Source organism: Hirundo rustica, chromosome 5 (assembly GCF_015227805.2).
Source record: "Hirundo rustica isolate bHirRus1 chromosome 5, bHirRus1.pri.v3, whole genome shotgun sequence".
Taxonomy (NCBI): Eukaryota; Metazoa; Chordata; class Aves; order Passeriformes; family Hirundinidae; genus Hirundo; species Hirundo rustica.
Genome location: NC_053454.1, coordinates 39,809,453 through 39,877,164, shown reverse-complemented (window position 1 = coordinate 39,877,164; position 67,712 = coordinate 39,809,453). Strand labels below are relative to the sequence as shown.

At 47.6% G+C, this 67,712-nt stretch overlaps 7 protein-coding genes across 14 annotated transcripts in view; 3 read left to right on the top strand and 4 right to left on the bottom strand.

Annotated features, from left to right (window-relative positions):
• SPINK2 (serine peptidase inhibitor Kazal type 2) overlaps positions 1–544 on the top strand; it is a 4,872-nt gene extending 4,328 nt beyond the window's left edge. Inside the window, exon 4 of the mRNA XM_040065355.2 lies at positions 343–544. Within this exon, the coding sequence (XP_039921289.1) occupies positions 343–388 (46 nt within the window). The 3' untranslated portion in view covers positions 389–544. The remainder of the gene's footprint in view (positions 1–342) is intronic.
• Positions 545–11,343: 10,799 nt separating this feature from the next.
• On the top strand, positions 11,344–18,581 carry HOPX (HOP homeobox). 5 transcript variants are annotated; one of them, XM_040065753.2, is made up of 3 exons: positions 11,344–11,541; positions 15,999–16,174; positions 18,320–18,581. In XM_040065753.2, exons 2-3 carry the CDS (start codon positions 16,031–16,033, stop codon positions 18,395–18,397), a joined length of 222 nt encoding a protein of 73 aa, XP_039921687.1. In that variant the 5' UTR covers positions 11,344–11,541; positions 15,999–16,030; the 3' UTR covers positions 18,398–18,581. The 5 variants fall into 5 exon arrangements, with proteins under 5 accessions (XP_039921687.1, XP_039921686.1, XP_039921684.1 ...); XM_040065752.1 differs by lacking the exon at positions 11,344–11,541 and adding an exon at positions 14,455–14,474; XM_040065750.1 differs by lacking the exon at positions 11,344–11,541 and adding an exon at positions 15,721–15,735.
• A 1,011-nt stretch (positions 18,582–19,592) lies between these two features.
• SPMAP2L (sperm microtubule associated protein 2 like) lies at positions 19,593–29,224 on the bottom strand. The gene is made up of 8 exons (XM_040065747.2): positions 29,182–29,224; positions 28,493–28,535; positions 26,373–26,423; positions 25,234–25,356; positions 23,546–23,653; positions 23,128–23,248; positions 21,247–21,422; positions 19,593–20,667 (listed from the first exon to the last, which is right to left on the bottom strand). The coding sequence occupies exons 1-8, from the start codon at positions 29,204–29,206 to the stop codon at positions 20,553–20,555; spliced, it is 762 nt and encodes a 253-aa protein (XP_039921681.1). The 5' UTR covers positions 29,207–29,224; the 3' UTR covers positions 19,593–20,552.
• A 491-nt stretch (positions 29,225–29,715) lies between these two features.
• On the bottom strand, positions 29,716–35,667 carry ARL9 (ADP ribosylation factor like GTPase 9). 3 transcript variants are annotated; one of them, XM_058420625.1, is made up of 4 exons: positions 35,518–35,667; positions 34,911–35,079; positions 31,979–32,154; positions 29,716–30,901 (listed from the first exon to the last, which is right to left on the bottom strand). In XM_058420625.1, the coding sequence occupies exons 1-4, from the start codon at positions 35,665–35,667 to the stop codon at positions 30,722–30,724; spliced, it is 675 nt and encodes a 224-aa protein (XP_058276608.1). In that variant the 3' UTR covers positions 29,716–30,721. The 3 variants fall into 3 exon arrangements, with proteins under 3 accessions (XP_058276608.1, XP_039920096.1, XP_058276609.1); XM_040064162.2 differs by lacking the exon at positions 35,518–35,667 and adding an exon at positions 35,174–35,290; XM_058420626.1 differs by lacking the exons at positions 34,911–35,079; positions 35,518–35,667 and adding an exon at positions 33,716–33,790.
• Positions 35,668–37,764: 2,097 nt separating this feature from the next.
• On the bottom strand, positions 37,765–51,630 carry SRP72 (signal recognition particle 72). Its single transcript, XM_040064161.2, has 19 exons — positions 51,470–51,630; positions 50,319–50,439; positions 48,435–48,558; positions 47,494–47,637; positions 46,604–46,715; positions 45,519–45,550; positions 44,821–44,945; positions 44,672–44,729; positions 44,364–44,495; positions 43,841–43,969; positions 43,283–43,355; positions 42,674–42,738; positions 41,644–41,739; positions 41,079–41,182; positions 40,385–40,462; positions 39,628–39,765; positions 39,310–39,347; positions 38,836–38,995; positions 37,765–38,012 (listed from the first exon to the last, which is right to left on the bottom strand). The coding sequence occupies exons 1-19, from the start codon at positions 51,573–51,575 to the stop codon at positions 37,838–37,840; spliced, it is 2,010 nt and encodes a 669-aa protein (XP_039920095.1). The 5' UTR covers positions 51,576–51,630; the 3' UTR covers positions 37,765–37,837.
• Positions 51,631–53,028: 1,398 nt separating this feature from the next.
• LEPROTL1 (leptin receptor overlapping transcript like 1) lies at positions 53,029–58,305 on the bottom strand. Its single transcript, XM_040065435.1, has 4 exons — positions 58,206–58,305; positions 57,898–57,973; positions 56,489–56,675; positions 53,029–55,487 (listed from the first exon to the last, which is right to left on the bottom strand). The coding sequence occupies exons 1-4, from the start codon at positions 58,219–58,221 to the stop codon at positions 55,371–55,373; spliced, it is 396 nt and encodes a 131-aa protein (XP_039921369.1). The 5' UTR covers positions 58,222–58,305; the 3' UTR covers positions 53,029–55,370.
• A 154-nt stretch (positions 58,306–58,459) lies between these two features.
• Positions 58,460–67,712, top strand: part of SARAF (store-operated calcium entry associated regulatory factor) — a 10,245-nt gene continuing 992 nt past the window's right edge. Inside the window, exons 1-6 of one of the 2 annotated variants that reach the window (XM_040065443.2) lie at positions 58,460–58,577; positions 59,256–59,431; positions 60,672–61,062; positions 64,063–64,171; positions 65,677–65,795; positions 66,307–67,712. The exon at positions 66,307–67,712 is cut by the window's right edge and continues 992 nt beyond it. In XM_040065443.2, coding sequence (XP_039921377.1) covers positions 58,502–58,577; positions 59,256–59,431; positions 60,672–61,062; positions 64,063–64,171; positions 65,677–65,795; positions 66,307–66,332 — 897 coding nt within the window. In that variant the 5' untranslated portion in view covers positions 58,460–58,501 and the 3' untranslated portion in view covers positions 66,333–67,712. Of the gene's footprint in view, positions 58,578–59,255; positions 59,432–60,671; positions 61,063–64,062; positions 64,172–64,252; positions 64,430–65,676; positions 65,796–66,306 lie in introns of those variants that run through there. The other variant, XM_058420792.1, reaches the window with a different exon arrangement.

Here is a 67,712-nt window from a genome sequence, read left to right as displayed (position 1 = left end):
GAGACTGCAAAGTTTAACTTGTATTAGTGCTTTGTAATGGACATGTTAGTCCTCGTGGTGTGATTTGCCATGTGGTTTGAAAGTTCTCAGATTTGCAGATGGTTTTATCAGGTTTTTATAGGTAACAAAGCCTGTGGTAAGTTACTCACTCTGTGTCTGTGATTCATAAATTTTTGCATCATGGTTACTCTGTGGTAATGCTTTCAGTGAGTGATGCAATTCGTGCATCACTGCATTTAACCGAACACATAGAAAGACACGAGAGAGACCACTTTATAAAATGTGTCTGTAAAATTCAAGTAGTAGTGTTCCTCTTATAACATATTTTTCTTCTGTTTGCAGGGAAGATCACACGCATATAGAAATTGTCCGGGAGGGACATTGCTGATATGACAGATGGCCACTTTTCAAGAAAATAAGAGGGTCACAGACAATCCAAGTGGAAACAATGCCTTAAGTGTACTTTCTTTGTAGCCCATCTTAATAAACAGTCTTGCATATTTAAAGTATGTTTGCTGTATTAAAACAGGTGGTTGTAAACATATCCATAGTACAGTTATAAGCTGAACCCTGATTTATTTTCTTACTGAGGATGGATCATTATCAAAGATTGACAGAGAAATGGGAAGGCTGATTCACTGATCAGAATTCATTTTTACTGAGATTTCCAAATGCCTATATACTGCTGTAGGAAGGCTAGTTATTTTTTTACTACAATGATTAGGTTAAACATCACACAGAAAAAACTCATACATTTTGCAACATCTCTTGCTTGCAGAAGTTGATTCAATCTTCTTTTCCTGACACCAGTCTTGTTGTAATCTTCAACGCTCTGTTTTTTCTTGCCAAGGCATCTTGGTTATTAAACTGACTATGCTAATTAAATCCACAGTACCCTCTGTCCCATGTCCACAGACCATAAGAAAGAGATGTCCTGGCTCTATACCAGTAGGTCAGTTGTCCAGAGAAGGGACTGAGTGCACCAAGGAAGGGAGTGTGAGTACCAAGTGCCATTCCCACAGTCCCACCTGGGATCAGGGATCTCTGTCAAAGGCAGTGCTCTTTGGTTCTGGGATATTTTGAGCCCACAGGCGCCAGGAACCCCTGGGGAGCCCCTGGAGGGGTTTCCTGTGGCGGCTACCCAACTGGTGATGGCAACCTGACACGTACCAAGCCTCTGTCCCTGGGTCCCTACCTGCAGGTCCTGCTGGTGGGGGGCAGTGACCTGGGCTCCCTCTGCTCTTGCTGCAAGTAAGGGCTGCTTTGGAATGCTGGAGGCATGGGCAGGGGGCATGCACTGCCCTCCTGCTCCCCATCCCTGTGGGTGCTGCTCCCTGGAGCTGTGCTGTCACCGCCTGTCTGGCACCCCAGAGCCGCTTCCTGTGGCCAGCATCAAAGCAAAATTGAAAAGCTCAAGACTCCTGTGAAGGGGTGCACTCCAGAGTGGCTCTGGTGGGCCTTCCCACAGGGAGGGTGTGCAAGAACTGGGGTTTGGTCCTCTCCTCGTACTTGTCATGGATATGGGCGCATATCTTAGCTTTGTTCCTTTATGTTCCAACTGCACGTTGATTGAAATTAACTGTGTTTGGGTTGTCCTAGTGCTTGGTAATACACAGGTGGTTTCTGCTTTTGATCTCAGCAGCACGTGCTCTCTCCCTGGCCCCAGACAATGGCTTTGTCAGGCTTTGCTGGGCAGCAGCAGCACAGGCAGAGATGTACAGCACGTTTCATGCCTGAGGAACATTCTCAGGTCACTGACTTCAGGTTTGAAAAAAATGTTTTTGCCTTACAGTTCCTTTAAAGGGTCAGAACTATTTTTACCTTCCAGCACATGCCTGCTTTCATTTTCTTTGAGCAAAGACTGATCTCTGATGGACAAATGTCATGTGTGGCACAACTCGAGGGCTGGAAGCCAAAACTCCTTCCAATCCCCCCTCCCAAAAAAACCAACCCAGTATTTATGAAGCTTTATAGCTAAAAAAAAAAAAAGGTGAATTGGTGAATTTCCATATGATGGATTTATTTTTTAGAGTTTAAACTGTATATTACATTTAGGACCATGTTGAGAGCGTTATCCAAACAGTTCTTGAACTCAGTTTTGGTGCTACCTGGGGAGCCTGTTTCAGTGCCCAACAGCCCTCTGTGTGAAGAACCTTTTCCTAACAACCAACCTAAACATCCCTTGACACAGTTCACCACATAACTTATTAACATAAGAATAACAGATTAACAGCATAGTTCATAATACAGTGTCACAGAAGAATGTTACTGTCATCTTTAGACATCAACAGCCTTATGGCAAACATTCCCATTAGCTTATTACACACGTGTGAGGCCAGCAAAGAGTTATGCTAGCTGAATGGCATGGTTGTGAATCAAGAAAGGATCTTTCTTCTGTCTGAGCTCAGGCGGTTGAGCGATATTTTGATTGATTAGGATTTTATGATATTTTCTAGCTTCACAGGATCAGCACAGTCCTGATCTCACTGGGAGGAGAATGTGCAGCCATCCATATAGATCAAAGGAAGGTCAGAAGATGTCTTACTGGCTCTTGCTAATGAAATGTGGAGATGAATGGCTTTTTTTCCCCCTGGTTGTGTTACAAGAAGAGCTTTATTTTAACTGATTAAATTCCTGACTCTCTCTCCTGTGGAATTTTAATTGTTTTTTTTAAATTTTCCAAGGAAATATATTTTTTAAAGTTCCCTGAACTCCACGCACCGTTGCTCAGCAGGCACAGTGCGTGTGATTTCTGGGACAGCTGAGCTCCAACTCCCAGCTTAGCTGTAGGTAGTTCAGAAGTGTCAGCCCCTTGCTCCAGGCACCCTTTGAAGGGTACGCAGGCTTTCTCCACCAGAGGAGTAACTGGTTAGTAACACTGGTATCTAGAAGGGAAAAAAAGTATTTCCTGGGTGACACAGGACCGTGGGCAGGAGCAGAAGGGAAAGCCAAGTCGGAATCCTGTGGGAGACAACCAGTGCGATCGGATTTGTGGATTTCCGACTTACGCTCTAGGCGGCAGCATTTGTTCTCTTTTAAAGCTCATTTTGCGTTCTCAGCAGGAGGTGCAGGAAAGGCTTTTTATTCATCATTATCGTTTCAGTGCATAAACATTCTGTTAGAAGCTGTTTGTTTTCAACTGCATTTTTATCAGTGTCATTGATTCACGGTCAAATCTCATTTACTTGGCAAAGTTAATTTGTTTATTCCTGCTCGTTGAATCCAAGTATGCTTTTTTGGAGGAGACTCCGTGGTACACAATTTGGTAGAAACGTTATTCTTTGGGCAGATGACTCACAGATGAAGCTGCGGCGTTCATGCCATGTGTAGGATTGCACTGGCTTCTTTCTTAGCTTTGTGATTTTCAAGCTGGTCACGTAGCAACAGCTTCATTTTCTAAACTCGAGGCATCTATAGATGGCAGCGTAGGTTTCTGGACAGGGAACTCTTAGCTAGCTAGCATCAGAAAAAAGCTTTTCTCTGTAAAAGTACCTCATCTTTACATTGAGGAAAAATTAACCCTTTTAAGTGCATCTTCAGTCATCTGGTGAGAAATTATGCAAGAATCTGGTAGATGTGTTTAATTTTACCTTTTAAGCAGTTCTGAATATTTCTTCCTGACATTAGGTGCAAAAGTGTTTAGAGTTGACCAAAAGCTGTTCCTACATAAGCCAGTCTGTTCCTGCTCCCCCAGTGAAAAATCCTACTGTGAAGCACTCTAGGGCTGGGAGTGAGGTCTTTAACTTGTCTTAGTTAAAGACAAGTAATATCTGGTGTCACTTTAGATTCTGTGGGATACTGCAGCAAGCCCCAAACTGCTGGAAGGGGCTGGAAGGACCTGGGCTTTCTGGAAGTCCTTTCTTATCTGCCAGTCCCCTTCAAATATTTTGGATATCCAGCAATTTGCAGATGCCTGTAAATGGACACTTGAAGTGAACCCCCTCTCTTCATTTGGAGAGCATCTGTCAAAGAGGAGTGGCTTCTGTAGGAGGCTCTGGGGCTGTTGTACTGTAGCTATCTGCATGCATCTCTTACATCCCAAGCTAAGAAGGTAAGCTTTGGGAAACTCCAAGTAGCTTGCTTCCCTCTGAATTTCTAAAAATCAGCTTTGCATTTCCATAGGTTTTCTTGCCCCACAATGTTTCTGCCTTCCCTATGGTAGGAGACATAAGTACAGCTGGTTGCACAAAGCTGTAGTGAAATGTGAGGTTGTGAATGGAAGGTCACATCAATGATTAAGTTTATCTGCCAAGAATCAAAGAATCATGTAGGTTGGAAAAGACCTATAAGATCACCAAACCTAACACTGCCAAGTCCCACTAAGCTGTGTTACTAAATGTAAATCCTGACAACCAAACAAAATGCAAATCGTGTCCCCGGTGCTTTCACTGACTGTCAACTCGCCCTCTGCCCAGAGAGTGCACTCAACCCCCTTGGCCAGATCATTGATAAAGAGATTAAATAGGGCTGCCCCCAACACTGGGGAACCCCACCAGTGACCATCCACCAGCTGGATGTTATTCCACTCACCAACGCTCTCTGGGTGCTGCCACCCAGACAGCTTTTTACATGGCAAACAGTGCACCCACCCATCCATGACCAGCCAGTTTCTCCAGGAGAATTTAGGGATCTGCAACCGTAACCAAGTTTAAAACTTGACTGTCTATTGAGAGCTAGATAGTATTCATGTCAGGACCAAAGAGGACAAGGCAATAAGCAAGTCATCTCCACGGATCAGCCAAAGTAATGATTTCCCAAACCCTGGGCATAAGGGTCTGTAAACTCCTAGTACCGCCTGTTCCTATGTGACTGAGTCCAAAAAGAGGAAAAACATGCATATTTTGGGGACTTCTTCCACTCTTACACAGAGAAAGAAGAATATCTTTTTCAAAAGTCATCAGAAGAGGAAAAGGAGGTTTTTAACTCTGAAAAGAAAACTGTTTGGGCTCATGAGGAGGGAAATAAACATTTATCGTCCCCTGAGAAACATTGCCTTTGGACTCTGCCATGCACCAGTAAGGCAAAAAACCACATATAAATTATAATGGGCTAGAATAAGGAACTTGTATACCTGCAAAAATTTTGTTAAATACCAGCAAAACTTTATTTCCCATGAGGAATACAAGAACAAGAACATGTAGAGGTTTTAGGAACAACATTCTTCAAGATGTTCACAATTCTGCTGCTCACAACCCTAAGCCACCTGATCTAGAGGGCCCTGCTTGGAGCAGGAGGTTGGACTAGAGATCTGGAGAGGCCATTTCCCCCTCACTTATTCTGCAGTTTGCAATAGCAACAGGCTGGTGCATTTGCAAGCAGCACCTGTGCTGCCCAAAGTCGGGTGTTATCAGAACCACCAGAACCACCCCGACAGGTCTGACTACTTATGAGAAAGCACCTCAGTTATCTGGAGGGCTTTGTGTAGGTGCACACCAGAAAAATGCCTCTGAGCCTTCTGCCTAACTTCCCATCTCTTGCCTTCGGTTTCCTCGGGTGAAAACGTCACGAAATGAGTGTTTAGGGTCAACAATCTGCCATTAGGGAGTGATATAAGAGTACTTGATTCAGAACAGATAAAAACACTTTCAGAGACTCAAGAAAGCCTCCAGGTCTTCAGAAATGACAGGACTGAAGAACACCTGGCAGAGAGAACACCAGCAGGCTGTGAGCAGTTACACACCAGGTGTCTCCTGTGTGTCCCTACTCCCAGGTCACCAACATTTCCAATGCAAACTGCAGGCTGGGCACAGAGAGCAGAGCTGGCCCCTTGTGTATTTTCCCCATGGCTCATATTTGCCATGGTCAGGCACACCAGTCAGCAAACCTATTTCTATGTGCAGGACAGGTGAATGGGCAGCAGAAGTTATAATTGGCGTCTTGCTGAAAGAATATCTGCTAAGTGAAGTGTATTTCAGGGGAAGCAGGCTCTGGAAACCCCAGACAGCCTGTGCCAGCGTTCCCTTGCCATGCAGACAGTGCTGTGCTGGACAGCAGGAGGAGCACAGGGGACACAGCTCTCCAGAGGGCTCCCCGAGCTCAGCCCCACTGTGCCCACCCCAGTGAGCAGCGCTTTCTGCAGCCAGGCCAGAGACCTAAGCAACAGGAGACACGGCCCTACGTAAAGCCTTCCCTGGAGAAGATCTTACTAGCTAGGACTAGGCCTAGGACAAGAAACAGCCTTTGAAGAAGGGAGAAAAAACCCACCCGGAGAAGCCAGACAGACTGGCTGTATGTAGCACCAGCCAAGAGATGGGCACATAGGCACTTGGAGCAACGTGAGGGCAATCCCATGCCAGTGCCAGAAACCTTCCTTCTGCTTTAAACAGCCTGAGATTGGCAGAGACCCTCCAGAACCTGCCCTCACCACTGATGGGAACTGGCCCCTCAGCCTTGGGCGTCCCCCAAACCACCTCTCTCTAGCAAGACAAGGTGCTAAGAGACGTGCTGTGACAAGAGTGTGACTTCCCGAAGCAGTGGTGCAGGTACAGCTTTGTTAGCTCAGGTTTCTTAGGCTGTTTGTGCTTGTTTGAGCCTGCTGGGCTCTCCCATGGGTTGAGCACTCTCCAGCTGCTTGCCTGTGCAGCACTGCACCCCGTTCCCATACTCCTTCCCTGTAAAACACCCCCATCCACCAGCCCAGTCACCATACCCTGAGAGAGGTGGCAAGGGCACCCTCCTCCATCCTGGAGCCTCTCTGCCAGGCACACTAGACACAACCAACCCTCTGACAGTGGAGTGCCTGAGCCCCCAGAGCTGGAGCAGTGGGAAGATCCCAGGAGCAGGGAGTGTCCCACTAAAAGTGACCCACTCCCTGGGGTGATGAACCTGTCAGAGCAGTGAGGAAGGCATCTAGGAGTGCTTCTATTGTGCTCACTCAGCTGATCCCATGGCCAGCTGTGTAGAGAAGACTGTGGGCAGATAGCATCCTTTGTCAATGCCAGCTTCTCAGGAGCCCCCTTTAGCAACCAGGTTGCTAAAGGGAACAAAATTTTTGAAGTTAATTGCTTAGGGCCCTTGAAGCCACTCCCTGACACCCAGCAGGTGGAGCAGAGTCTCCATTACATTCCTTCCTTGTTCACTGTCACTCTGCAAGTCATTCTAGTTGTCTGCCAGTGTCACAGGGCACCACAGGTGCCACAGGGGCTGTGGCGTGTGTCACACAAAGAGGGCCCATCCTGCTCATCACCTGTGGCGATGCCGCAGCAGCTGGTGGCACCAGAGGCACCTCTCCACAGGTGCCTGCCCAAACTGGTCCAACAGATACCACAGGCTGCCGGCTGCATGGCACGCTGCCGTGAGGTGGGCACAAGGCAGCTGTGGGCTCCCTGGCGTGGGACAGCACAGGGGAAAACATGGTCCTTGTCCCTCGTGGTGAAGGCTGAGGAGAGTCATGGCATGGTCAGCACCCGTGCTCACCCTGCTGAGACCCTTGAAGTAGGTCTTCAGGATAGCATTCCTGCTGCAACTGAGAGGGCTGTGCTGGTGTTTGGGCAGAGCTCATCACTGCTCTGGGGAGGGAGGAAATCCCTTAATTGACCTTGAAGTATTTGACTTGAAGTATTTGCTCACTGAAGTATTTGAGTCAGGACCTCCGAAACCAGGCAGCTTCATCCTAGAGATTCACAACAGAACAGATTTCAGCAGACATTTTCCAGCCTCTCATCTCCCTGACTTGCTCCCTAGAAAATGCACAGCCATCCGAGTCTGTGGAAGGGCGCTCGCTCCCCTGCACATACCCCTGGCACCCCCGGGAGCAGATCTGCAGGTCTGCTCTGTCCTGCCTCCCTGCCTCTCACCAGCGCTGGAGCCTGCGTGTTCCTGGGCCGGGCATGGCAGCAGCTCCCACGTGGGATGATGCTCTGCCAGCTGTCTCTGCGTGCTGCAGCACGTTCTGCCTACAAGCTACGGCAGCGCTGCTGAAAATCCTCCCGGCAAGGAACTGCACGTATCAACTCCCGGTTTAGTCACTTCAAAACAATCTGGTTAGCAAGAGAGAGAGTAGGGAGGAAGACCGTACCCCAGGCAGAGATTGCACATGGAAATACCAATGAGATGACACTGTTCTCCGAGAAGTACTGGAACAACGGGAGGAATAATAAAACGCTGCAGTTTCCATCCACACAACTCTATCCCACGGACAAAGTAAAGGCAGAGGTTTTATTGGAAGTCGCATCTGATTAGTATCTGTCTGGCCCGGATCCGTTCTGCTGCTGAGGAGAGACGGGCTGAGCCCTGCCCACTAAAAACAAAGGAAAATGCATGAAGGAGAGAGCAGAAGAGGCAGCTGCTGAGCCCAGGCCAGCAGCCCTGCTCCAGCAGCAAGGAGACACCTGTGCCCACCTCCTCCTCCCCCTGCCCAGGGCATGGTCTGGGTAAGCACTGTGTGCTGCTGGCTCTTGGGGTGCAACCAGTGTTGCTGCTCTCCTAGGGAAAAAAACTGATCAAAAGAACAATGACTCAGTCAAGTTCTCGTGTGTTGGGATGTCCAACAAGGAGTTGCCAGCTGCACCCTTAAGAACAACCAATCTCTTATGCTGTTATGGGGCATTGGAGGTAGAAGTCTCATCTGGTTAGCTGCAAGAGTTGTCTGTTGAGTCAGTACTGGCTAGTTAGAAAATTCTTCTCTAACTGAATGGGAGCCAAAATATTCTGTAAAGTCTTGTTTCCAGCTACATTTTTTGGATTAGCAGCCAGAAAACCCCAGCACATTAGGAAAAAAAACCCCACTGGTAAACAAAACAGAAGATGGCTTTTGAGGTTTTCCTTTGCATTGGGGTGTTCAGAGGGAGAAAGGAACCTTTTGTGCTCTCTCTGATTCTTGGGTTGGTGTGGAGTCTGGAAAGCATGTATTTTTTAATTCACATACTCAGAAAAAGGAAAAAAAAAAAATCTCTGCTTAATCCCCAGAGAAGGGGTGCTGGTGCTAAGCCTCTGTTTCAGGAAAGAAAACATGGCAAAATTCAGGAGACACATGCATGAAAAGGAGGAAATATGAACAAGTCAGAAAAGCTACGTTTTATCCCATTCTATCCTGATGGCTTGACAAGTTGCTTCCCCCCTCCCCTTTCCATGTGTTTTTTTCCATTCTGTCTCCATACAGTGCTAAAGGGACAACAACTGGGCCAGGATGGGCATGAGCTGTGTGTCTAATGCCCACCCCACCTCCTCCCCAAAAGTGACCTCAGCCAATATCTTGCCATGGAGCAACATGGATGATATCCAAGCCTCTGCAAGAGGGGTCCAGAGGAGTGGGGTGCCGAATGCAGGCTGCAGCTGCCAACCCCTCCCTGCAATGCCATGGTATTTGTCAAATGCACACCACAACAGCTGTACTTCTTCTCAACAGGAAAAAAGGCTCTGTGGTGGGCCCAGATGCACCCTCCACTTGTTTCTATTTAATCTAATTCTGCTGACAAAGGACATCCTCTGGGGACAGGATCTCTTCATATCAGGTGAGGCATAAAGTCCAGCAGTACTTCGACCTTCTCCCAGAAGGAGAAATGGGGCCGAAAAGATTTCATAAAAGGTCAGAAAAGCACTAACATGTGCCAGCCAGATGTGAACAGATTTGTGACATGACTTTTACACTGTCACTGCAGGGCTCCCAGCATCTCTGAAACGATTTCAATGCGGTGTCTCAGCCTGAAATACGTCACTGCCAGTGCTCCCAGTGCAAGTCTGGGCTGGGTTCACAGGCTAAAAGGTTTTAGGTTTTTTTCAACATTAAAGGCTTTCTGTACATTGACAGTAATAAACAAGGGAAGAGAGGAGCCTATCCTGTTCCTGCAGGCCAGGTTCCTCACATTTTGCAACGCTTGGGGCACATGCACGGAAGGAAAATAAAGACAGCATACAAACATAGGAAAGTCTTTCTGGAACAGAGCATTTTTCCATCTGTCCTTTCACCAAGGCTGGCCAAGAGCAGATGCCAGAGCAGAGCACAGATGTGGGGGAGATAAGTAGCAATACCCTGGAGAGCTCCCCCAAGGACATGTCAGTATGCAGTTCAGGACCTCTGCCTGGACTTTCCCACACTGGGGTTGAAATCCAAGGCTGAGTCCTGCTGCAGGGGTCTGCTCCAGCCTCCTTGAATGCACCCTGATGCCCCAGACACGGCTGCTGGAGCCATCCCCCCCAGACACTTCGTCCAATCTGCTCATGTGCGCCCATTGCTACCCGTGCTCCCGTTCCTAGCACCAGTGATAAACAGGACATATTCCTTTGGCCAGGTGCCTGCCCAAGGCATGCAGGATCAAGTCTTCCCCCTAAAACTTCTCTGGCAGCCACTGAACAGCACCATTTGGTTTAATCAGGCAGTGAAGCTATCCCCTGATCTTGCTTGATCAATGTCATCCGGCTAGGAAAACTGGCACAGGTCTGCCTGTCCTTTGGCACAGATCTCTTTGCAATCCCCTTGCCTCGGCCCGTGTTTCCCCCAACATTACAAAACCTCTTCAGGACAGTCTTGGCTCACTGCTAAATGAAGGGGAGGTTTCTTGCTTGGGTTTGTCCAGCCACTTCTCCCCAGGGTAGGGGCTCCCTGCCTCTGGCTCCAGCCAGCTCCACAGCTTTTGCATTCTGTTCTGTTTTGCATTCTGCTAGTTTGAGTTTTGCTCTGGCAGATAATCTCAGCCACTGCAAGCCGTAATCAATTTTTCATGAGCTCTTTCTTCAGCCTCTCTGATTTTCCAGCATCCCCTTCCAGCCGTCTTTAAACTGAGAGAAAAATCAGCCCCTCTCCACTGCACTCTACCCCACAAGATCCCTCTTTTTAAGCTGCCGTCTAATGTTTCCAGACCACCCCGCTGGGAACTGCAGGCTCCTGGGCACTTCAATCGCGGAGAGGTCTTTGGCGGAGGAGGACGCCCTGCTCTCCCCGCCATCCCCATCCCCATCCGGGATGTGCCTCTGAGCGCACTTGGGCTGCAGCAGCCGGACAGATCCAGCACCCAGTCCTGCCCTTAACACGCAGCCCGGCGGGATCCCGGGCCCGACTAAAGCGACAGCAGGCTCAGGAACGTTAAACCCGGACGCATCATTTGCAAGACACCGAAGCGAGACGAGAAGCCGGCCGCGCAGGGGCTCCATCAGCGAGGGCGGGAGCGGGCTTCCTCCCAGCGGCGCTGCGGGATGCGGCCCGGCCGGGAGGGACGGGACGGGCGGGCCGGCCCGGGCGGGGGCTCGGCCGTGCGAAGCGCCGTTTCCGCCGCACCCCGCCCGCACCTTTCCTGTAGCCCCGCAGGAAGCAGCCCGGGCCGGGGCCGCGTCCTGGGGCCCCAGCGTGGCGGGGCGCGCCCCGACGGCCGCCGGGCCGCCGAGAGCCCGCGGCGCGCACAACCACGCGCGGAGCGCTGCCAAAGGGAGCGGGAGCCAAACCTGAATTACCAGCCCAGAGAGTGGCTGCGCATCCCGGGAGCTCCTGTGATTTGCGGCAGGTTTTTCAGGTCCCCGCCTGTCAAACACACGCGCAGATATTTAAGCAGTCACCCAAGGACCTGCGGGGTTCTTGTTTTACGCACTTCTGGTCCCTGCCATCTCCAGGTAAGCGCAGGCTTTGAGCTGGGGGCGCTGGGGTGGGTTTGCAGTCGGGCATGGGGGGTGGAGGGAGGAGCTGCTCTGAGTGCTGATGCTGAGGAGGTCGGAGCTGCGCCCAGCTCATGCCCGGGGCAGACAGAAGGGCACACAGGCAGGAGAGACCCCAGGCAGGTGTCACCACGGGGCCCTGCCTTTGCTGCAGCAGCTGCCGTGCTCCTGTTGGCTTTGTTCACGTCCGATACTATCTTCTAAAAGACTGGACGGGTAGTTTACAGGATGCGTGACAGGTGTTTTTTCCTTATTTATGGCAGGGCCCGGTTTATTTTTAAAGCCTCTGTCCCACCTTATCCTGTGCGCCATGCTGGCTGATGTTATCCACAGCCACCCCACAGCAGGAGGCTGAGCAAAGCTCGGGACAGGATGTGGCTCTGCAGCAGAGCAAGGGAGGGCAAGAGGGCTCGTTTGCATTGAGAACTGCTATTTTGATCCCTGCAGCGGCAGAAAATAGCTGTAAGCTAAAACTAGATGCAGATACCTGCAGTCACATCCCAGCCTGCACAGTGGGAGCACTGGGAAAGAGGTCAAGAAGCCCAGCAGAGGCTATGGAGCCCCACCAGCTTGGCAGGAGCTACTGCCCAGAGAGATTTCTAGGGGCTTTGGGGGCAGTAAATCATTAGAAAGCTGCACAGCCAGCTAATGTGACTACTGTTCAAAAAAGCAAAGCTGAGCAAACAGAGATCATGTCTTTTCTGGAAAAGTGGCAGATTTCTGCCAGGATAGTAAACGCTGACTGCACTAGCAGTGCTGGGCAAGCATGCTGGGAGACAGAAAGATGTCCTCTCCCATTTCAGGCCAGAGCTAGGAGTCCTGCTAATAACCCCAGAGTGTTTCTGGGGAGCTGGGTGCAACCACAGGGCATGGGCAGGGTACTATATATTTATAATATGGCTTTCTCTTGCTGCAACTTGTGTCCATCAGCCATTACCTTTTGTCTGCTCATTCCAAAGTGACCCTGGAGGTGCATTTTAATGCCCTATCAGCCACACTAAGAGCACAAGGTGCTGTCATGTACATAGCAATGCTGGCTGGAGCCGCCCATGGCCCAGGCAACCGTTGAACCACTTGCAGGCTTCTGCTCTCACATTGCTCTACCTAAAACCAAGACAGTCAGAGCCAAGTGTGAATTCCCCAGGGGTCTTTAGCTTGACACATAGGACAGAGCAGGTGTGGTGGTTTCCCTGTGACAGTGCATCTGGCATTGTCATTTCTGCCTGGGTGAGTAAACCCCAGCTGAACGACAACTGCAGCCCCACAGCCCTTCTGAATGGCTAACATTCCTTACACTGAAAAAGCATTTTTTTTTTCCCAATGTTTTCAAAAATTTAAGAGGAAAAAAGCCGTGAGAAGTGATGCTTTTCAGCAGCTAAGCCGAACAGCTGTGAGCCTCCGTATTTCTACCAGGCTTAAAGGAATGTAAGTGAGACAATCACCTTGCCTGTACAAGGGAGAGATGATGGACAGCCTGAACGCCAGGCTGCATGCTCCATTTAAGTAATGGGCAGGTGATTAGTGGTCTCACAGGGCGTCAGAGCGTTTAGGGACTCCTGGTGCCCTCAAGTCATGTCATATACCCTCAATTTTTAGCACGCAGGAGGTGCCAAGTGCTAGAGGCCATATACTGCACAGGGGTCACATGGCCCCTGAAAGCCTCTAGGACATAGTGGAGTGATGTGGGCAGACCTGCAAAGCCCTCCTGGAGCCCCAGGGTTTTTGCCTTTTCCTGAAACCCATCTCACAACCTTGAGAGGTAAAAGCTGTTCTCCTTTCAGAGCAGGGGTAGAGGGGACACAAAGAAAAGCCATCAGGCATCACATCCCACATGCTGGGGCACCCTGAGCTGCCAGCAGGTAGAAGATACCGTGTCCTACGGGGAAACGCCTCAGGAACCTGGAGATAATCAGAAGCAGAAATAGCTGTGCAGGTGAAACATGAAGCATGTGTTCCCTATGCAAATCCATGCACACACATCAATGCACATTAATGCGGCAGGCTGCAAGCAGTGATTTATGAACTGCCAAGGCATGTTGCTGCTGGTGGCCTGGGCTAGATGAATTATCAGGAGGTGATGAGGGATCCCTTTGTGGCTGGGCTTTTTATGAGAAGGGCAGGTGGCTCAGTGGTGTGCTGGAGAAAGGAGAGGCAGGACTTGTGGCCTGAGCTTGGCCTCATCTGCATTTTGATCTCATGGAGAGCCTGGCAGCCACAGTGCTGGAGAGCAGCACCTCAAGTCCAGGGGACCTCCTTATACCTCTGCACCTTTTCCAGAGGTCTACAAACATCTAAGTCAGGTGAGCAGCATTCAGCAGACTCCTACAACCTCACATGAACGAGGAACTGAATTATGACTGCCCCTTCCTGGATGAAGGAATTATGACTGCCCCCATATGGATACTTCTGAACTGAGCTGACCCCAAGAAATCGCAGGCAGCTGCAACGCTCCTCAGACAAGGCCAGCCTGTCTTGCAGTACCTGGGGTTAAAGATGGTCTTTCCTCAGTCCATCCAGGGCTGGTGGGTGACACTGGCTACCAGCACTCCATCCACTCAGAGGCGCTTCGGTGTTACGCAACCACTGTGTTACAATCGGTACTTACCAAGGGACTCAAGCAGTGTGGGCTGTTTCACAACCAGCCCTGGTCTATTTATAAGCCCCTACTCAAATGCCAAAGGATTCTTTTATTAGTCAAAGCACTTTCTGCAGAGGAGGCTCAAGGGGATCTTTGCTTTATGAGGTAAAGTTCAAAGAAGAGGATCTCTCCAGCCTCTCACTGCACCTGGCTCTTCACAAGCTGCAAGACAGTTTTGAAGCTGAGCTCCGTCCTAGCGGTTCTGTCAGCAAGTGAAAGCCCTGGGGCATCCAATACCCCAGGGTACCTAAAGGTGAGTTATCAGTCAACCAAGAAAGCAGTCGGGTTTAAACATACTGAGTGGAGTACAGCATGATGGATGTTCCAGGATTATACCCCAGAGCCAAAGGGAAGGAAAAGCTGGACTGCAATGTGGAGGCAGGGCAGGTCTGCAGCAGATGGCCCACAGGAGTCCCAAGAAGGGCCAAGGGCTCCTGGCAGCACTGGAGAGCCAGCAACACCAACCAGCCAACCTGACAGAGACGGGCCAGGCAACTGGGACAGCAGGAGAGCACATCAAGAAAGGCCACATTTTTGCAACCAGCTCCTCCCCTGCCAATACCCCACAGCCTGGTTTCAAAAACACCACAATGATTCAGCATCAAGGGACTTGTGCATGCTGTGTGCGGGCAGTGCCTCGTGTTTTAGCTGACTGAATTAGCAAGCTCAACCCTCTGCCATGTGGAAACAAACCTGGAGCCCAGCAGAAGAGGGGTGTGGGACTCAGCTGAGCACTCGTTTTGCTTGTTCTTTTGGGCCAAATCTTCCAGAGATTATGCAAAACACAAGTGGGACAAATATTACTGTGGGGGAAAACATGGGCTTCTTGGTGCTGCAGTTGCTGGGAGTGCCTAGGACTGACCACAGTCAGAAGCAGCAAGTGCTTGGGCAACAGATATACACTGGGTAGAGTCCTTGAGGATTTGAATACTTATACACCAAAACACAACCAACCAACCAACCAACCAACCAACCAACCAACCAACCAACCAACCAACCAGTTCAGTGATGCTCAGGAACAGCAGGACTAACTGTTTATGCCTAAATGTGATAATATTAAATATTTCTTAAAACAATGCAGCTCACCTTCTCATGGCCGGCATTGTGCGATGTCCGGCCACACTAAGAGAAGGACCAGGACACTGATCCTGAGGAGGGGAAATAGGGTAATTGCTGGGTCGAAGATCATGCTCCCAGATGGTCTTGTATGCTCTGTTTTATCATTCCTTTGCACAAACTCTCCTGATCACTGGGAAGTAGGGGGAAAAAAAGCAACGACCCACTAGGTAAGATGTCAGATATTGTTGCTTCACCCAGAGGATATATAATGTTTTTCAGCTAATATCTTTAAATTAACCCCCTGAACATGCCCATTGCTGTGACATCACTCCTAAGTGACGCCCAGGCCTAAATACGGCCGTAAACAGGAATCGTTCCCATGGGAGCCATGCTGGCTATAAATACAGCACCAGGGGAGCGCTGAGCAGCCTGCAGCTTCCTGCCAGCTGAGCATGGTGAGACGGCTCAGCGCTGGGCACTGCTGGCGTGTGCTCGCTGCAGTGAGGAAACTGAGACAGGTCGCTGGAGGGCTGGTGCTCCCAGCTGAGCTCCCGGGCATGTCTTTGGGAATGGAGTTGAGCCCTGCTGCAGCCAGAGGCCGCAGCCGAGGCCGGAGGGGGGAGGTTGGTGGGGACATGGATGACAAATCTGGGGCTCAGCAAGTCTGGCCCCACTGGCCACTCCCAGCTTGAGCAATGACACCAGCGCCTCTCCGCAGTGCCTGGCCCCATAGCCCTGCCCCAGGAGGAGATGGCCATGGAAAAGCCAGTGATTCCCACCGAGGAACAGCTGGAGATCCTGGAGTACCACTTCTGCAAGGTGAATAAGCATCCTGACCCCACCACGCTGTGCCTCATCGCTGCTGAGACCGGGCTGTCTGAGGAGCAGACTCTGGTGAGTCTATGCCTCTCATTCCGCCCCTGACACCAGCCCCACTCCCCCTGCATTGCCTCTGTGCCCCGCATCTCCTGCCTGTCCTGTCCTGGTCTCTCTATCGTACACCTGCCCCCTTCTGTTCCTTGCCTGGGCTTCCTACAGCAGCCTCTGCCCTTCTCATGCTCCCCCCGCCCCGCCTGCACTCCTCGGTGCCCCATGTGCTCTCTGCTTGTTCTCCCTGCACCACTGTGCGCCCTGCACAATCCTCACTGCACCCACAGAGCTCTAATGCAACACGGCACCTCCCTGTACCCCACATCCTTCCTGCACTCCACGTGTTTCTGCACCTGAATGTGGAACTCGTGCGTGCTGTTCTTCCAAACCATTTCTGATGGTCTTGGGTGCACAAACTACTGCTGGTTTTAAGGTCTGAAGAAACTACTGTCATTTTAAAACAGATAGATGCAATTCCTGCAGGATGTGCTGTGGGACACGCTCAGGCTGTGCACTCTCTGCCTCAGCGTCCCTAAGCCCAGAGGTCAGACAAGTCTGTCAGCCTCTCCAGGAGACACAGAGGCCTCCAAATACCCCTCCACAGGGACATGCTGCCACTGTCTGGGAATTTCACCAAGCCCTGCGCTCCAGCTGGCTACCTGAGGGCTACCATAGCCTTCAGAGGCAAACGGCTTCTTCCCAGTTCCTTCAGGTGGCAGTGCAGCTCATTGTGATGCAGGTGTTTTAGAACCATAGCGGCATTTACAGAAAAGAAATCCAAGCCACTGGAAAGTCAGCAGCAGTTTGCAGAGAGCTGCCAAGCCTGGCTCTCCCTCAGCAAAGCCAAAGGGGCATAAAAGCCGAGCTGGCAATGTCAGCATTTAACCTGTTAGTCCTTAGCTGGAGTGGACTGTGCTTTGGTGACAGGCAGGTATCAATCACTGCTTGTTTGAAGCAGCAAGGAGGCAGTACCCCTAAAACACCTTTTTCTCCACAGAAATGGCACTGGTGTGTGTTTGTTTGTTTGTTTGTTTTTCCTACAACAACTTGTAAACACGGGGCCATATATGCCCAAGGCACCTCAGTGGATGTCTTAAAATATTCCCTGATAGCTATCTTTTCCCACTAATCTAAAGTCCTCCTAGAGATCTGGAGATGAAGGTCATGTTGGGGACAGGATCAAGACTGGGGTGGTGAGCTGCAAAGTGCCTGCATTGCGTAGAACACAGGGAATCATTGCCCCTGACATCTGGAGTGCTTTATCGTCTAGAAATAGCAGCCGTTTTAATAAAAAAATCAGTAACAATAAGATGCAAAGAGGACATGATGGTTTAGGACAGAAAGTGAAATTTTTGAGAGGAGGCTAGGCTGTCAATCATATTTGACTGGATGTCGTAGAAGGCAGGGTGAGTGTGAGAGACACTTGTAGAGAGCACCGTGGTTGTATCAATACGGACCATAATAGCTTCAAAAATAACCATGAACAAATATAGCAACAAAATGAGCTGCAACAAAAGGAATCGCAGGCACATTGCCAAACAAAAGGCTGAGCTGTGCTTCCGGCACATGAGTTATATTTCTTTTCTTCTTAGGTAGTGTAGCTTTTACTAGATACATTTTATCTAATATTTTAAATTGTGGCTGCCTTGAAGAGGCATCAGCAGCTCTTGGAATGGGCTTCCACATGCTAAGTTACTGCTAACATAGATGTGCAAATTGCCTGAACACTAAGACAATTTTTAAACTATTTTTAAAAAAGGTTTGTTCTTAAATTTGTTGAGAGCAGTTTTGGACCTGCAACCGATTGTTTCACTTCTCCAGTCTTTTAAACAGACACCATCCAGCTCCTTAGCCAATCTCTTACTCTGTTTGCAAGGAAAACCTGGACTCACAGCCATTAAAAAAGGACTCATGCATGCTGTCAAGGTCTGAAGTGAGCTGGAGAAATGAGTTTGAAAGAGGTGCACACGTAGGTTACACGTAGGTTCAGTCAGGAGTGACCATCCTGGCTGCCTGTACTGCCTGGGAACAGCACCTTGCCAGAAGGCAGCAGCACCACGGGTCCCCCTCACCTCGTCCCACGTGCTGACACCTGCACCTTTAGCAGAGTTACTCAGAGGCTTCACTCAGCCCAGTGCACTCAGTCTCTGCTTTGTTCTTTCTCTCCAGAAATGGTTCAAGCAGCGCCTGGCGGAGTGGAGGAAGTCTGAAGGGCTGCCCTCGGAAAGCGGGTCTGTCAGGGACTAGAGGATGCTCCTCCAATCCCCTTGCCTCTTATAAAGGATGGTGAAGCTCTTCAGAGTGGGTTTCCTTGGGGTTCTTCTGTTGCAGTAGGTTTTGTGATACTAAGTAATACTCTGCTATTTAACATAAATTTTATTTAACATGTACATAACCAGAAAAAAAAACCCAGTATATATATATATATGTGTATACATGTGTGTGCATACAACTTTTGATGGCTGATAACCTATCTAGTGATTCCAACCCATTAACAGCAGCTGCACAGGAAAAGGCAATTTCATGCCCTTGTCCCAAGCTTGCAGAAAATTTGCCGTGATATATGTTCAAATATAGAAGGAAGAAATAAAGATTCCTTTTCCTTACAATCCCCAGAGGCAAAGTATGTGCGCTAGCTTTAAGGTACAGTTCAGAGGGTAGGGCATCTGGAAAACCAGGAGTGTTGTTCAGGTGGCCTGGTTTGGCTCAACATGCCTGAATCAGCTCTGGATACTGGCAAACCAAGTGCCTACACCATAATCAGACCAAGCCAAGCACCCCTTAAATGCCTTTTTTACCTTTCTGTTAGAGGTCACCAAAGAGAAAGAACAACTGGGTTGTTCTGGTCTTCTTCCCAATGTAATAATAAAAACCCAACATTTTTTGATGAGAGGAGCTGTGTCATGTCCCTGCTTGTGCTCCCTACTCCCATGACAGGAGGCAGACTCCCTCCCCTGGAATGGCAACATTTCTCCCAGGCAGCCTCAGTGGGCACAGGGGGTTTTCCCTTTGCCGCAGGGACAGCCATGGGCAGCCTCATCTCCTAGGGCACCTGTGTGTCCATGCCCAGCAGCCCGAACAGTCCCACATACCTCCTAATCCCCAGGCTGGCAGAAGCTGGTGGTGCTGGGGTTCCCCCAAGCATGGAGGCTACAGGGGGAGACTCCAGTCTCCTCCTGGCCATTCTCAAGCCTGAGGAATGCAGTTGCACTGGGGCTCTTGCACAAAGTCCAAACTCTCATCCATCTTGGCACAGGACAATGCCTGGTCTAAAAATAACAGCACCATTGCCCAATGACCTTACTTTGTTCAAAAGGCTTCTACAGTCCGCTGCTTAGTGGATTACTGAATCAATTAATGGATCCTCTGATAAATCCCCGTCTGGTTTGTGGTCACCTGCATCTACTCCTTTGGAAGGAGAATCAGCTTAACCATGGGGAAGATTAAAATGCATTGGTTCCGAAACTGCCATATGCTTTCATTTGTGGCTTTTGTCCCTTACTGGTGAGCATCTCTCGTCTCAGTATCTCCAGCCTGTCGCCAGTGGTTGGGCAGCCAGTGCAAAACACACTGACCTTGTAGGAAGCAGATAAAAGCTGTCATGCCTTATGTCATGCCCTGCACAGGCTGTGTTGTTCCCCTGCAATCCAACTGCCAAACTGACTCACCCACAGACCCGACTGGAGCTCAGAATTTGCTCTACAGACTCTGGAATCGATACTTGTTTTCTGGTTTCTTTGTAACTTGCCTTCTCTCTTACACTGAGGGGAACTCTGCTTTTTTGAGTTAGGCTCCAAAAATCCCAGTGTGGAATTCTCTTATTTTGCCCAGGATCACACAACGGAGTATCTGAACCACCTATGTAACTGGATCTGCCTGTTCTCCAGGCATTTGAGAAATGGCCCCAAATCCAAGCCAACTCAACAAACATTGTAGCTTTTCGTATCTCTACTTCTGTCATGAGCACAAAACTTTCAAGTGTCAGTAAGAAGATGTTTAAATTTTAGCAAAAAATTTTAAACCATAATTTAGGAGTTGCGTTGCATCCACTTACTGCGTCTTCTTGTGTTTGGTTTGCCACACTTCCCTGCATGAAAGGACAGCTCCTGTGCTGCCTTCCCCCAGAAGCCGTTTCATTATTTCTTAAACTATTATGGCAAAACAATCAAGACAGAAACTCCCAACATAACCCATCCTAGGGAGAGAGTCTTCCCACATTAGGTTGAATTCTGTTAATTTTCCCTGATGCCTATTCTTAAGGAATGATTTTATTTGAAAGTGTTCCTGCTGAGTGCTGCCTCTGCGCTGTGTTCAAGGTGGTTTTCCAGCCACAGCACAGCTCAGAGAGAGTGATGTTCCAAGGGGTGATGTGGGCAGATGGCAGGAACATTTCTGAGGGAGCTTAACGCCGAACTGGTTGAGCTAGTTCTTGGAGCCGCTGAGAACAAACAGCCTTCAAAGCACTCTTCTTCACTCTGAATGCATCTGGGTTGAAGGCAGTCAAGCCCATACGAGCTCTGGAGGAGAGAGGATAGGGATGGTCAATCCTGACTGGAGCAAGGCCAGCTGTCAGCTGCCTGCCAGCTCCCACACCTCCACCTAAGCCTGTCCTTCCCTGTCAAGGGAGGACAAAAGGCATCACACCTCCGCTGCTGTTGTCAGGGCAGGGATATCTCTCACAGCCCCTACAGCCAGGCATTCCCTCACCCTCTGTGAAACATCCTCCCTAGCACTTCCGGCAGACTGGGCTGAGATCAGCTGTAACATGTAACATGGATTACACTCTGCCCTTTGCCAGTTGGTTGCTTTTTATAATTGGAATTAATAAGAAGTCCCAACCAGTAATTCCTGCTGGCATTAGAAAGTTCCTGTTTCTTCTCTTTTGACTCTCCTTCTACCTCAAAAGGGCTTTTTAAACCACAATCCACGTAACATTAACACATCCAGACATAAAAGTCATGCATTTTGTAAGTGGAAGAGCACTGCCTAATCTTGGCCTAATCTCTCTGGCCAAACGCAAATGAACAATGTGCCGCGAGCCACACAAAATGGGCTGGCAGCTGATCATTTCCCCGTGACAGGGAAGCAGTACCCACCTTGAGGCAGGCTGGGCCAGCTCCAGAATCCTTGGTGTAGCCACTGCGCGCTTGGCAGCCTCTGTCACGGGCCACTCAGGATCCCGTGGGAGCTTGAAGTTAGAGTGGACTTGTTTTGGCTTAGCCAGCTCAATGGTCCGAGGGCTTGCAACTACCTTCTGAGATGACCTGGAAACCTGGGGAAGAATGGGAAGGAATACCCTTAGAGGTGTGCCTGGCATTGAAGGGTGCTCAGCCTGCGACCAGCTCAGCGCTACCAGGTTCACAGTCACTGACCACATGCAGATGGGACACAATCCTGTCCTCAGCTGTGTTTGGCACCAGGCAAACTGTGCCTGGCCAGTCCCACAACCTGCCCTCCAGCCTCCTATTACTCACAGCCCTTTGTCCAACCCACCCCCTTGGATGTGCCCAGTGTGTGGAGTGGAGAAGATCCCAGTTAGGCACCTGTCCTCCTTTCCCCATCCCCACAAGTGCAGGCTAGGCACAGCTCTGCCGTTCTCTGGGGCTATGTACCGGGAGTCAGTTCATGCTCTGAATGAAGCACAAGTCCTGTTCTCCAGCTCAGGAAGCAGCTATGCCAGCCTCATGGAAAGCAGCACATCCAGGGTTGCATGAAGAGAGCCACAAGCGACTGAGCACCTGTGCCCTCTCCTCTGCCAAGAGTCCCATCCATGTAGGGTCCTGGGTGATGCTGCCTTACCATGGAGATGACAAAACCAGGTTGGTTGTGCCTAGAGCAGCAGGCCAGCTCCTTGACCAAGGGCTCCGCGAGTTTCTGGACGTGTGCCGATGCATTGGCCGAGGTTGCAAAGCTGGAAACCTGTGTTGGTACCTGCATGGGTCCAGAATGGGGGAGGGATGTGCAGACACAGAGCTTGTACAGCAGCCCAAAGGGACGTGCTCCCTCTCCACAAGGATGAGCATCCCAGCACCCTTCCTCTGCAGATATGGTCACTCTTAACTTTCTGGAATCCATTATTTTTCTTTCACCTGAACTATTAAGTAATTTTGGTGCTACAGGGATTCCCCAGCTCTTGTCCACTCAGAGCCTGGAGGGGAGCTCCTGTAATGAGAGCCTGTGTAGCCAGGTAAAAGTGCAGAGAAATTTCTTCCATGTTTTTCATATTCATCTTCCTGGCCAAATCAAATAACTTCCCTGCTAAGGAGAGACTCAGATTTTGGGGTAAATTTGCTGGTACGGCTAACTGCATTCCTACAGAAAATGTGATTACTTCTCCAGTAGGGAACTTCTTCCAAAATTTTTCACAGGGTTACTCTTGCCCAGTCCTGCTCCAGGCCAGACTCCCATTCTCGAGCCCCAGAGGCTGCATCCAGAAAACCTAGCCTTTGCCATGGAAATGAGTGTAATCTGAGATTGCTCCAAGCCCTTTCACCCCTGCCAAAGCAATGATCCATCTAAAAGGAACAAGCTCAGAAATATAAATTAGGCTTCTGGCAAAATGTAGTTAAAATACACATATATTTGCAATCTCATGCCCCCTGTGTACTCAGATAGGAGCACAGCTGCCCAACTACAAACATGACTACTCCCTAAGAGCTAAATATGCCATTTCCATCAGGTTTCTCCACTCTCCCAGACCGCTTCATCAGAGTATGCAGCCCAGATGCCTCCCTTGGCTCTTCTGCTATACTAGGCTGCTCCAACCTGGCTGGTTTTTGTCTCCCAGCAGGAGATTTGCAAAGACAACATTCTTCTCTGGAAAGGCAGTTTCTCCCAGTGTCATAAACCCCAGTAGAAGCAGACAGCTTCTCTCCTTCACACACCGGGCACATCCAAGGGCAGGATACAGGGTCTAAAATCTCAGGAAGTTTGCTGCATTCCTGTACCCTCCAAATCTCACTCAACCTCCTCCTCACCTCTCTGGGCGGCATGAAGTCTGGGTGCAGCCCCTTTGGCCGGGCAAGCTCCAGTATCCGCTGGGAGGCATTATAGTTCTGTGCAGCCAGGGACACAGGCCACTCAGGGGACTCACGGGCTCTGGAAGCAGAGAGTCATGGCACTGCCAATCACTGATGTTCCCCACTCTGGCTGCACCTGGGATGTCTAAGCCTCACATTTGCTGCAGTAGAAGGCAGCTTTGTCTTGTGGCCATTTCCAGTGCAGAACTCATCCCATGAGAGCATCCAGAAATGCTAATTCCAGCAGAGACTGTGCTCTGCATTTTGCCCTCTGTTTACCCACCCTCTGGTCCTGCATTTATTACTTTGAAGATGCACCAATGCCACAAGGCCCAAGGCTCACCTACAGCACCCTTTAGGCTTTCTAGCCTCTCACCTTTTCTCCAGGAAAGCAGGCAGGTATTTTTTAGGTTCAGCCAACCTCAGCAGCCGTTCAGAAGGGTAGCCAAACTTGGTTAGCAGGGCATGCCCACCGATTACTGCTCTGTATGTGTACAGAAAGGAGGATTTTGAGGAACAGCATGGAAAAGCTAGCAAAAGGCAACTGACAGAAAATATGATCCTGGCAGATGGTAACCTAAGTCTGGTTAAACATGCATGCCTGCTGCATGTACAAAAGCTGGCACTGGTGCACATGGAAAAGCCATGAACAAATAGGCATTTACACCTGAGATTTTCTCACTTTAAATGTTGTTTGTATCCGAAGAGTCCTCTTTTAAGCACCCTCAGTGCATTGCTTTCAAAGTCTAAGCTTTTCCTGGACCATTTAAAGAAGCTGCCTCACAACATCCAGCAGCATTTATGTTAGTCAATTCTGCCAATTTAGAAACCTCTTTGTTACAATGGCCTGATAGCACCTTGTGCCCTTGTAGCTCCTTTCATCTTGGTGTCTCCCCTAGTGCCTTGTTCATCCAGTTTTCAGTCAAGTGTAACTGTTGGAATGTGCCTGTCATCACCAGGGAAGGAGCAAGCAGAAGTAAGGAGAAAGGCAGGAGGGGCTGTCATATGGACACCTTTAGCATGAGGCAGAAGCTCTGAGGAGGATGAGAGCCCATAACTGGTGATAGTGGCAAAGGGGAGAAAACTACAGACATGCATGTCTTGACATCCCTCCAGGTAGAGGAAAGCCAAGACTGCAACACAGTTTCATCTCCATTCTCATTGCTAGGACTTCTAGCAGACTAGCAACCACCATCCTGACTCAAAAAGAGCTTCATCTCCTCCAGCAGACCTACAGATGACTTGCTTCAAGTAATGCAGCACCACTGTCATTTATACTTTTTACACCATCTTTCATTCCAATTCCAAAACATGGTCTAGTTCTCACCATGCAGTGACAGCAGAGATTTAACTCAAGGCAAGGGACCTGGATTCCCTCCAGAAGCGGAACACTGCGAGATTCCTCTGTTCCTAGCCTTATCTTAAAGATTTAGGTCAGACTCCAAGAGGATGCAGGGGACTATTAGCTGTGTCCAGGTGCCTGGCTGGGCTGCATCAGCCCCAGTGGGACAGGGAACACTCTAGAGACAGTTCCTCTCTACCCACAGATGCAACACACACATTCTATCAAGGAATGCATACATGCACATGATGTCTACTTCAAACCAAAGTAGAGCTGTTGTATAGGTATTTTTGTTACAGCAGAGGAACATGCTCCCTTGTGCTTGGACACTGAGATCAAGACAAACTCCTAGGGCAGCTGATGGGAACCCAGAGTTCTAATCAGATCAGCCACTCTGTGTTGCAGAAGTCCTTCTCACAGCTGTGAGGTAGCTATGAAGAAATAAAAGGGCACCAAAATTTAGCACTCCATAGTTCCTCCCCATTTTGGAAGTCAAGTAATCAGGATGACTACGCTCCCATAGCACTTTCTTCCCTGCTTCAGACAGCCTCTGTTCCAAGCACAAAACAGCCTGGTGAGTTCCAGTGCCATGGAGCTACCTGCAGTGCAGCCTTTTCAGGAGAGGAGATGACATCTCCCCTTTCCCTGGTAGCCAGTATGCCCCCCTACAGAACATGCTCTGAGCTGCCTCCTTCCCCAGGAGGTGCTACCATGTCACTGACCTGTGCTGGTACTTGCTAAAATCTTTCTTGGGCTTGGACAGGTACAATACTCTTGCAGATGGTCGAGCTGTCATAGCACCCCCTGAGAGGGTCCATATTGTCTCTTGGTTTCCCCATACAAGCCTAGCAGGAACAGCAAGGTTGTGAAATTTTAGCATGAAATGTGTTTGCTGGGGCTATCCTTCCCTGCCTAGGATGGAACACACACACACACACACACACACACACGCGCGCACACACACACACACATACACATATGCCCTGTGGCTCCCCACACCTGCAAAGTGCCAGAACCACCCCCTGAGCATTCACCTTCTGTGGCATCAAATTTCCCAACACTCTCCTGCTGGTAGTCGTCAACTAAAAAAGAAACGAGTCTTAAAGTGATAGTTCTGGTTTTAGTTACCAGTGGATGTGCAGAAAGGGTCATTTCATTACATCTCTGAAACCCCTGGGGGAGTTTCATCATTGCATTTCTTTTGCCTCACCATTACCACCCAACTGTACCACAGGTATGACAGTAAAAATAGTAATAATGTTACAGTCAGGGTGTGCCATGGAAAGTGGGTGAGGTTTTTCAGCAGGTTAGTGGTTCCTCTCCTGTGCCCAGGGCAAATTTGGTGTTGCTCATCCCTCACTGAGAGGCCATGGTGGGAGAGGGTACCAGGGTAGTTGGGACAGAGAACAGCAGGGCAGTGGGTATGTGGAGCCTTTTTCGAGACCCATACAGATAAGAGGAGATGTTATCAAGAGACTGTTGCCCTGGCTTGTCAAGCTGTAGTTTGATCAGATCACACAGACAGCAACTCTGTTCCTAAAGGGCTGCATCCTCCAGGACAGAGCAGCCTGGCTCCCATGGTCTGGTCACCTTGCACCACATACCATCCTACCGCACAACATCTCAGTTGAGCAACTCAGATCAGATGGGGCAACAAAGACAAGGCTTGGGTCAGGCCCAGGTTATTGATTGAGAATTTTAAAGAGCAAATTGAAGGGAGCCCTTCAAGTATGGAACATCTCAGTCTGCATTTCTAGGGACAGAGGGGAAAGGAGTAGCAAGACAATGGCCAATGGTCTGCTCCACCTGAGCCCCGTCAGTCCCCAGCCCTTGAGCAAGCACTGTTTGAGCACCTACTTACGTGGGACTGCTTTCACAAAGTACTGGCTTGGGTTCTGCAAGTTCATGTATCCTGCCAAAATTGAGAAAAGGACAAACATGCCATTAGCCATACAGTTAAAGCAACGAAGCACAAAGAAGCTACTGCTGTGCTCAAAGCCATATAAACACTCTCAAACCCCTGTGCTTTTGCCTCTATTCCCTTGAGAGAGTGTGTTTAAGGACCTCTCTCTTCAAGTACTTCCCATTCGTTTAATCTGGCAGACTCACCAGCCCATGAATTTTTGTATTTTTTCTTGGACTGCAGAGACACAAATTTACAATTCTGCCTCCACTGATGGCTAGGAGAGGGGGAAGGAACTTTTCTGGTCAATAACATACCACGAAACAGGTACAAGAAGGATGATCTCCCAGCCGATGGGGGCCCAGATGAACAAACACCTGTTAACACCACTGTCGTGGTTGACTACAAGGCACTATGAGGCACCTGTGTTCCCACATGACTTTAGGAGCACATTTTATTTCAGTCCATTTAGCACAGAGGTCCTAAATGCTATAAAGACAGGGGAACATACCTGGTCTCTGCCCTAGGAGCAGCTCTGGAAATGTTTTTACTGAATATACATCAGATCAAAACCTTTCATGAAGATCAGGTATCACTGCTGAGGCCTGAAATCTCAGTGACTTGGAAGTGCCTGAACTTTATGAGCCTTGGCACAGAGAGAAGAACAAGATGATCCAGTGCCACAAGTGTGTTACACAACTCCTTAATGTCACAGACCAAGCCCATACCCACCCACTGGGACTACAGGTGCCTACACACAGCCAGCTGGTGAACAACCACACTGTGCAGGCAGCTGTGGAAATGCCCCACCATGGAAAATGCACAAGAAGTGGAAGCCTGGGGCATTGCTTCCCTGCTCTGTATCACCTGGCAATGCGGCGGCATGGCCCTAGAGAAGAGCTAGGACAGCAGCAGAGAGACACACTTGCCAACAGAAAACAATCTGTGCTTTGGGAACACACCTGTGGTTTCTCTGATGGGGTGAATACTGCTAGTAAGATGCCAAGCCCTCGCAAATGCTTATCAGAGAGCTCAGCACCACAGAGATCCCTGAAATGGCAGGCTGCTGTTACAGCACTGTCAGTGCACGAGATGCCTGTCACGCCTAACTTGGGCCACAGCGCTGCAAACGCGACTCCTGCTGAGATCCCACAGAGGCAAATGCCTGTAGGACTTTGGCCCCCTGCCACCAGTTCAAGACAGGACATGGTCAGGAAGGCAGACGTCTTCAGGAGCCAAAACCCAGTTTAAGTTTTTTATTCCCAAGCGGGTCCCCAGAGGGGTTTTCCTTGCAAAGGTGCAAGGGGGTGAAGGATTAGCAGATAGAGGTCCCCCCAGCCTAGCTGTGTTGCAGAGCTGGCACTATCTCTGCAAGCAGGCTCATTGCTTTTCCTCAGCTGCTGGCACAGACTCAGCACACAGCCACAGCCAAATCTAGCACAATGTACACATGGCCCTAGTGCCCCACACTGCTGTGCAAAGCTTGCATCATGATCCCGCCAAGTAACAAGGCACACATACATTCAGATCAGGAGTCTCAACTCACTCGACAATCATTTTTTTTTTCTTTTCCCAATTACAAAAATAAAGATTACATTTATCATGGTAAAAGCTCTAGACACACAGGTACCCTTGCTCAGGATGTACCTACGGCATCTCTGCAACTTGAAGGGGTTAAACACCTCACTGACAAGACAGCCCTGGTGAAGCCTTTGTTGTTAGGGCCTGCTCACGCTTCCCAGCAAGGAAAATGAGGCCTTGCTTCAGCCAGACACAGAAACACCTCCCCTCCACTGTCTGAGCATTCACAGACTCGTTGCTTAAGGGAGATCAACTCCTTTTGCGATCAATTCCTTGTAAAGCAAAGAGTCACAGCTTCCGTTTTGAAGGGGCAGGATGGTCGGATGTTTTTCACAAGCTGAGGTAAGGACAAAAACGGACATAATTTCCTCTCAAGTGTTTATCACAGTGCCATCCGATATATTGACTCACTGCTCGGTGTAAATCCCCGACTGAGCCCTCGAGAGAGACACGGGCCATTGGCCTGAACACCCAGCCAGGAGGGGGGTGCTTCTTACCTGCTTCGTGGGCATACACATGTGTAAGGTATATAAGATGACACTGCAAAGACAAGAATGGGTGAATTTAAAAGCTTGATAACACCTGGAGCATGGTCTGCCTGCTCTTTAGCATGCAATAATCATACGGCAGATGAACTTTGTGCATCTTCTCAGGGTCGTTGCTCAGCAGATGTTTGTATCGTTTTTCCCTGGTACCTTCCTCTCCAGTGGTTGCTCCTCAGGGGGGGGATGCCGGCAGCCCCCAAGGCTGCGGGATAGAGCACCCCCAGCACCGCATCCTCCTCCCGGCACAAGCACTAGTGGTCACCGGCCTGCGGGCTCCCACCTCACTCAGTGTAGCCCCCCCTTATGACTGCTTTCGGCAGCTTCCAGGGGAGGTTTTCAGAGCCTCGGGAAAACAGCAGCTGTGTTAAACTGGGACTCGCTACCAGTACAAACAACCGGGGGATGGGGGACACGGGACGACAGGAAAACCAGAGACGTGGCGACGCGCGCAGCCGCGTGCCCTGACGGGGGGCAGCGATGGCCGTGAAAGGTGGCCGGCACCCCGCAGTGCCCGCCGCCGTGCCCGGGGCCTGCCGGCGCTAGCCAGCCCACCGTGCCCGGGAGCCCTCCCTGCCCGAGCCCACCGCGGCCGAGGCCGGGCTCGGCCGAGGGCCCCGCCCGCGGGCCCCGGCCCCACGCACCGTACAGGTCCCTGGCCGCCGCCATGGCCCGGCTCGGCCCCGCCCGCCTAACGGCTCCGCCCGGCCGGCTGCGGCCGCCCCGGCCACACAGCCCCGCACGGGCCGGGCACACGGGGTCCGGCACACAGCCCCGCACGGCCCTGGGCACACAGCCGCGGGCACAAAGCCCCGGCCACACAGCCCCGCACGGGCCGGGCACACAGCCCCGGCCACACAGCCCCGCACGGGCCGGGCACACGGGGCCCGGCACACAGCCCCGCACGGCCCTGGGCACACAGCCGCGGGCACACAGCCGCGGGCACACAGCCCCGCACGGGCCGGGCACACAGCCCCGGGCACACAGCCCCGGGCACACGGGGCCCGGCACACAGCCCCGCACGGCCCCGGGCACACAGCCCCGCACGGGCCCGGCCTCTGCCCGCCGAGGACAGGCACCCCTGTCATGCTGGCCGACCCAGAGAGGCCTCAGGAGCCTCCCGCACCCGAGAGTCTTGTTCCCCGAGTGGAAGAGAAGAGAGCAGACCGGACCGGTGGTTAGGGTGGAATTTTCTGCTTTATGCATTCTGTTACAAAGGACAAAACTAGAAAAGCCTTGTACAATAGATGCAGGTACAAAACAGGACTGCTCCTGGGTCATGTCCTTTGAGTATAATTAGGAGGACACTGGGAGAGTGACACTCCTCAGCAGCTTGTCATCTTCCTCACCTTGCTATGCTAACAGAAACCACTGTCAAGAAATAACAGGGTTTTCACAAGTAAGACTGCTTGCTCGAGGACATCTCGGACTAAGCTTAAATAAGCTGCTCAACCTGATGGACAAGTCTTCCACCTTTGGTGCCAATTTAACTTAAAAGCATCCAGTCACTACCTCAAATTACACCATTTTGGGTTTTTGCCTGTAGGCAAAGAAACACTTAATATATTACTGCTTTCATTTTCTTGTTCTTACCCTCTAAAGAAGCAGTAATCAAACCAATTTCCAGAGATTACCCATTTGCCACTCCCATAACAACTGGGTCCAACACAGCAACAAGAATTGTCACTGCCAAAAATACTAGTTTCAGCACTTTAAATTTCTGACATTGTCAAGAAGTGAGGTCTCATTTTTAACAGAACACCACTGTAAAAAGGGTTCTGTGAAGTGAAATCTGTGTGTAAAATCTGTGAAGTAAACAAATTTCACTTCAACCTGAGACATCAAGCCATGTTAAATTCACTGGATGCAACTTTCTTCCACAGAAGTCAATGCTTGATTCGCAGCTGACATGAAGCTATCGTCCCCTAAATCTGCTGTCTGAGAGACAGACTATTTTTCTCCTATAAATGTGCTAAAAATAGACTACTTCTCAAATGTATTTTCACACCACTATAAATTAAGATTTTCTTACCAACTAGATATCACTTTCAGAGGAATTCCACACCCACCAGGAAAGCATATCGGTACATTTCAGCACACATTTTGCTGCCACACAGCAAACTGACCCTATACTAACACCTGCTCTCCCTCAGCTGCAAACACCATGTTGTAAGAAAAGAGCTGTCACTGTGCTTCCAAAACCAGCTGCCCGATCAGCTCCTTGGCATCCTTCATGCTGGAAGAGATCTCAGAGCCATCTTCTGCCACATGGGTACCGATCAAGAACATCTTCCTCTTGTCCCCAATATCAGACAGAGCCAGAGCATCGTGAATATCAGTGATGCAATATGCACCTTCAAGGTCCTGTTACACAAAAATAAAAGAACCTTGTTAGTTGCAAGAGGTGGTGGCACCATTCCTACTTTGAGCCACCGCTTTTGTCCAGGGAGGGAAGGAGTCTCAAAGGCTCTAGGGCACCATTCTTATGTAACTTCTGTGAGGTCACTTCCCATCTCCTAAAATGCCTTGGGGAAAAGAGTTAATCTCTAACCTGATTTCTTCCCGAAGAAATATGAGTACAGCTGTTTCTATTTCTACACTAATTCCACTGTTTCTGATAACTATGTAAGATCACCGGCACAAGGCAGACAAGAGCATTGCTGGCCCAAGACCCCAGGTGCCCAGCAAAGAGTTACAAGAACAGGGCAAATATGCAACAGTCATGTCCTACCTACCTTCTCAGCCACCAATGTTTCTGATGCATTAGCGTCTGATGAAGCCCAAGCCCGCACTTGTGTTCAAGAGTTACATAAATGACTACTAGTAACAGGCCTCAGTTTCTAGAAATTTAGGAGGTAACAATGTGGAGCAAACTGAGCACACAACCTTGATAAAAGAAAATCTGTGATTAAAACCCTTGGGCTCTTCTGTCATCTGATTGTACCAGAGGCCCAATTCTTTTCCAGGTACAGCACCAATCATTGAGACTTTCAAAAACAACTTAGGAGGAAGCACTGCCTTGTGAGAAAAGCTGCTCTTTCTCTTACGTTTCAGAAGCAGCCTTAGGAACAACCAACTAGTCTGAAGGCAAACAGTGCTTCACCTTTTAGCTACTGCTAGGTGAAGTGGTACTTCCAGGCAGATAGTCAGAAGAGAAATCTAACTTCACATCTAACTGTGGTCTCCCTTGAAGCTCCCAAACCTTGCAACTGTACAGCAGTTTCCACCTACAGCTCTGATTGCATCTTCACCAAGTACAGGACCTGCATCTTGCAGATCCAAAACAACCTCAGATTATTTTGTTTTGTGGTCAACAGGTGTGTCAGAAAGACTCCCAGCCGTGTGTCCTGCTTAAAGGCATGAAGCCTCTTTTGAAAGGCTTTGCTGCCGTTTCCAAAGCTGCTGCCAGCTCAAGCTGTGCCAGCAGTAGGGAACTCTTACCTGCTTGTTGGCCAGAACTACCACAGGCAGGGTGGAGTTGTTCTGGATTAGTTGATGAAGCAGCTGTTTTGCCACAGGCAGTCGGGCATGATCAGCCGAGTCCACGACATAGACCAGCAACAGCACTTTGGGCAAGTACATCTTCCAGTATGAACGCAGAGACTCACTGCCCCCGACTGGAAGAGAAGACAGCAGCACAGGATTCACCAAGTAATTCAAGCTGCACTTCTCCCAGAGGTGCAGGCCCTGGGCCAAAAACCCAAGGTATTTGGATTACCAAAACCTCAAAAGTATTTGAGGCACTGCACATGAGACTGAAAACAGCTTTATTTTTCCCAGCCAGGTCCCATGAAGGCATATGTGTATGCTCTGGGGGGAAAAAAAACCCAAAAACCTTTCAATTTTAAGCTCTTGAGAGGATTCTAGGTTCAGTTTCTTTACAGTTGCTTTTGGCCTAGTTGGTTCTTGTTCTCAAGCAAGTAAGGAGAGTAGAAAACAGTACAGTGTCCATTAACACCAAATGTCCCCATATAACCTATCTCCAAATGCCCATCCCATTTTAAGACGAAACAGGTCTACAATTTCCAGAGGAGAAATTCAGCTCTGAGGTGCAGAGGGCTCTCATTGTATTTGTATAACAATTAAAACTAGCTGAAAACTCCCACAGTTTTTTCAATAACAAGAGGTGCTTAAGGAAGAGAAAAATCAAGTCCCAGCAGACTCTTCAGGCAATCCTTTGGAGTAATCTTTGCACAGCATACATTTCTCCTTGAGTTCTCGGCTGGATACAGAGAAAAGCTGTTCCCCTTCAAAACTAAGTCTTAAAATAATTCTCTGGTGAAACTATAGACAGCAAGTTGTTTGAGATTGTTGTTACCATCTGGGGACAAAGAATTCAGTAGTTTGCTGAGTTTAATAGCAGAAGGAATAAGTATCAGTGTTTTAGGTATTTCAGATTTGTTTTCAGGTCTCTAGGTCTTCTCCAAGCACACTGCAGGACCACTCACTCAAAAGAGTACTGAGGTGCTCAAAAGACATGTGCGAATGTCTCAAAAGTAATATGTTTTCAAGGCAATGTATCTGGGATTCCCTGTCACTGTCTCCTGCCTTACACAGGAACGCTTTTCAAAATTGTCTGACTATACAGCCATCTTTTATTGCCCTCTTTGACTGTTCTGTGCCAAAGCAATTTTGCTTTCACTTAAGTCAAAAGCGTTCAGTAATTTCAAGAATACGGACAGGGAGTAACATTTCCCACGAGAGCATGCCTGCCTCTTCAAGTGGCCCAGCGTACCTAGAGGCAGAACTGCAAGTCTGGCACTGTGGAAAGAAGCCAAAGGACTGTGACTGACACATAATGTTTGGGACAGAAGCCTGATTCTGTACTGTGATACTGCAGGAGCTCAGCACTGCTCCCTTTGTTAAGCGTATTCATGCATAGCATAACCCAGGGGTCAGCAACCTCACAGAGAACATTCTTCTCCCCTAAACTTGTAGGAACTCAGCAGAAGCCAAGAGCTCCTACCACCTGCAGAGGACAAGATACCACCCAGTTATCCGTATGCTGATACAAAGAAAAAGAACAGTTTTCCACCTGTCTAAGTCAGCAAAATAAAACTGCTGCTGTTTGCTGATCACCTCATGCCATGCGATCACAGCGTAGGCTGCTAACCCCTGGACTAGGCGATGGTACAGACTGGATAAGTAACCAGATTAGAGAGCCATGCACAGATTTACCTGGCTGAAACTGGCCTGAGACATTGCATTTCCCATGGGTCAGATCGCAGCCATCACATCTCAGTCACTACCAACCTGGACCAGAGAGGGAAGGACGACTCAGAAACAACAAGTTCTGCTGTGGTGTGTGCAGTGCTGGGCCCAGACCATCCCCAGGCAGGAGAAGAGACACGGTGGGTTTCTCTGGGCTTGCACAGGCAAAGCACATCCCAGTAGGAGACACCCTCTTACCTACCAGGCAAGGAGCACAGACTACAAGCATCTCTCTAAAGATGATTTCCCCAATCCACTGCAGAGACTCCTATGGTAGTAAGACTGGGAATGAAGTTCTGTCTAAGCGGCCTCATCCCCACACTGCAAAAACTTACCTGGGAACAGCACAACTCCTTTAGACCTGCTAAAGGTACAGAGGCATCTATGGGCTAGCTGCCAACTGAGCCAGTCGAGCACTGGTACAGCACAGTGCAGAAACAGCAGGAAGCAGTGAGCAGCTCCTGTCCCCACAGAAGGCAGGCATTGATGAGGCTGGGATGTCAGCCCCTCTGTATCGGGAGTGACCTGACCTCAGGGCCTCCACCTTTCCCATCAGCTAGCTGCACCTCAAACAGCTGTGACGCACCAAAGGCATCACAGCAGATGCCCTCTGCAGGCACGGGCAATACCCAAAAATCAGGGCTCAGGACAGAACAGAAATTTTAACAAAATGCTACAGACATTCAAAAGACTGATAAAGACCAGAAAACACCACTTATGAGGCTTTTGAACAGAGAGGGTACAAAGTTTTTCTCTACTCCTCTCTTCTTTCACTTTTTATTTATTCCTCTGTAGGTCTTGTCCTTTGCCAGGCCTGAGCACCAAGGAGAAGTAGTACAACAGCTATGGACCACAACACAGGGGTTATTGGGGAAACCTCTGCTGGTTTCACCCAATCAGGCTTATTACCCATCTCCCTCTGGGAGCAGGATTCCCAGCAGATGTCAGGGCTGAATGAAAACTGATCTCTAACACCATTATGTCTTCTCTTTCAAAGAGGCTGGGTAGGAAGGAAAGCAGAATCCCCAAGGAAAAAATAATCACAGCTTCACATTATCGAAACAGGCACGTGGGGACATTTAGCTTTTAAAATATGTGCCTGATCCCTAGGGCACGAGACAGGAACTTATTTTATGTTCAGTACTAAAACCGGTTCACTCACTCTCCAGAAACTCCATCTGGGACTCTTCGGTGTTGATGCAGATGGCATTGAAGCCCTCGGTGGGAGCCACGCTGCGCTTGACGCGGTTAGTTGCCAGGGTGTAGAGAACGCTACTCTTCCCAGCCCCGTCCAGGCCCAGCACCAGGATCTGCTTAGCGTGTCCTTTACCCTGCAAAGCGAGGGACAGCACACTTAACCCGGGCAGCCGGGGCACGAGCAAAGCTTAGCAGGGCTGGGAGAAAGAAGGAGCCTGAACGAGGGACCTGGAGGGCACAGCAAAAGCCTGGTGAAGGCTTCTTCGCGGTGAAGAAGCTGAGGATGCCCGCGGGGCTCCTGGAGCACAAGCACACGGCCGCAGCGATGGGGGATCCCTGGGACATCAGCCGGCCCCGGGCACCGCGGGGCAGGAAAGCGGGGAGAGCGGCCGCGGCCCGCGCTGGCCACCGCCGCGCCGCGGCCCAGGGCGCCGCCGGGGCTGCCGGGGAGCGCCGGAGCCGAGGTCGCGGTGGGGCCCGCGGCGGGCGGGGCGGCGCTGCCCCGCCGAGAGGCCCCGCGGGCGCTCCCCGACCCCGCGGCCTCGCCCGCCGTCCCGACCCGGCCCCGGTACCTGATCGGCGGCGGCAGCGGCGGCCGCAGAGCCGGCGGGCAGCGCGACGGGGCTCCGCAGGCGGGCCCAGGCCCGGAGCGCCACGACCGTGCCGCCCGCCAGGGCCAGCGCCGCCCCGCAGAGCGCGGCGACCCGCAGGCGGGAGCCCATCGCCGCTCCGGCCGCGGGCACCGCGCACCGCGCACCCGCACCGCGCACGGAGAGCGCCCCCCGCAGCCCCCAGCGCGGCTCCCAGTGCCGGGCTGGGAACACGCGAGCGGCGATGGAACAGAGCGAGCCCTGCCACGGACGGATTCTCGCTGGTACGGGGAGGCCGCGGTTTCCGCACACCTGCTGCTTCTCCTGCTGCTCCCCCCGCCCCCACCGCTCCCCCCACCGGTCCTCCCACCGCGGGATTTGTTCCTAGCTTGTCTGCGCGCCCAGCTCCGGCGCAGCAGTCGGGACGCTGTCCAGGTACCCAGGACAGGGCTACGGCAGTGTCACATTCCATCAGGCCAGAGCTTGTGCTAGGTTTGACCAGAGAAGACGCCTGAAGAACAGAGCTGCGTTCTCCTCCAGCATCTCCCCTCCAAGCACGGGATCGCTGCAGGAGAGTGCTCTCGCTCCTGTAGTCATCAGCTGCTGCCTAAGCGGAGGCACATCGCCCAGGGAAGTAAAACACTTTTTGTTCAGCACTCAGCTGGCAGCAAGTGCCTGCCAGCCATTCATACAGCTGTTTTCTTTCTCTGTGCTCTGGTCCTTTCTCTCTCAGACAATTTTCAGCCCCCTTCTCAGATACTCCCACTGTACAGGTTAAGGGAAGGTTTAAAAAATGAGTTCTGTATAGTAATTTTTACTCCCTGAGACTCAGTTGTTTTTTTCTTAAGCCACAGTAATGTGTCCCTTGGCCTTTTAAGGCCTTTGCTTTAAACTCTTTCAGAGACAGAAGCCTTTGCCTTTTGGGCTGACATCTGACAACCCTCTCCAAGATGCCATTTCTACCCACTGACAGTCTGTGTCTGGAATGATCTTTTGGCTACATTGATCAAACCAGAAGTTTCAAGACATGTTGAGAGATAGTAGGTTAGCATGAGTAAGTTTTCAGCAGAATTAGATACAGTTATATAATTCTGTATGATTTAGTATGCCGTTTGCTCAGCTTTCCTTGCTCAGGATGAGTAGCTGGAGTTGCTGAAGCTTCAAATTGCAGACCATGTACTTACACCTCCATAGCTGAAATGAGTTTTCTTAGTAATTTTCCTAGTAGCTGATTATTGCTGTGTTTTATCTTTAGTACAGGAAGAACACTGATAACACATTGTTGTTTTCATTGTTGATAAATGTGTTTATCCTAACTCTTGGGCTTTTTTAGTTTCTGCCAGCGATCAGGTGCACCAGAAGATAAGGAGACAACAGTCAGCAAAGCTGCAACTTCACAAGAACCATTAACAGCCTTCCTGCACAGACACAGAGAAACACCTCAGTAAGGTGTTCAAGATCCAGACCAAAAATAACCATTGGGCCAAGAGGCATGTGCAAGGTGCATGCAGGGTGGACACTAACAGTCTCAAAGATATAATTTCTTGGGGATTTTTGTTCTGGGTCCCTCTCCAGAGTCACCGAGCTTAAGCTGACCTGCTGCTCTACCACTCTTTATTTTCATAAACCCAGCACCTAAGACTTGTAGAAATGCAGGGTGAAGGCCAAAGGAGGAGCAAGTGCACTTGATACAACCACACACATTCTGCTCACCTTTGTTCTGCCAAGTCATTTAGAATAAGGCAGCTGGCTTGCAGAAAATGGGACACTGAATCTGTTGCCATACGCTTCACCATGCTTTCTCCTAACAGTCTTGCTCTCCCCCTTCAGCTTATCTTTATCCTGTATTATAAAGGCCAGATGTTGTTTTCTAAGATGCTTTGTGTCTTCGCTCTTTGGTGGTCAATGACTGACTGACATAAAAGACGGTGCCTGCATCATGCATAGATAAATCTGCTAAAGGCCTGAACTGGCATATGCAAGAGGAGCATGAAGCTACATTTCAAGGAATTCTTGATTATCCCATATCTCTTAAATGTCTGGCAACACAAAACAGATTTTTTTCTTAGGAGCTATGTTTGACTTTGATGGCAACAACCCAAGTCACAGTGGGGGCAAATGTGAGGAAGGGAACTTGGTGAGCAGACACATCATGGCATCTATACTAGCCCATCTCCCCCCAGACCACTGACAGGCAGGACAGAGATCCAGATGCCAAGAGTCTTTCACCAGCACTTGTTTCCGACCTTTATTCTGCAACCAGCATCAGGTATTGAAGGAGGGAGGTTACACATCTTGCTTTTTACCACCCTCCTTTAGCCCCTTTCTTCTTTTTCTGCTGCTGTTTCTTCTTGGTGGCTGGAGCACCTGCGGGTTTCTGGTGCCTGGGAGGGATGACGTTACTTGTAGCTGATACAGCTGCCCCGCTGCCGGGCCGAGGGGAGGTAGGTGGGCTGCTGGCAGTTCTACTGGCATCCCTGCAGGAAGACAAGAGAAAAAAGTCACTGTGTGGGCTCACAACCACCTGCAAAATGTGGTACAAATGCAGGGAGCTGACAGTGAAAGGCAGCAGCTGCCCCATTAGGTAGCAAGCATTGTTTATGAGAGGGCACTCATGCAAGGAGATCTTAAATAGGCTTCAACATACAGAAGGAGCTGGCAGAGGATGGCAACATGTCTCAAAGGGCAATAATCGCCTTCTAACTGATGTTCACTAGATGGTGTAAGTCCCTGACAATGAAAGAAAGGCTAACTTTTGAACAGACATGTGACAGCTCATGCAACACGCAAGAAGCCTCTCAGGTCCCATTCCTAGGCAGCGCAAACCCAGCATCCTTCCTCTCAGACGCTAGTAAGACACCATCTTGCTATCAGGTTTCTTACACATAATGGTAATTCTTGATTCCAGCTCAAATAGTCAGCATCAGCTTAGAATGAAGTAGTGTTTTCTCAAATCACGGCTAATGGTTCCGCAGCTACCAAAAGGTTTTAAAGCAAATTGCTCAAGAGCAAGCATGCAAAATTCATCTCATTGCCAAAAGAAAAGCGCATGAGACTATGAGAATTTTATTTGCACCTTGGCACCTTCAAGCATGCCTATCCCATCATATTGGTTTTCAGGAACCTATAGGGATCTCCACGGAGAGCAGCTGGTAGTAGGTTCAAGCAGCAAAGTACAGCGTCACTTGTGCTACCCGCAGTCGGTGTGTTGACAGAGCTGCAGCAGAGCAGCACAAACACAGCCCTCCCAGCGGCCCAGGAGTGAACCCCCATATCAATCCTTGCAAAACGGGTACTTACAGTTCAGAGGAGCCAGTTGTGGTTGAACCCTGAGTCCCCTTGCCAACCTGATCCTTCTTCTTGCCCTTCTTCCGTCCACGGTAGTAGGACCGCTCTCGCATCGGAAGCCACCGCTCAGGGTCGGGAGTCACCTTGGGGTCGTAGTTCTTCGGCAGCTTTCCTGCAGAACATCCAGTGCCGGGAAATGAGATTGGGGTCAACACAATAGAGGCATCACCAAGGGACATGCGTGGGATGGCAGTAGCTGGGCAGTGCAAAGAGACCAGCAACTACATCATCCTATCAAGGCGTTGCTCTCATTTCTGAGGAAAAATGCCCCAACCAAACAAGCTATCATGAAGATCCAGGTTCCCAGACACCCAGTCCTAGGAAAGGACTCTATCTCCTAGGGACCTGGAGGCTGGCTATTTGAAGAAAGAATTTGGAGAGCTCTCTGGAGCTGTGCTGTGTCAACAGCTAGGAAATACAACTTACCCTTCTTTTTTTTCTTCTTTTTCTTCACTTCCCCTTGTCTGAAAGGAAAACAAGACACTGTGACATAGCAGAGACAGAGCAGACAAGTCAACTAAAAACTAACTCTGGAAGAAGCTAAACCATTCCCATCTCTCTAAGAACTTGGTCTGCTGCTACATAAAGCCCCTTGCGGTTAAACAACAGGCTCCCTTTCCAACCAGGCTGCCTTCTACAGCACTGACTTCACCACACCAGGTATGGTTCTTGAACCACCCCAAAGAAAGATGTACCAGAGCTATAGCAATAAAATGAAATCAGAAATATAGCAGCCTGCTTTACCCTTGCTCCTTCTGCTGGTTGTCTCCAGTGAGCTTCCCAGCCTTCTTCCGAACATAGGTTGCTCCATGGGAGTTCTCCAGCGCATCAACATCTACTTTCAGTGACATGGTGTCTGAGGAAGGCAAGTGTTTGCTAAGACTGCAAGAGGAGTTCAGGGATGCAAACCAGCGAGTATGAACACCCATGTTCTTCCAGACAGCAAGAGGCAACCTCAGCTTGAATAAATTCTGTCTGTCAGCAATGCAGACACCAGACAGGTCTATGGAGCTATCTCCATCTCTCTCGCTACCTTCTTACACAAGTTGGGATGAGCTGCTTAATCGCCTTCTGCCTCGTTTTTCCCTCTTTAATACAGGACACAGGGAAAAACTTCCTGTGAAAGCGGCTCAGGTGATAAAAGCAGTATGTGAATGAGATTTTGGGTAAGCAAGAGCTTAGCCATATTATATCTGTCCCGCGGTACTACCATGGGTTTAAGATTCTGACAGAATAGATGGAGGTGCTCTTATTTTTGGTTTCACCTAGTCTTATTAATTCTCAAAGAGAAGGAGGCCAAAGATAAATGGGTTCTGAGAAATCACAGTAATGAAGCATATTAGAGACATAATGTAGCTCCAGACAACTTGACCTGGATATGGAGCTGTTCCAGAGAGGTTCCTTGCCTTTCTTCAGGTAAGAGTGGGTCTGAAGTCCCACACAGTGGAAAATCCAAGGAAGCAATACCCAAACACCTCTCCTGCCACCGTTAAAAGGATACACTTTAGCTTTCTCAGGGTCAACCAGGGAATAGGCAGAGATGAGCTGTGCCAGAGTATGCACATCTTTTGGGTTTTGTCTTTGTAGAAGAAAAAAACAAAACAGAAAAGGACCAAGTTACCAGAGTTATTTATCCCAAAGACTGGCAACATCACACAGTGCTTGCTGCTGCAGCAGAGTTGCTATCTGTGGGGAACAGGCATGTTAGTATGTGGACTCCTCCAGAGCATACCATCCACAACATCAGTGGTGTGGGTAAAGGAAGATGCAGACAACTTCATTGTATCATGAAGCAGGCAATAGAAAAGGAAAAACCCAGTTGCAAAGGCAAGTTAACACCCCCCCAATAAAAGATCCCATTAAGTGCACAACAGAAACTAAAACCTAGACATCCATGTTTATGTAGCACTAGAAAAAACTGCATTCCAGTCCCCAAAGCAATGTTCACTGCACACAAGAGTGCAGTGATCATTGCAACTTCTGGGTAAGTCTACCAGCTTTTCAAGTGAATATCAACTACAGATCAAATTAATTATCTCCCCTTCTTCCAAAATACAGCCTTGCATTGAAGCGCCTGTGCAAAAGCAACTGTAAAGGACAGCTAGTCAATCAAGATTTTCAGACACTGCCTGCCACCAGATAGTTTGCAGAGGACTCTGGGTGAAGACTTGCTGCCCAGTAACCACCCAACTCACTTCCAGAGCTCCTCCAAGTCGCTGATTGCTTCCTTCTTCCTGCCATGCTTTAGTTTGAAGTTGGCAGCTTCCCTTATCAGTGACAAATGGACAGGAGACTTTGGCTGAAAGACACAGCAGCCATGATTAGTTCCTTATTATCACAGCATGGAGCACAGCTCTAGCTGGCTTTAATGCCCCTGAGGCTTGTGCCAAGGAGAACTAAGTTAACAGCCTGTCATGCAGAAAGCAGACCATCTTTGCACTCTGGAAAATGAGGCAGAACTGCATGAGACTAGGCAGCTTGCTGCTCCACCATGTTTGTCCATCAGGGAGAAGTCCTGATCGCTACATTTAGGCATCCATTGATGCCACTCTCCTAATCTGATGGGAACTGCTGCTCCCTATTTGTAGCACATCTAAAATAATATATTATTGATAAATGCTCACTAAACAGGAGCTCATGTGTCTCCACACCCCCAATTGGACAACTGCTGGGGCGATGCATCAACAGGAAAAGCTCAATTGGACTAGCTAGAAAATCCAGGACAGATTCCTCCACATCAGCTCCTCTGGTCTGACTTGCCTGGTATTGCTGATACCACTGGATAGCCTGTGTGAAGACTTCAATTGCACTGTCGATATCCTCTTCATGACTGTACATTGTCACCAACGCAGACACCTGCAAACATTCAAGAGCAGTATATAACTGATCTTCATGCAAATTGTCTACAGCCAGAGTCTCAGCAGTTAAATGACGGGATTTCCCAAAGGCAGAGTCAGTGTGAGCTTTCTGCTCTGTCCCTAAAAAACAGCTGTGTTAACAGGCAGGATACTCAGGCCAGATCTTCCTACCCAAGTCACTCCCAAAGGAATATCCCTATCATCTTTTTCCTATGGCACAAGCCTAAGATTGCATTCACAGAAGGAACCTTCCTGTCTTGGCACTTTATTTGCGTATCACAGGACTCAGTTTTCATCCCCCATTCTCTGTCCTAAGAGCTATGAAAAAAGAAATCAGCATTGAAGAGATTATAAGGATCCCATCCATCTGCTGACATCCCAGTCACAAGTAGAGGTGACCCACGGCAAGGAGCTGTTACTGTTAACTTGAAACAGATCCACAACTATCAGCTCCTGTTCAAGATGCTTATGCTGAACATGTGAGCATTTACAAGGCCATCAAGCTTTTCTGAATACGAGGTGGATAAGCACGCAGACCAGGGTGATGCTGCAGGGATGGAACACAGCACTACCCCCCTAAGGCCTGCTGTCCTAAAGCTGCTTCTGAAATGTCCCAACAGTACATACCAGCAACCAGCAGTTGCTCCAGTCACATTATGCAAGTAAATCCAGGCAACATGCAGGGCTGAGAGATAACCAGGGGGTGGGAACATAGGTACACAGCAACCCTCTGACAGGCAGAGTACTTCTGTGGCTATGTTCAGGCTACCTGAAGAGAGTTGTATCACCTTTGTCCAAGGAAGATGGGCTCAGAATCCCTGCAGACACTCAAGTCAAGTGGAAACCATAGAGAAGAGGCAAAAAGGAGCAGGCAGTGCAAAGCTCTCCTACAAGGGCAAAACCTTACACAGTTCAGACAGAGTTTTGCTTACCATACCAGGCTTGTGCTGCAGTTCTTCTATGCTCCTGAGGATCATGCAGGCTTTGGTGACGCTACCTAGAAGAGAGACAAAGAACACACTCTGAATGGCATCACAACACCTGATCCCACCAGTGAACTTCGAACTAAAAGTAAACAATGTGGACCGAACAATTCCCCTTCTCACATCATCTCCCCCATTCTAGGAATCAAGGACAGGCCTCCACACAATGGACCTTTCTGCTCTTGCCACATCCTGCAAGGGCTCAGGAGAAGCTTTGGCTACCAGGGAGCTCTCTTCAGGCTCAAGTCTGTGCTGCCTGACTGCACACAGGAATGGTACCATTATGGAACCTCACACTGCTCCCAAAATTATCCTGCCCCAGAAGAGATTCAGCCCTATTGTTCACAGAGACTGCGGGCATTTCTCCCAGCAATCTGTGGAGCCTGTGTATCCAGACATTAAGCTGTAAGCATTATCCTGCCATAGCTAAATCAGCTGACTGAAAGTACCCCTGTCACAACAGTGACTGCATCGAAGATTGTCCTGAAGTCTGGTTTTCTTATCCCCTGTACTATTATCATGTGCAGACACTTCCCAACAAAGGAGGACACTAGATACCTTGAGCAATTTTTAGCTGGGCCATCGTCAGCTTGATCTCAGCTGCATTGGCAGGGTGCTGGTCTGCAAAGTCCTGAGAGTCAGAAGAAACAACAATTCAACTTGTGTGTGGGCACCGGGCTGCTGCTTTGGTGAATCATCTGTCACGCTCAGTCACAGCAAGCTGGCAAAAGCCAAAGGAAGCTTTCCAGCACAGACAGGCTTCAGCACACAGCAGAGAAGGACCCCAAGTGTGCCCTTTCAGATTTCTGTCCCAGGCCATTCACTCCCACCAAAGAAGGGTGTTGCAAGCTGCTTGTAAGCAGAGCAGCAAAGCCTGCTGCTTACCCTAGAAGCTTCCTAAGCATAAAAATCAGAGGTGTAAGGGAACAATTTCCCTTTAAAAGCAGAATTGTTCAATTGGGTGTGAAGGCTTTCCAGCAGCATTAAACCAAACCAAAACAAGGGGTCAGATGCCCCTGGAAATTTAAACCAAACACAATACTCTAAAGGGAAACAGCACAGGAGAACACAATGCAAGAGTTTCAATGGCACTTGGCCAACTTTCTCTTAAGTTACCTGCAGAAGCCCTACAGCCTTTGCATGCTGCTTCTCACGACACAGCTGGGCTGCCTGGATAAGCACAGGGAGCAGGTGCTCAGGGCTCTGAGACTGCAGGCTTGCTGACAGCTTGCGGCACTGATCCGCCTGGAGGGGAAAGAGAGAACACACTTTTCTCAACCTCTGCGAGCACTTTACACAGGGCTAAGAAACTAGTATCTAGGAAGAGTTAGTAGTGATGACTCCTCTGAAATGAGTACACAGAAACATGAACTCCTCTTAGTGACACTTCAGTTACATCTAAGAACCCCCACATCCCTTCTGTCTTCTAGTTATCTCCACACCATCCTACCTACAGCAATACCCCAGTCACTAAAAAGACAATTATGCTTTTAGGGATGACTTTGTTTTTCTGCTCACTTATGTGCCTAAACTGAATGGTCTCATCTTCTGACATAAAAGAGCTGCATCCCCATTTTTGCCCAGTCCAACTCCTGTGGATTTAATCCACAGCGACTTACTGCAGATCAGTTTCCCCTACCTGGTTAGTGTACATTGCAAGCAAAGCTTTGTTGAATTCAATCGCCTGGAGCTGCTTCTTGGAGAGTTTATGCTCAACACCTTCTGCATTGGTCAGCTTCACCTTTTTCTTTGAATCAAAGACATTTTGGTCCTGGGGAAATTGCACATTGTGAAATTTCACTACATTCCTTGAAGAAGAAAAGGTCCCTGGCTCTGCAATTTAACTAATGTTTAAGAAAACGTCTTTACTGATTATCTCCCTTCTCCCCTCAGAAGCAGAGAAGCAAACTGAGTAACCACAATAAAAGCTGCAAGGTAATTCTATACCTTGTTAATTGTGATGATATTATTTGCAATGACAGCAAGGAGTCCTACATCTGTTGGCCTGCAGATAAGAAAAGCACAAAGCATACTGTTACTGAACAGCAGTCTCTCACAGATGGAAGGCTGAGCATTTGTTGTAAAAAATCTCTTACTTCAACTTGATTATTTGATTGTAGAGCTGTAGAGCATCCTCTGTTCGGCCCTGCAGTTGCATGATATAAGCCATCTGACCATGAATAATAGCCAGCTCAGCCTCAATGTCTTCCTCTGTCACATCCTGAAGGAAAAATCAAAGCAAAAAGTAAAAAGTGCTTTCTCACCTCTCTTTCCCTGGCTTCAGCATTCTGCTGGCAAACGTCTGTGAGCGTTCCTGGGCAGTATTAGCAGCAAAGTACCCCAGTTACCACAGGTGAAGGTTGTAGCCACAGCACAAATAGAAGCATATCTGAGTTAAACTCGGAGAAAAGAAACCTTCACCTACCCCAGTGAGAATCTGAAGATCACCTTAACTTGTACATTCAATCTGCCCCTCTGCAATGATTGGTTACAAATTCCCTGTTTGTCACCACTCACTCAGCATGTTCATCCCCAGCAGGGGTAGGTCACAGGGAAGTTTCAGGCAACCTGTACCCTTCTACCTCCATCAGAACAGGCAACTATGCAAGGAGCAGTGCAGCAAACAGCTTGCAGTGCCAGCTGCCCTCATGCAACAGCCATGATGGCTGTCCCAGCCCCACAAGCTGGTAGCAGCAGAGCAGCCTTGGCTCTCCTCTGGCTCTCTGCACTTGGTGGCGGCACCCTTGCTCCTGCCGCTGCAAAGCAAACACTCTCCAGAACATCAGGAACTTACAGAGTCTTCGGACAGCGACTGGCGGCACAGCTCTACAAGGGAGAACAAATTGAAAAATGCTATTTAGAAGGCTTTAGGGGGAAAAACACAGGCAAGAAGCATAGGGGAACATAGAACTTTTTCATGTATCCCTGAAACTTCTGCAGCACTACATGGGCACAGCAGACTACCGGTCTGATGAGGGATGGGACTAAGGATGAGAGAGCAGACTGCATGATGCAGAAGAACTATCAAAGGCACAGAAGATACTGTCCCTCCCAGAGACTCACTTTCTCTCCTGAGCAAACTTCCTTAGACCTAGGTCCTGATCTTTACCATAGGTATCACTCAGCTGCAACTGCTCACCCATCTTGTGAGTTAAGTGCTGCAAGTTTGTGATATTCAGCTTCCACCACCCTTTATGGGGCAGCAATTCTGTTAGTTTTCAGTACCCATACTAGTTTCTTCTGCACTTTCTCATCCTTCACCAGAACATCACTTGTTTGCTCTCCAAAGGACTACTATCAAAGGACATAGGCTCAAATTGCACATTCTTCATCAAAACTGGGACAGAACTGACCTATTTATCTGCGAGAGCAAATAGATCAGACAGAAACTAGTCCTTCCTAGTTCTCTCCCCAGATTTTTTTTTTAAACACACAAAATCCCCCTTTTACCCCACAGAAAATAAATCCTCTTTGCTAAAAAGCTCATTTACTGGCTTATGCTAATTCATACCATGAAGTATTTTGAACTTTTATAGCATGTTTTTAAATACGTACTCATACTAACAAAATCAGGAGTTAGAATAGATGAGACATCTCATGTTTATGAGATTACACTCACATCTACTTCCTGCTTCAAAAAAATGCACAAAGTTATTGAATACAAATCAGGGGGCTGTAGGAAAGCCAGGAGATGGTACATGCTGCCTGGCTCTGGAAAAGAGTTGCAGAGGAACACTTCTCCAAAAAAACCAGCTTCACAACAAATCCTGCTGCAGTTTTTAATTTTTCAAAACCTTTTTTCCTCTGATTTGTGTCTATAGAGAGCAAATAACTACTTCTACCACACAAAGCTTCCCTCTCACCTCACCAGGCCTTTACCTTCTGCTTTTTGTAGTTTTTTCATTGCTTCATTCAGCTTTCCTTGCCCAATCAATGCACATGCACTGTTATAACACAGCTCGTAGGTAGCTTCTCGAAGGCCTAAATCCTCCTAGCACAAAAACCAAATATAACATTGCATAAATGCCAACTGATCTGTACAGATTTGACAAGCAACAGAGACAAACCATAGTTTTCCTGTACATTCAAACTAATCATTGAAAAACAAATTTAAGAAGCAAATTTAATAGGCCACACACCTGGCAAGTAAGTTGCAACACAAAGGATCTTCCCTCACACTGCGCAAAGTCAGAGGCAACAGACAAGGCAGCAAGGAAACTCCAGCCTGAACCTGGGGTCTACTTAGGCTGGTGCAAGAGGGCAAGTAAGAATTGCTGCTCTAGAGGATTAGAAAGAAGATGCACAGCACTGAAGAGAAAGCTGAGCATGCTGTGCACACCTTCAAGGACAAGGATTTCTAAAGAAATGTAAACATTACAATCTGCACTGTTCATTAACAAAAATATTCCCAAGCATGGCTGGGGGATCAGGGCAACTACCTTTAACCCTGGGCAAGAGGGTAATGAGAGAGAAAAGTGCTAGCCACCAGAGGTGTTCTGCTAATGCAGGTTCAGAAAGATCTACTTCTTGCTCTGCTGTGACTTGTAACAGTACAAGCTCTCTAGAGATCAAAGTTGAAGTAGAATTCATGAACAGTACCATTTATTCCTCCATATAGGGAAAACCACTGTGATCTTCAACACACTCAGAAATCTTTACAAGACGGGAACACATTTCTGTCCTGTTCAGTACCTACAATTCCAATACAATTTGTATCCTTTATTCCTTGGCTCTCACTCTTACACCCATAGACACACATACTCACTTACTGGCACCACCTTCTCCCACGTGCTTTGTGCTGCCACAACAGCAGAGAGGTTGGTTTTTCTCTCCTCCTCATACTCGTCCTGGGAGTTGCGGATGAGATCTCTGTACACAGCCAGACAATCATCATAACGCTCCAGTCTGTACAACTGAGAGAGATAAGGAATTAGCCCTCAGAACAGTATTCTTCTGTGCAGGTAACTACAGCCTCCTTCCTCCCTCCCCATGGACTGGGAGCAGCAGAGCATTGTGTGTTTTAAGCTGAACATTACTAACATTTGCATCTACCTTTAAGGGCAAACTCTATAGACTACACTTGCAAGGACTCAAGCAATGACACCAGATACCTGCACAAAAATGACACAGCTCTTACTCCTAAAACAGCTTCTTTAAAAGCAGCAGTTTACTCAGTTTTGTCCTCAAACAGCCTTCTTCCAAATTAGATCGCCTCTCTAAGAAAAAAATTAAATGAATGGTCTTTCATACAGATGAGAGAAGATAGCCAATTCTTCACAAAACTGTTCCGATCAACCAGGAAAAAATGAGAGGAAAAAGCATAACTTCTATTCTGCATCACTTTTAGTGCCTGAGATGTCAGGTCCCACAAACCATTCCTGAACAGGTATCTAATGCAAAGAGATGCTGAACCACAAACAAATCCTATCATATCTCTTTCTTCCTCAACCAGATAGCTAAAACCAGGCCAGACCCAGGAAGGGAGCGGAAGTCACTAATGTACTGCTTCGGTTCTGTGGGAATAAGATGATGACTCTGCTGCCAGAAACAGGCAACTGAAGCTCCACAGAAGTTTGAGCAGTTGGAACCACACCCGTCCTTACCTTCAAGCCAAAGAAGGAAATCCTGTCCCCATACTTGCCCCCCTTTAGATGAGGGACAAGGCATCCAGCATATGAAACTCGCACCAGGAAGAAAAGCTTGTAATTACCACTTGTCCGTAAAGCTCCTTCAGTTTGTCTGTCTGCTGACTGGCACTCTGAATGGTCTTGAGAGCACTTTCAATACGGTTCAACCTGTACTCGCAGTAGGCCTTCTCAAAGGCAATAATGTCACTGCAAGGACAAGACAAAGGCTGACAGCATGCACTAGAGTTTCCATTCAATAGCATTCACTCACATAACCAGCCCTAATTAGTCACAGACTGCTACATAACCAAAAATCCAAACACGTGATCCCAGATTACTGAATTATGTATCTGTTGAGCACTGAAAATATCTTCTATCTAGTTGGTGTTCAACAGAGAAAGCATATTAAAACTTCATCCAAAAAAGAAGGTTCCTTTTTAATGGCATTTCCACACACATTGTATTCCAAATCCTCCCTGTTCCAGACCGCCTTCTAATTATGCTAATCAAATGCTTAAAAGGTAAAACAATAGCAAACTTCATAAAGGAGAAGGCATTGCATTGCAATGAAATATTGTTACAGCAAACTTTTAAAGACAATTGACTTACAGAGAGAGAGGGAGAGGAAAAGGTATAAAACGCAGTCCCACTTACAGGCCGGTATCAAGACAAAGGTAACATTAACCTGTTTTGAAATATCGCAGCAGAACTGCAGCAAAAGGGTTTGCTTCTGCCAACATAAAATTGGCTTCAAAGCAAGCTCACACCAGCAGGGAAGCATTCTCAAAGAAGCAGAGCCTTGAATGCAATGTTCTACCTACCCCCTGAGTTACCACTTAAGCCAAAGGAAAATTAATCACCATTTCCTTTAGTTCATGCCTGGGGCCACTTATTATCAGCTTTACTTTGCCTATTTAAAATGATCTCAATTCAACTGAGTATTAAGGAAGTTTGAAAATTAATGGCATTTAGAATTAAAGCAAAGCAGCCTCAGTGCAGGATAGGAAAACCTCAAAACAGACAAAGAACCACCACTTTCCTTGCTCTGCAGGACATAGAAACAGACACACAGTAGAATGAGCCAAAAGAAGTTATAGGAAGAAATCTGAAAGCAATTGAATACAAAAAAAAAAAAAATTTCCTCCTCCTTACCATATAATATAATAATAAGCTAAAAAACTTGAATTAAACTCCTTTTGTCCCAGGAAAGAAGGAACTGGTAAACAGGGTAATTACATGTTATTCAGATGTAAACAAAAAACAAAGGTATGTTTCATCACACTGATAACTTCAGCACACCTTTCTGGGAAGTTTCTTAATAAGAACAGTATCTGAAATACAAAAATTTGCTGCCAGACAGTTCTTGAGGTAGCACTTTTCATCCTTGTCGCTGTACAAAGAGCATCCTTACGAGGAACAAAATTAGACTCTTTAGGACACAAATGAGAAGCTTGACTTGTTCTCAAACACAATTCGTCTCCAAGGCCCTGGTTTTGAGAGGATGCACAAAGGGCTTGCATCACGCCAAAAGCTGAGGCAGTTCCTTCAGGCTGGCAAAGCAAAGGACCCCAAGGAGCCATATGGTGAGACAGCCAAGCAAAGCCAACAGCTTGCTGCCACCAACAAAGGCTTCTCCCTTCTCTCCTGGAGAGATTTGCCCCCTTCCCTTGTACCAGCCATGCTACCCAGCCGCATCTACAAGCAGAATCAGCATGTGAAGGTGGCTGAAAACTCGGTTAGGGACAATCCCTTCAACAGTAACAGCAAGATGTTAGACTGCCTCAAACTCAACCTGACCCTGCCTCCCCCCCTCCCATAAATAAATGTGTCACTAAGAAGACCAATGTCTCTGAGCATATCCTGGTCTTTATTTTGCTGCTTTATTAGTCCCTTCCACTGAAGCAGCAGCAGCTTCTCAAGGACTCAGGAGTTTCATATTTTGTAGAGCACAGCAAGACACAACTCACCTGGTTAACACTTTAGTGTGGGTATTGATTATACCAAGGGCTTCCTTGAAGTTCCCATTCTGGATAAGACACACTACTTTACACTGAAGTGCAGTCACATCATCTTTGTTTATCTGCAGTACTGGAGGAAAAACCAGTTTCAACACAATGATCCAACTCAAACACACTCAGGCTTGGTAAGAGACTCATATTATCAGAGGTGCAAAAACCCATCCTAGAGAGTGGTCACGCCAACTTAAAGCATCCTGGCATGGCTTGTTTTGGCTCAGATCATTAAATAAACCCCAGCAGTATAAAAGAATCCAGCATAAATCCTGAACTTACCAGAAGCACGCACTGTGCTAACACATCTGGAAGAGAGCTGCACCAAGGGGGCTATACACAGCTGGGCAAGCCTCTGCTCGGCATTTCACTTCCAGGCAGAGAACACAGTGCCAAGGCCCCAGTGCCACGTAAAGGACACTCAGGAAAGAAAACAGCTAGTACAGAAGAAGAGCGTGGCTCTTGTCAGGGGGTCACTTTACACATTAAAACTTTCTGCCAGCAGATGACAGTGAGGGAGAATTAGAAGAGAGGCATGGGTTTTGCTATCTGATTTTCTTCACGGATGCCAGCTTTTCCAGCACAGGAGATGAATCCCTACTGCCTACCATCAGCAAAGTCAGAACTTTTAACCACAACATGCCTCATACTGCAATCCCATTTTGAATGCCAAACCAGCAAAACAACACATCTCAAGATGAACTCTCCGTTTCGAGCAAGTTATTGCTCCCAAGTTAGTTAGTCCATATGCACACCACCACTCCTCCAGTTCCCGGAGAAAAAGCCCTCCTTCCTCCCATGATCAAAACGGAAGGAAAATCCACAAGTAACTCCGAAAGTCTGACCCACAGCAAGGGATGCGTGATGCAACACAGCACCCGACGGTCGTGGTACAGCAGCGGAGCCTGTGCTCCAGCTTCCCTTCTTCCTTCTACCCCAACACGGTAAGATCCCCGGAGCCTTTGTCCGGAGCCCCACTACCGGCACGAAACCTACGGACAAACACCACCCGCTCCCCGCCACACCGCAGCGCCCCTCCGCAAGGCCAACGCGCCCGGACGGGGACCACAGGCCCGCGGGGCGGCGGCCGGCACTATCGCCGCACTCACTCTTATTGACGGACTTGAGAGCGCGGGCGAAGTCGCCGTTCTGGCCGCACCGATTCACCTCGCTCCACAACCCCGCCGCCGCCGCCGCCCCCGCGGCCGCCGCCATCTTGGCCCCGGGACCAGACACACGTCGCGGGGGCGGCGCTGCGCCGGAAGCGGAAGCGCCGAGCGGGCCCCGCCCCGGCCGGCTCGTGCTCTTCCGGCAGCCCCGCCCTGCCCCCAGCCGCTGCCGGGCCGGGGCGCTGCCGTTGGCCCGGTGCCCTGCAGCTTCCCACTCCTGAGGTGTAACAGGCGCCAGCGCGGGTCCTGCACCTGGGCAACCCCGCTGGTGTGTGGTGGGAACGAGAGGCTGGACAGCAGCGCTGCAGAAAGGGAGCTGGGGGTGCACGTCCATGGCAAGCTGAATGTGAGTCACTGAGCCCTGGTAGCCAGGAGGGCCAACCCTGTCCTGGGGGCATCAGGCACAGCCAGGGGAGGGACAGGATTATCCTGCTCTGCTCTGCACTGGGGTGGCCTCGCCTCGAGTGCTGGGGGCAGTTCTGAGTGCCACAGTATAAAAAAGACACTGAGCTGTTAGAGAGCGTCCAAAGAACGGTGAAGGGCCTTGAGAGGAAGCCCCATGAAGAGCGTTGGAGGCCACTTAGTTTGTTCAGCCTGGAGGAGAGAAGGGAGACCTCACTGTGGCCTTCAACGTTCTCATGAGAGGAAGAGGAGGAGCAAGAACTGACCTCTTCACTCTGGTGACAAGTGACAGGACTCAAGCACGCAGAATGGAGCTGTCAGGGAAGGTCTAGGCTACATTGTCAGGAAAAAGGTTCTTCATCCAGAGGGTGGTCAGGCACTGGAACAGGCTCCCCAGGGAAGAGGTCACAGTACCAAGCCTGACGGAGTTCAGGAAGTTCTTGGACAATGCTCTCAGGCACATGGTGTGATTCCAGGGATGGTCCTGCACAGGGACTGGGGCTGGACTCAGTCAGCCTGATGGGTCTCTTCCAGCTCAGCATATTCAGTACTTCTACTGATTTGCTTTCATGAAAAAGCTTTGCACATGTATTTCCTTGGTTATTGCCAAATAACTCCACTCTCCTTCCGATGTTTTGACCAAAGTGAGTGTGTGCGTAGAGAGGGAAGGGGTAATTGATCACCCCTAAAGGATTTTCCACCAACTCCCATTACTTTCTTCTGCTAAAAGACACGTCAGTCATCAATTTTCAAATTTCAGAAACGTCATGATTACAAATATCACAAAGGCTGTGTGTTCTTTTAAAATAAAAATTGTAGAGTTATAAGTATGTCAGAGGGTTAAGGTGGCCATCACCCTGTATAACACCACCAACATATCAAGATTTGGCTTTCAAACAGAAACTGAAGAAAACACTGCAATGTGAGATACAACCAATAAAGGCAGCTCAGTGCAACTTGGACACTGGAGCCTCTCTTTATAAAGCAGTCCCAGGTAAAAACCACAAATACTCGGTCTGAAGGACTAGTGAGCAGTCTGGTGTCATGTCTTTCACAGGAGTAACAACCACATTAAAGAAAGGAAAAAGAACAATTAATACTTCAAACAAAATACTCTTTTTATTAAGAGTATTTTTGATTAAACATACAGAACTCAAGATTGCTATTTAAAATTTGTATCGCTCAGTGTTTCCCTCTAGAAGGATGGTAACATAATCTCAGTGCATATTATATGAAGGACCATACCTCTCAAGTGTCGTGTTCATAAATCAGAGCAACACTGCATGTACTTGGTGGGCAAGCAAGGAGGGAGTAATGCAATTAACATAATGCAATTAACAAACAAAAAATGCACCACCAATACATACACAGTCAGCTCCACAGCCAGTGATCCAGAGGGTAGCATCACGTGGCTTCAGGAATGAAGAAAACAGTTCTTGACCATGAAAAAGTAATAGGTAACAGACTCATATTTATAAAAGTCCTAGGCATTCCTCCTTTTTAAGGACTGCAGAGGATTGCAACTTTAGCCACTGGCTTGGAAGACTTTTCGGAAGCCTCCATTGTACTGGGGGCATGGGCAGAAAATTTGCAGAAAAAGGGAAAGAAACACAGCCCTCGTGCAGCTCCAAACACCACCATCACAGGCAGCCTGGTGAAGCACTTGCTTATGCTTGAAATACATCTGCTGTGGACTGGCTTCTGCACTGGAGCCTTGGCACCTGCTGGTTCCTCTGTTCCACACACAGGACATCATCAAAGTAGTGTGTGGGGGTACCTACACCCCAGCGGCCCCACCTGCCAGTACCAGTTCCTGGAGTACACTCCATTGCTATCAGATTTTGTATATCTTCATATACATTTATGAACATATATGTATATATATGCAAACTTTATACTTTTTTTGTATCCACACACAAATACTACAGCCAAGACCTGCAGTTCTGTGCCTTTTCATACTCTTGAGCAAAACCTAAGCAATTGTCAGTTTTCAATTACACAGGGTTAAGCTTCATAAACTTACTTTTAAAGAATTGAAAAATACACTTTAGAAGCAAGTTTGGTCAAGGTCATCACTGCACGAGGTACAGGCAAACCTGGTTAAGCAGTACTCATGGACTGTGTTGTGATGGAATGTCCAATGGCAGATTTCTTCAAATGAAAAATACGGACAATTGAGAGGTATGCAGAAAACTTGTCTTAAATACTTAAAGCTACATGTGCAATCTTACAGAACACAAGCTACAGTTACAGACATAACAGTAAACCTTATTAACCAATAGTGCATAAGAACTTAAAAACAGTCAGTGAAATCAGTTCAGCCAGTGACTTACAAAAAAGTCGTGCCTCAGCTGCATTGAGGGGGGAGAAAAAGAAACAAAAAAGGGGGGGTGGAACTCATTCTTAGGCAAGTTTAACATGAAGTTTTACTCTACATTTTAAAAGCTGTTTTATTATATATTTGTATATATATGCTATGTATAAAATAAATTAAAAGGGGGAGGAGGAAATAGCTTTGTAGATGCTTCAAATCAACACAGACCAGTAGTTCCATAAATGATTATTTTACCATCTTTGTGGTAAGAACTTGACATAAAAGTTCAAAACCATACAATACTTATAAATAGAAAGAATTCAAAAGATACTTTTTTTAAAAAATGGAATTTAAACATAATTTTCTCTTCCCCTACAATACACTTCAGTTTTATATGTCAGCATGAATACATTTACAGAGTATTTGAACGTCACATCCACATCCAGAATCGGTAACAAAGCAGGTAAAAGAGCTAATGGTGTTAAAATTTAGGACTTTTCTCCCAAATAACTCTACCTGCTCCTCAGCAGCCTTCTCCTGAAATGAAGGCTATCAACATTCATCACCCAGTCTGAGGTATGGGCAGAAGAAAATCTGCAACCGGTACTCTCCGACCCACCCTGCCTCTGCTAAAATACAGCAACAATCTATTGGTCTGGTAATTGGCAACGGTGGTGGACAATCTCTTACCTCCATTCAGCCTGTATATAATTTAATCCTGGTATTTAAAAAAAACCCCAAACATAATATTAATGCTCAACTTAAAAAACAAAACCCAAAAACCCCCCACCAGCACCCCCCAACTTTAAATCTTTGAAACTATGTTTCAATGTTGTTCCTGGTTTAAAGCTTCACATAAAACATTGGACAGAAGGATGACAATTTAAACCAAGAGAGCACCTAAAAACATACCATAGGTAAAAATGAAATCAATCATCTCTTCACTTCATAAAAACGTAGAAACCCTGTCAGCAACAGTAGTACATCAGAACGAACAACGTCAAAAGGAGCATCTAGAATACTCAAGAGACTTGCTACGCTACTTCTCTTTATTGCCCATTCTCTCATTTGTATGGATGGCCACTGCATGACAAGATGCCTGTGGATAGTGCTCTCATCTTCCTTTCACCACTGCTGCCAGCTGAAGTCATCATTGCTGCCAAAGACCAAGAAAAATCCTAGGATCGTGGCAAAGATGACTGTATTCCCAGTAAGAACGAGTGCACATGCGCCCCAGTAAATCTGTGAACAGTGGGATTCAGTTAGACACATCTAGAGCGGAACACTAACAAGACAAAAGGTAGCATCTTATTGTCCCATTCTCTACAAAGTTCAGTAACACGTCTGTGATGCAAGAGGCATTATTACTTGTGGTTACACCAAGCAGGCTGGGTTTACCCAAAATTATTTGACAAATTCACAGCCAGCCAAGCAGCACTGCAAGTTTCTTCTAGCTGTACTCAAAGCATTGCCTAGCAGGCACAACTGGTTTGGTATGTAAAGTAAGGATAGACAAGAGCATCAAACACATCTGCAGCCCAGCTATAGTGTAAGGCTTTTTAAAACAGGTGTTTAAGGTCTTCAAAATGCCAGCAGATATCCCAGTAACAAAAAAGGAGGTGGATGTTTTCGAGGGAGAGTAAGTGGATTATTCAAAGGGCGTGAGACGTTCAAACTGCCCATCTGAGCTATTCTTGCCTAAAGACATTTATGAAAGTGCACTCCATATTTTATGATTTAGTAGTGCTTCATGACATTCATACAAACAAAGTGAATTTTTAAAGTATTTTAGTGAAAAGCTGTATACTAGGAAATATGTAATGAGAACTTGGAAGTTTAAGAAAATGACACAAATATCATATACAGTGAGTACAAAAATGCTTTTTGTTTGTTTGTTTATTCATGCTGCTATAGCCCAACTATTCCTCAAATTGTCTTTGAAGTATTCTTTACACTTCTGTATTTGGCTACTTCCCTGTTTTCACAGGACTTTCTGTCTCATTTTCTCTGCATTGCATAGTTAAGCTTTATTCCATGACCACATGAAGCAATTGGTAATCACAATGTTCTGCCAAGCTCCCTTTTTCTGTATTGATTTTTCTTGCCAAAAAAATCTTATTCTGGTTCCAAAAGTATGTAATTATAAGAGTTATTTAGTGTGTGAAAGCCTTACCTTCAATAAACAAACAAACAACAAAGTTTTCTAGAAAAAAAAGGCAACCACAGGTTGAAATATTACTAACCAGTTCTGCTCTTGCAAACACTATGGGCAGCCCAAATGCTGAGACCACAATGCCTGTTGTAAGGAATATCGCCAGCTCCTTGCAGGCATTACTTGTAGCATCCGTGTCATCTACTAATCTTCTCGCTATGCAGTACGGGATGGGAGAAAGGATGTAAAAAAAAAGAACAAACAGTGGCCAGTACTGGCTGAAAAAGAAAGGTGGAGAAAAGTTTTAGTGATCTGGATTTACTTCCTGCTCCTCTTAAAGTCAATGCAAGGCATTTTCTCCATCCAGCATCCCCCTTTGGAAAAACAGACAAGCCCAGGGAAGGCAAATCCTTTGCCCTGGAATGAGCTGACATTAATCCAACAGACTATGTGCGTGAGTGGCTTCGGCTGACCTCAGCGGCAGCAGAATTCACTAACAGGATATTCATAAAGCAAGATTTCACTAAGCAAGCCTAAATCTAATGCAACCTCACAAGGTGAGCTTAACTCCAAGTTTATCCTGTCAGCTCTATTTAAGACACAGCCCTGCAGCGCCCGAGACTAGATTTCCCAGGCACACGAATGCAAGTGCACATTGTTTCAATAAAACTTTACTGCATCGTTTGAAGGGCAATTGCATAAGGGTCCCCTTCCCAAGGGTTTGTGTCATTAGCACTGGTTTTATAATGAAAGAAAGCTGGCCTAGGAAATGCAGTCCTGTATGTAGAAACTGCAATTCACAATCAATAACAGGTCTATCTACAGGATATTTGGTATTTATTCAATAGCAAATAAGTCAATTTAAAATGTTTTCTGTAAAGTCAACATTCACTTGGAAAGAGTCAAAGCCGTAGCTCTTACTATCTGATCATTTGGTCTGCTACTTTGTATCTCCTGAAAGCCAAGAGATAGGACTCAATGTCGGGAAAGTACAGATAGCAGCTGCAATTGCTGGAGATGCTACCTTACAGCCCAGGATCCACCTGACAGTCACCAACAGCCTAGCTACCCCTAGGCAGCCACAAAAAATGCAAACGCTTCCCTGGATATCACACACTCGCTGCCCACCTCGGGAGATGCTGCTGTCTGATGGCCAGCCACAGCGGGACACCAGTCCAGATAATCAGGGCAATGCAGCCCTTCACAGTTTGCAGCCAGGCCTGATAGCTTAATTTTTGCTGCCAGTACTTTTTAGGATTAATTAAATCTTGGATGGTCTCTTTTTTTTTTTTTGTTTTTTCCTCCGACCCCAATCTTTTGAAGCAAAAGCCAAAAAAGCCCAAGCAAAAAAACCCCAAACCCCAATAACCCCACCCAAAAATCCTGAGGCCCCTCCTAAGAGAGAGGGGTTATCAGTCCACCATTATGGAAGCCGGGCTCCCCTGAAGTTACAGGAGGAGTAACAAAGAAGTAGAAGAATAGAACGAGAGTGCACGATACTTGTATTGGGGCAGGGCACATCCGAGCATCAAGAACATCAGTCCGACCGCTCCCCCAAAGGACAGGCTGATCAGCGCTACAACGAGAACAAATCAAACCAACATGAAGGCTGCACCGCACCGTGCAAAACACCGACTGCCGCCCGCAATCGAGCGCGGGGCTCGGCGCAGCCCCGGCCGCCGGCGGAGCGGGGCACTCGGGCTCCCGCGGCGGCTCCCGGCCCCTCCCTCCGGAGGGCCCACCCGGCCCGGCTTGGTCCCTCCCCGCGCGGGCCGCGCGCCCGCCGTTACCGGCCGCCCTGCGCGCACCTTTGATTCCCGCCATGGCGCCGCCCGTCCCGCCAGCCGCGCGGCACCGGACAGCCGCGCGCCGGGAAACGGAAGTGCCGCACGGAAGCGAAAGCTGCTTCCGGCAAGGGGGCGGGCCGTGACCCGCCCCTCCCGGGCCGGCCCCGTGACGCTCATACGTGGCGCGCGCAGGAAGCGCCGCGCCCTCGCCGCCCATTGGTCCCACGGCACGTTGGGGGCGGGGCTTTTCCCCGAGCCCCGCGCGTTCCGGCGCGGGCCCCGCCCCGGGGCAAAGGGTGACAGCTCCCGGTGCCGCCATGGCGGGGCTCGCTCTGCGCCTGCTTCTCCTGCTGTGCGCCGCCGCGGGACCCGCGCTGGGCTGGGACCGACAGGGTGAGAACCGTGGGGGTAAGGAGGGCTCAGCGCGGCCTCAGCCACCCCTGCCGTCTCTCCCGTCTCTTCCGGCGCGTTGGCGGCTCCTCGCGGCCCGGCGCTGCGCGGTGCTGCCGGTTTAGTGGCGGCCGGTACGGGGGAAGAAGGGCTTGTGCCGGAGTCCGCGCCGGGAAAGCGTTTGGGTTTGGGCTCCCCCTAAACCGGCTTGTGTCGCAGCAGTGATCCCGCACCGCGGCCAGCGGTGGCTGTCTGCCTGCGAGGAGTAGCCCAGAGGCGCCTCGGAAGGAAATGGGGATCTCTGCCGTGTTTCCCTCTGTGGGTCTGATCCTTCCTAGAGCTTCGTCTCGTAAAGATGCAGGCTTACCTCTTCAGCCTCTGTATCGCTAGCCTTTTCCTGAGAGGAGGCCCTTGTAGCCAAGAGGAGCGCGCCTGCACAAGCACTGAGAAGCAGCAGGAAGAATTTTTTCCACAGGAAGGGTGATCAGATATTGTAATGGGCTGCCCAGGATGGCGGTGGAGTCATCGTCCCTGGACGTGTTTAGGGAAAAACTGGCTGTGGCACTCGGTGCCATGGTCTGGTTGACATGATAGGGTTCTTTTATCGAGGTTGAACTCGGTGATCGCAGAGGTCTTTCCCAGCCTAATGGATTCTGTGCTTCTCTGCGCTGCCTGTTTCAGGGAAGGTTCTGCTGCGGGATGTTCAGGCGCTCACTCTCCGCAGAGGGCAATACACAACATCCAGGCGGACAGCTGCGGTCCCTCAGCTGCAGTGCACAGGAGGTTCTGCGGGCTGTTCCCGTGTCCCTGAGGTTGTTCAGTGTTACAACAAAGGATGGGATGGCTATGATGTACAGGTAACTGTTTAAAACTTGTTAAACTCTTTATGAAATCACTTTTCCCCAAGTTGTTAATTTCTGAAGGAGCGAAGAGTAGTGAGCTAGGTTGTCAGGTCAGGTGCTTTTTGTTAGACGAACTCTTGCAAGTAAAACTTAACTTAAATACTTTTAGGTTTGGATTTTCCAGAACTACTGTAGATATATGTTTGAAATATCTTTAAAGGAGTTAACGTAAAAGCACGGCGTAGCAAACCTTTGTTGGTTTTAAATAAAATGGTGCTCGAGTTTATAAAATCAAACTCCTGCACACCCCAGAGGATGCTTTCTAATTATTATTGCTATGTGAATTTCCATTTTTTTATTAACATGGAAAGGGCTTCTAAATATTTGCTTTACTTCAATTCTACCTTTTAAAAACTAAATTTCAGACTTGCCTGACTTTCACTTACACCTTAGGATATGAGAGCCAATAAGTAAATAGTCTTGACTTTCAGCTGTAACTGAGGCCCTTCTCAATAGATAACGAGGAATCAAGGCTGAAAGTAAGTGCTAAGACTGATACAATATTGTGAAAAAACAGTCAAACATTAATTAGTAGTTGGTACTGCTGTACTGAATTACTAATTTAGAAACAGCTTTCTTATTTCCTCTCCAAAATACATGTCACATACCACTATAGGATCCCTATGTTTGGGTACCTCAAGGGGATGTGAGCCTAAGAATGCACCTATGTTCAACCAGAGAATCCCCAATATAATTATTAGGCGTTGCATATGGATGCCTGATGATGTCTGTCCCAGTTACTTTTGATTTCTGCACAGACACAGATGGACTCAGTGGTGCACTGGATTTCAGGCTCATGTGTTGTGTTTTTGTAGCTGCCATGAGAATTCACATGACAGGCATTTATTAAGCAGCTGTTGCACAGAGTAAAGTACTTTTTTAGAAGTATTACTTTATCTCAAGAAGGGATATTTGAAAAAATGTGTTCAGTGAAGAAAAACAAAATCTTTTAGAGGTGTAATTCTTCAGTGTTCTGAAAGATAAGATCTTTTTCAAGTTTTAGGATTTAAAATACATTTAAACATCAAATACCTGCTCCTTTTCAAAATAGAAGCACATGGAAATTTCTTACCTATGGCCAGTAGATGATTTGTTAGCAGTTACAGGTTTTTTTCACAGCATATGTGGGCAAGCAGATGGGTGTTTTTATCTTTGGGGCAGTATGTTTTACCTTGTATTGTGTTTATTTTTTCAGTGGCAGTGCAAAGCAGACTTGGAAAATGCCTACCGTTTTGGACAACTGGAAGTCAGCTGTGAAGGCTACGATTACCCGGATGATCCTTACATACTAAGAGGCTCCTGTAGTTTGCTGTTCAGGCTAGAGCTGACTGAGGAAGGTGAAAGGAAAGTGAAGAACTCTGGAAGCTTTGGCTCTAGCTATTACCAGCCAAGGAAAGATTATTCCGATTCTGGTTCTGGAGCAATTGTTGTAATTGTCCTTCTCGTTCTTGCTTTTGGAGTATACAAGTTCTTCCTCAGCAGTGACCAGTCTCAGCAGAGTTCTGGGCACAGTGATGGCTTCTCTCAGCCCTTCTGGCAGAGGCAGCAGGCACCACCTCCTCCTGGTTTTAAGTCCGCCTTCACAGGTAGGGCTCTGAGCCATTTACGGTATGCAAAAGAGCAAGCAGGATTGTCCTGTTTTGTCTGTGGTAAGGGGAGGTGGGATAGAATTAAAACCACAGCATTTGCAGGCAACTGCCGAATTGGCTGCAGAGCCTATGGCCAGCTTTGTATTCTGCTCTTTGTTCCAAAGAGGAAATAAAGGCTTGGTTTTCCACAGGCATTCAGGGCAGGCTGCCCTTTGAGCCTTTGAAAAGCCACCTCCCCATACTCTGCAAGCATTCTTTTCATCACCTGTGAAATAGCAGGATTGTGACAGGGAGAATAATTGTCTTAGGTAATCTTGAAAAGAGAATGTTCCTACACAACCAGGAAAAAAAACCATGCTGAAGGAGCACTCTGAAACTTTACAGAGTGGCCTTTCAGCACTGATTTCATTCACAAAGCAATTGATGGAGCTGAGTATCATGTACCAGTCCTCTGTTTAACAGGGCTTCTGTGTAGTCCCAGCAGCTGAAAGATTTGGTTCCCGGAGCAGAGAACAGTGTCTGTGAACTGTCATTAGAGGGTACAGCATCTGAATCTCATGTGGGGCCTTTCATCTGAAGTTGAAAATTACAAAAGCAGTGACCAAGGCTGCTGCGGGGAAAAGAGGGAGTTTTTCTTTTCCCAGAAAACTGGTGACTTCTGTCACATAATAAATGGTCTTCCTTAGGCCGTCATAATGTCTCAGGGAAATAAACATTACTCATCTGGCATCTTGCTAAGTCATTTAACCCTGTAAACATGCAACCTGCTCATAGCACTGGAACTTAAATTGCATTCTCACAAGTTACATAATTTTTTTTTCCTTTTTTTTTTAATAGAGAAGGGGTTTTGTCAAGAAAATACATAGCAAGGATTAAGTTTACTTAGTCAAAAGTTTATATTTTAATAATGCTTTCTCCAAGTTCTGTTCAAACGGCTCGGCCAACAGAGGGTGCAGTGTAATTCTTTTGGATACCCTTGTGCAGGGCGTGCACAGCAGAAACTTTCAGCTGTACCTGCGCTTCCCTTCTAAAGGGAATCTGCTTCTGTTGGCTTTGCAAAGTGGTTTGCGTGTAGTTACATCAGACTGTCTGTCTGTACTGTGTGGGCATCAGTGGCCGTGTGTGGGCATGGCACTGGCTGTACTCTGGGGGTCAGCAAGAGCCCTGGCCGTGGCACACGGCTCTGTCACACTGGGCACAGGCAAAACAATGGAGGGTTATTTTCACTTTTTTCTGTTCAGTTCCTTGTCCACTAATTACCCCAGTGCATTTTTCTTTGCAGGAGTCTCGAATCTAGCAAGGGCAGGGCCTTGAGAATGTTTTCTTGAGGATTGCTGTAAACTGAGACAGTTAAAATACACATTGGGAGCCATATAATGCTTAACTTGTGATGTTTTTAATAAGGCACGTCAATGATTTGTCTTTAAATTTCAGGCAAAGTAAGGAGGAAAACTAAAATGTGGAGCCAGATTAAAAATACTAAGTGTTAGGCTACTTCATGCATTCAGTGTCTGCCTTACATTGCAGGAGCAGAGCAAAAGCACTTCTCTGAGCGTGTGTGTCCATGTGTTCCAGGAATGTATTACTCTTTGGAAACCTGGACAGTCATGAAAAGCAATGTTGTTTACATATTGCTGTTAATATTTAATTTGCCTCATTTTAAATCCCCTTAACATGCAGAATGTGTCCTGTGAAACTTGTTTAGCTAGATTATCTTAATTCTGCTTTCTCACAGTTAGTTGTTTGACATGATTCTTAATGTTTACTCTAGATATTTCAACAAAAAATTACTCAGTTTTCTGAGTCAGTGTTCAGTCATGGTGCTTTTGAACAAATGAGTTGGTTCGTCTCTGATTAACATTGTTTTCTCAGCAAATTAAGTAATTTTTTTGTTGTTGTTCCAAATCAGCATAATTTAATGGTATATCATCCCAATGAGAGTTTGTATTTCTCCCCACACATTCAAAATGAAATTCAACATCAAATCCAGTCTAGACCGAAACAGATTATTTCATTATTGTTTTATCTTCTGTGACTTCAAACAACCCATATCAGTTTGAAGACAAATCAGGCACTCTAATTTTTACCTATGTCATGTCTGGCCCACTTGTTCAGGTGGGCATGTTTGAGGGAGACCCTAATGTTATCTTCAGTCCTTTTAATACTTCCTTTCGTGTTAAGGCCATGGTTGAGCTTATTCTTGCATCCATGATTTTTGCTAGACCAGAAAATTATTCTACTTTGGGTTTGTATTTTCTCTTTTTCTTTCTAAGTGGAAGACATTCATTCTGACTCAGAACCTCATGTTACGCAGGTCGCATGTCAAAAAATTTGTGACTCTCCTTCCCCCACAACCTACTTGATATGCTTGCAGTTTCATCAAGGTATTTGTCGAGCTTGGCGACTCATGCATAATGAAAACTTTGCAATGTGATTGCAGTTAGTTTGGCTTTTGATAATAAGTGCCAGACTAGGATTACCAGGAACAATACCAGTAATGTTAGCGTTACACTGAGCCACTGTGACTCAAACTGTGCAGCTGTGCTCAGTGAGATTAGGAGCTCTGTGTCTGTGGTTTGCTTATTATGCGGTGTTACCTACTTGATTTGTGTTCCTGCATCTGCTTCTGGCCTGCTCCGTGACCTTCAGCAGATTATTCTTTCTTCGTTTCCTTTTCTATTTTTAATCTAACTTGTCTGTTTACAGATCAGCGGGCAGGGACTCTTTCCATGTTTTGCAAACATCAGGGTTGTGAGATGAAGTGGAAGCAGATTTTTAACGTAAAACTCTTAATAGCAGTGTTCGTTTATGTGGGATTTCCTGCTTTCTGAAATGTGAGGCCTTGCAAGTTAAGCTTGATCGAAAATCTGCTGAAATCAGGAACAGTTTGTTGTCTAATTTTCCGTTATCTTTAACGGGAGAGAATTTTGTTGCAGCAGCTGGCCTGAGGATTAGTCTGCTACTAACTTACACTTCCTATTTTCACTTTTTTTTAAGATGACAACAGCTTTGGAACTCATTCCCATCATGGAACCAGTTCAGGACCAGGATTTTGGACTGGATTAGGAGCAGGAGGCTTGCTAGGCTACCTGGCAGGCAGTCACAGGTAAAAGATGCATACTATCAGATTTTAAGCATTTAAGCTTTCAGGGGGTATGCCATATACTATATTGACATTGTTTCTAAGATTTTAGGCCTGTGTCATTCAAGTAATAAAATCCTCCCACTAGAAGAATTTTGAGCAGCTGTTTGTAACTCCTGGACTAGAGGCATTTCAAACATGTTTCTGAGGCAGAATTGGGAAGACTGAGGTACTTCATTCTGCTTCCTCTGACCTGGCATGATGGCCTACAAATTTAAATTGAGCATGTAAGCAATTTGTCTTCAGAATGCCTTAAAACACACATAGTCATATTAAGCATATAGTAATCTATCTATGGATCTCTTGTATCAGTGTCAACTTTCCTAAAATAAGTCTGGATGGCCATATGTGGTATAGACTTTTAGACACTGAGAATGCATCATTTTTAGATTAACAGTTTAAAGAGAGCAGTTGCTACCATTTTAAGGCTTCACTGGAGAATATATGAGATTCCTGCAGGGAATCTTGAGAGCCAAAGAAGTTTTCTCTATTTATCAAATAACTTGCCTAGGTATCAAGTCTATTCCTGTAGAAATGTAACATATTAGGGAGTAAGATATATGGACAGGAGTGTGCTGAGCATCTGGGTTGTAAAGTTGTGGGCTATTTTTAATAAAAGAAGCCTTATAATAATTCTGCTAAGAAATTTTGTAAGGTATAATTTGTTAGTTTTTATTAACCCAGTATTTCTTAAGGCTTAAATACATGACTCTTGTGTCATCTATTTGTGTAGTATTTACATAAAGCTTAATTCTCTGATTTCTATACACACCCCCATTCAGTAGCCACAAATTATTGTTCAAGATTAGAGAGATCTGAGTAAGTCTACATACATAAATAAGCTTCCTAAACTGGGCTTCTTTTTGTTTCAAATGGTCTTTGGCCCACTATTATTTAATTTGGTTTCTTAGGCTTTTGAAATTATGTGCCTCAAAATTCTGGTGCCAGGAAGTGTGAGAGAACTGTTTGTAAATTTCAACAGCAGGAAATTCCATATCCATGGAAGCAAGTAATTTTAAGTGAGTGAGTCAAAGACCATGATATGTTAGTGTTACTGATATGACCTTTTCAAGATAGTTAACAGAAGGATGTTTTCTCATGCCAAACATGGCTGGGATGTAGGTGATGCCAAAATGCATTTAAACTTCAGATTTCAAATTTCTTTCTTGTCTGATAGAATCTAAGGTCAAAATTTCAGAGAGAAAAGTTTCCTCATTTGCAATTGTTAGAATTCCTTATTCTGAAGAGTAAAGCTTAATCTTGTTTTGGAAGTCTGCAGATTATGATATCACAGCACTGAATGTCCTTGCTCTCAATGTGCTAAATACATTAAATAGGAATATTTCCAGCTTTGAAATAACTGCTTACAGTTTTCCCTTGGAGGTGCAGTTCTCTTGTTTGGAATGCTATCTTCTTAATTTTTCCAAAGGCCACTAATGAAGCTTTCCTCCTGCTCTGTTTCACGCCAGAGCGCAGCCGCGTTCCCCGTATCACAGTATGTGGACAGATCCCACAGCTGTACCTCCTATGCATGGGCACTCAAGGAATTCCACAGAAGGCAGCAGTTCAGGAACAAGGACTGCTTCTGGTAAGGCAAAACACCTTTTAATTTCCTGAAGCTCAAGAGACTTTGACCTATCAAAAACATGCAGATGTTAGTTGTGGTTCAACGAGCATCCTTTTTTACCAATTACCAGTAAATGGCCTGTCCCTTTGCTGTCCCTTCCTTCCATTCCCTGTGGAAGTAGGTCAGCACTGTGGGGCATGAAATTCCCCAAAGGCCTGTGGTGGGCATGGCACCATTGGGCTTGTCTTCACTGGCAAGGTGCATTCGTTCAAGACTTTCCCTTCTGATGTGCGCTACACATGCCCTTCTCTAGCAGACATGCACAGACAAGTTCTCTGTAGAATGCAGGTTGTCTAATCTGCAAGAACAGAGTAGTTTCTAGGCCAGTCAGCCCACAGTTGCTTGCTGTTCTGCTTCATGTGAATATGTTTACCTCATCTCCCTTGCCACCTTTAGCCTTTTAGAACTAGAGAGTTCAGTGGGAAGACCGTGGTGGAGCTGACTTTTATTTTTTTTTTTTTTTATTTTGCAGGCTTTGGGGGCACAAAGCGAAGATGAAATCCTTGACATTCTGACATCAGAGTGATTGAACTAAATCTTGCTGTGTACTTGTACTTCTTTTAGTAGTAGTATACTTCAGAAGTGGATATGAGGTATGAAGGACTAGACAAAGAATTCCTTCCTTTCTCTGTGGACTCTCACTGCTATTTGAGGTATCACAGGTGCTGGAACATCCACTGTTTCAAATCAGCAGCATCTCCTACAGAACAAGCTCATCCAAGTTAGGAAGAATGATGTTAGAGTGACTGTGTATCTGTCTGTACTTGAGGTATTATGGCATTGATAGCCTTACCAGATTTTCAAAGCGTGTATCTTACTACTCATGTTCTGGGCTTAATTTAATTTGATCCAGAATTTCTGATTTGGTTTTTTTTTCCTCTTTCCTGGTAGTCCAGCATCTGCTTGGTACATGAAGAGTGCTGTTCTTTGAAGCTACTTTTGTTTGCCTTTGCAGAATTCATGTGAACTTTATTGTTAGCACGGTTATCATCTACTCAGATAAGTGCTGGAGATCTTCCTCAGTGGACAAGAGCATAACCGTGTATAAAGAGACTAACATTCGCATGTTTGTATCTGTGCTATGTGACTGTTGGAGCAAAAATGTGGAGGTTCATGGATTCTCCATGTCATAGAGTTTATCCAAGGTGACTGTGTAAACCTAGGGGACTTTGTTGTCTTTAACTTAAAAGTGACCTGGAAATTTGGACCTTTTTTCTGGAAGACTGAGGTAATTTAAATTTAGGTGATTACAGACTTTTTGCCTGCATTGAGGCCACAGATTTTCCATTTAATGGTGGATGTTGGCAATGCTGTGAAAACTTGTGATGTGTACGGTCTGTCCTGCTAAAACACCTGTCCAAGGCGCAGTAAACCAAAGCTGCTCATTGCAAAAGGGAAGGGAATGTTCTCATTGCAAAGATGATAGAATGTCTGAGACACAGCTGGCCTTGATACTAAGCAAAGAAAAGAAATTGAATATCGAAGGGGAGGTAAACTTCCCCAAATGTGCTTTTTAAAAACAAAGTGCTGTCAAAGAGAGGAAAGCAGAGAGGCCTTGTTTTGTTCTGTGATAATATTTTGGGGCCTCTGTGAAGTGTCATACAGTTCTTGGGTGACTTATTATCTCCTGGAAGAGGCATTGGTAGATAAAAAGCAGAGAAATTCTTCAGGATTGTGGGGAGAGGAGTGAAAAATGGGCTGCTTGATCACCAGCTCTTCTCCAGAGTCCATCCAAACAGAGTGTAGAAGTGTATGCTGGCAGCAGCCAGAGAAGCGTTGTCTTTCAGCCTTGTGAAAATACTGTGTCTGGGAATTGATATCAGCTCTTACAGTGAAAGCAAAGCACTGTTCAGCTGATACAGACTGCATCTCCACAAG

Bases quoted from the DNA above. Each gene is read 5' to 3' on its own strand.
- HOPX (XM_040065753.2), top strand. From the start codon at position 16,031: ATGGCCATGGAAAAGCCAGTGATTCCCACCGAGGAACAGCTGGAGATC. The intron at 16,175-18,319 runs GTGAGTCTATGC...CTTTCTCTCCAG, and splicing joins TGTCTGAGGAGCAGACTCTG to AAATGGTTCAAGCAGCGCCT.
- SPMAP2L (XM_040065747.2), bottom strand. From the start codon at position 29,206: ATGGCGGCGGCCAGGGACCTGTACG. The intron at 25,357-26,372 runs GTAAGTAGGTGC...TGTTCCTGCTAG, and splicing joins CTTTGTGAAAGCAGTCCCAC to GCTTGTATGGGGAAACCAAG. The intron at 23,654-25,233 runs GTCAGTGACATG...GTACACATACAG, and splicing joins TTTAGCAAGTACCAGCACAG to AGCAGTAATCGGTGGGCATG.
- ARL9 (XM_058420625.1), bottom strand. From the start codon at position 35,667: ATGGGCTCCCGCCTGCGGGTCGCCGCGCTCTGCGGGGCGGCGCTGGCC. The intron at 35,080-35,517 runs GTACCGGGGCCG...CTCGCTTTGCAG, and splicing joins CCGCTGCCGCCGCCGATCAG to GGTAAAGGACACGCTAAGCA. The intron at 32,155-34,910 runs GTGAGTGAACCG...CTTCTCTTCCAG, and splicing joins CCAGATGGAGTTTCTGGAGA to TCGGGGGCAGTGAGTCTCTG.
- SRP72 (XM_040064161.2), bottom strand. From the start codon at position 51,575: ATGGCGGCGGCCGCGGGGGCGGCGGCGGCGGCGGGGTTGTGGAGCGAG. The intron at 43,356-43,840 runs GTAACTTAAGAG...TCTGACTCTCAG, and splicing joins AGGCTGTAGGGCTTCTGCAG to GACTTTGCAGACCAGCACCC. The intron at 39,348-39,627 runs GTAAAGCAGGCT...TTTTCCTTTCAG, and splicing joins AACCAGCAGAAGGAGCAAGG to ACAAGGGGAAGTGAAGAAAA.
- LEPROTL1 (XM_040065435.1), bottom strand. The intron at 56,676-57,897 runs GTATCGTGCACT...TTTCTTTTTCAG, and splicing joins TGTGCCCTGCCCCAATACAA to CCAGTACTGGCCACTGTTTG. The intron at 55,488-56,488 runs GTTAGTAATATT...CACTGTTCACAG, and splicing joins TGTTTGCAAGAGCAGAACTG to ATTTACTGGGGCGCATGTGC.